Genomic DNA, 72,089 nt, shown 5'->3' with positions numbered 1-72,089 from the left:
ATTCCTTTAATATATATAATTTCTATTTGAAAAATAAAGAAATTTTATTGTCTTCCTCCCTCAAACCCTGATGATTTTCTGACTTTCTAACTTTCTAACATCTGATTTTCTAACTTTCTCCACCACTGTTTAATTGTCACTTTTAGAAATACAATTTTCTATATAAATGGTTTATATAGCTAACAACTTAGATGCTCAGTTCCTGAACTGTTTAGCTTCAACAATCCTTTACTGGACCCCCAGCTCAGTCACCCACCCATGTGGTCATATCTTAGACATTGCCCTTATAATCACTGCACATCTGGTGAAATCTCCATTTTAAATAACTTCTTATCGGCTTCTATTTTTTCACCTTTTTAAATTTAGTTTTCCAATTCCAACAATTCTCTGGCACCAATGAGATCATTATCCTGTGAAGTTGTTTTTAAGTATTACCTCATTTATGCCCTTCTTTCTCATTTAAAAAGAATACACTTTTATGGTCCAGAACTAGAACCACCTTCCTGTAAATGCCTTTAATTCTTTTGTTTCCCTTTGCTCTACCTGGCAAAGCCTCAGCCTTAGATAAGACCAACATTTTTTTTATTCATGACAGTATTTGATTAGATTAATATTATTGGAGAATATCACTTACCCATGCTGATTTGACTACTTTCATACTCATGAACAAATTACCTAAATGGACACTTCATATCAGCAGAGTTGGGGCTTACTGTAACATTCCTGGTACTTCAATTTCTCAAACTCTAGCATACTTCATGCCTTTCTAGAAATTTCTAAAACACATCTGTTCCCACTATGCTCAGTTGAAATCTCTCCAAGTATATGTCATGTTCTTTCCATCAATTCCACCAGCCCATCCACATCTGAATCCACATATTCTGACTTTTTATTACAGGGGAAGAAGTCTCTCAGTTCCTTTGATAAAGTCATCCACTTAATAGCTGCTTATCCCCTTCCCAGAATATTACTCTTACAGTCAATTACTTTTTCTATTGAATCATTAATTTCTAATTATATATTAGGATCATTTCTATCAGCAAACAGTACATGCTTAATATCATTAGTCTTTATAACTATTAGAAGAAATTCTTCTTTTACCCAGGTCCTTCTCAAGGTCTACACCATTTTTGTCTACCTCCTACCAAAAACAAACAAACAAACAAACAAAAAAAACACCCTATATTGGGGAAGTGTCTTTCATCACAGCCTCCATTTACGCACTTGCAATGTTGTCAAAAAAATAACCGTAATGGCAATTTCTCTCCAAAACATCACAGAACTGTCCTTATCAAAGAAGATATTACTTTCCAAATCTAATAATCAATTATATGTTCTTTTTTCCTTGTTGTTTATCAGCTTTTTTTGAAAGTCTTACTTTTTTTATTTCCCCAATTCATTATTTTTTTCTTTTCTACTGTACAGCATGCTGACCCAGTTACACATACATGTATACATTCTTTTTTCTCACCTTATCATGCTCCATCATAAGTGACTAGACATAGTTCCAGTGCTACAGAGCAGGATCTCACTGCTAATCCATTCCAAATGCAAGAATCTGCATCTATTAACCCCAAGCTCCCAATCCACCACACTCCCTCCCCCTTCCCCTTAGCAACCACAAGTCTATTCTCCAAGTTCATGATTAACTTTTCTGTGGAAAGGTTCATTTTAATAACCTCTCAACTCTGAGTGATCACTTCTATATTGTGGAAGTATTCTTTTATAGGTTTCTGATACACCAAACTTACCTACTTTCTTCCTAGGAGTGGCAATTTCCCAGTTTCCTTTGCTACCTCTTCTCCTAGACCTTGAAATATTGGACACAACTCGCAGCTCAGAGCTCTCTCTATAGTCCTCTTCTCTCTTCTACATTTCCTTACTGGGCAATTTTATCCAGTCTCATGCCTTCAACATCATGTACATTTTGTTATGACATTCCTATCTTAAGATCTTTCTCTAAGCTTCAGTAATAATGTATCCAGCTACCTTTGAAATATCTTCATTTCAATAGATATCACAAAATTATCATGGCCAAAATGGAGTTATTAATTCCCCTCCTCCCCCACAAAAAAAAAACAAAGTCAACATGCCCTATACTTCTGCAGAAACTTCCACATATAAATTCATGGAAAATGACTCCACCAACTTTCATGTCCATCCTTGATTGTTCTTTTTTCTTTACACATTACAGCTGGGCTATCGGTGTGTCTAAACAGCTCTGCCTACCATATGTTCCAAATATGACGACCTACCCTTGTGTTGGAGCTACTGTGAACCCTCCCCCTTCCAGTCTCCATTGTCAGTGACCTATGCTGTCTTTAATGGATTGACGCAAAAGTTCAGATGAAATAACTCAGTCAACTATGAGTAATGAACTGCTTATTCTAACTGTGAGTTGAGAAGGACAAGAGATCACAAAATTGCTAAAATTTTAGAGATGCTTAGGTGACTCTATGGTCTATTCAAAAATCACTCCACTGTAAGATGTAGTAACTCACATTGTCTTCTCTCTGGAAAACAGCACATGCCACTCCATCACTGAAGTCATCAACTTCCACAGGTCAAACTGACTTGTAACCATTTGGCTTAGTAATACCCTATGCCCACATCAGATCTGAAAGATGAGGGCTTCAGATTTGGTGATCTTAAAATATCTTTTCAGTTCCAATTTCATGAGATTCAGAATCAGTCAACAGGGACCATAATTCTTTATTCATGCATTCATTTCCCTGGCTCAGGGAAGATTTTCCCACAGGAATGTGAAACTTACCAGCTATGAGGGGTATCACCCATCTATCTGAGGCACTTTCAAGTTAGATCTTAGCTCCATAGTTTCAGGAGATGTGCTGTCATTTCCTTTTTGCCTGAGAACCCAGTTGGAAGTTTCCTGAGATACAGAATTTACTGAAAAGCCTTTGCAGAGCACCTTTCACCTCCTGGTTCTTCAGGCTGTAGATGAGTGGGTTTAGCATGGGGGTAACTACTGTGTAAAAGATGGCAACCTGGCAATCCTGGTCCAGGTCATAGCTGGAGGAGGGTCGGAGGTACATGCGGATCACAGAGCCATACAGGAGCAGCACAACCAGGATGTGGGAGCTGCAAGTGGACAGGGCTTTGCGCAGGACAGCAACTGAGTGCATGTGGGCTATGGCAACGCCTATGCGGGTGTAGGAACCTAAAATAAAGAAGAAGGGGCTGACCACCACAGCTACACCCTCTGTAAATATTAGCATTTCACTGACCACTGGGCGGGTGCAGGAGAGCTTCAGCAAGGGTGTGATGTCACAGAAGAAATGGGTGAGCTGGTTGCCACAGAAAGTTAGGCGGGTGACCAGGACACTGTAGAGGAAGCTGTTGAGGCTGACGACCACCCATGAGGTCAGTGTTATTCGAAGACAGAGGCGATGGCTGATGATGGCTGAGTATCTTAAGGGGTCACAGATAGCAACATAGCGGTCATAGGCCATTGCGGCCAACAAGTGGCCTTCCATGCTGCCCACAGCCATAAAAAAGAAGAGCTGGATCATGCAGCAGTTAAAGGAGATGGTTCTATTCCCAGACAGCATGTGTGCCAGCATCTGGGGAACAGTGATGGATGTCAGAAATATGTCAATAAAAGAAAGGTGGCTGAGTAGGAAATACATGGGGGTCTGAAGCTTTGGGTCTGAGACGGCAACGATTAATAACAGGGCGTTGCCCATAACTGCCACCAAGTACATGATAAGGACAATTCCAAAAATGACTGGTTGCATCTCTGGCCAGCTGGACAGGCCCAATAAGACAAATTCAGTTACTTCTGTCCTATTTCTAGTGGTCATGAGACTCGATCCACATCACCTGCAAAGAGCAAGCGTGAGGAAAAAATAATGCTGAAGTTTTCTCTGGGGTACTTTCAGGAAACATCTTTTCTTGCATGAATGTCCTCAGTTTTACAAAATGTTTTTTTTCCTTTCATTTCCTTCCCTTTCCATTATTCATCGACTTTACCCACCTACTCTTCAGTATATTCCAGGGTCATTTCTTGACCACTTAAAAATCTCTCAATTTGGCTGATACTAATGATAATAGGAGAAATCACACATGGTCCTAGCTTTTATGAAATGCACTGTATAACAAGGAAGACAGCACAAAACACACAGTTCCTTTGGTGCTTTTGAGAGTTACAGAGCATACTAAATATCATGCACTAGATCCTCACGACAGTCCCAATGGTAGAAACTACTTTCAGCCTCACACTGCAGATAAGAAAGCTAAAGCAAAGGGATTACTCTAGTGAAGGTCTTCTAGGGTCTGAGCAACAGACTCAACCCTGGACGTAACCCTGTATAGTTTTACTGGACTTAAGCACCACACATCACTAGTTGTCAGAGCTGGAAAGAGAAGGGGAAGATGTCAAGACTCCAGCCAGAAGTCTGAGTCTCTATACACCTCTGATGAGGGACTGAAGTGAACACCTGGTCCCAGATTTGTGTGTCCAGAAACTCAGTTCTGTTCTTCTGGTAGGGGAGCTCTTGTTCCATTAAGTCAACTGAACTTACTTGGGATGAGGGTAGCAGTGATTCATATAATCACTGACTTTATTAATGATTCATTTTCAAGGAATAATACAATCTGCCAGTGGGTGAGAGTCTCAGGTCTTTTCTGCTCAGGTTTTCCCTATCAGCAGAGTTATGGCACACCAAAGAAGTGAATTTTTGAGATTGCGTTACAGATAAGGATCTGTTTCTTTATGAAGGTGAGAAAAGTAATTTTAAAATAGTAGAGTGTAAGAGAACATACAATAAAAAGTAGAGGTCTCTTACTCTAAGATAATACACCTCCATATTTAGTTTTACCACTTGTGGTGGTTTTTATTACCTCTATGTCTCTAAATACTATCTACTTGCTTATACATCTATGTATCAGTTTAAGAATATCTTTCAGGTTTCCATTTCCAAAGATGAAGTTTTATCTCTTCTTCCTTTCCCCTTTTTCAATGATGATTTTAGCTGTTCGATTAGTTGCTTTCCTGCTTATAAAAGTTATGCCTCAATTTATATCCTATCCACTTCAGACTCCACTTATCTTCTTCACCCCTACACCCTCCCAACAACTGAAAAGCTGCATCTTGATTTGTGTTTTGTCGAGACTGAAAACATACAAATTATGAGTAGTAGCCATAGTTAAGACTTCTAAGTAAATGCTGAAACTCAGTAAACATTTATTCAAGAGTAACTCTGTATTTTTCACTGAAGAGTAAAATAATGTGCCAGGATTACACTTACCCTTTTTTATTTTTTTTATTTATTTTAGGGCCATACTTGCAGCATTTGGAAGTTCCCAGGCCAGGGGTCGAATGTGAGCTCCAGCTGCCAGCCTACACCACAGCAATGTGTGATCCAAGCCGTATCTGTGACCTACGCATCAGTTTATGGAAATACCATATCATTAACCCACTGAGTGAGGCAAGGGATTGAACCCACAGGCTCATGGATACTAGCTGGGTTCTTAATCCTCTGAGCCACAATGAGAACTCCCTACATTTACTCTTTTATGAGTCCAATGTTCCACCCCTCTAAAAGAGAATATTCCTAACATTCAGATAAAGAATCAAAATTATTTTAAGAACATCTCTCTATCTGTGTGTGTGTGTGTGTGTGTGTGTGTGTGTGTGTGTGCTTTCTTTACTCTAAAGATCATCTATTAAGCAGGAGCTTAAAAGAGAAAGAAAACTTATGTTTTCCAGTGTTTGTTTGTTCTTTCATCTTTATTTCTTCATGTAGCTTTCTCCATGCCAGTGGGTATAGCTCAAATGATATGCTCTTGTGATCCTATCCTTCTTTCAAGGAAGTGGCCACACACACGCATCTGAATAGATGTATAGATGAAAGTGAAAGAGAAGAAGAAATGGGAAAAAAGATTGAATAAGTCCCGTCATGGGGAAAAGGTGAGAGAAAATGATCTTCAAGAAGGAAAAAAAAAGTCAAAGACAATAGATTTACCCATTATGAGGATAAGACTATAATATTGTGAGTCCATTTTCTTTTAAGCAAAGCAAAACAGTATGTTAAAGCCAGTTAAACACAAAAACAGTACTAAGCAGTGGTAGTGTTCTTGTTGGATGACTTCTTCAGTACTCATCTCTGTATCTTTGTTATTTTCTGATATCCTAATATAATTATAATCAGAATATGAGCTCTGTGGATCCTGTTCAGATGACTTTGAGGGGTCAGGATGCTGGTGCAGGAGAAGACAGGGAGGGGGGTTGTTCCTTTAGGAGAAATATGAATATACACATATATATAGACTTGTGCACCTCAGATCAGTAAACTATACTGAAATTAGGAAGAAAAAAACAAAAGAGAGAATTCCTGGGAATGATACAGAAAACCATCTCTGGTTTCCCAGTTCCCACCTGGTACATCAGGGACATGCAGCGTCATGATGAAGGTAGAGCGCTAGGATGCCAAGCACAAATTGTACTTATTCTTGTCTTTCCTTTCTGATGAAAGCACCAAGCAACATATGAGTCCTCAGTGTTTTATCCATAGTTAAATGTCAGGAATATGTTCTATATAATGTCTCTTTGATCTACATCATATTTCTACCCTGATCCCTTCTGTGGATGAATCACAAAGGTTGAATCAGAGATGTATAAATCTGAACCTATGCTCTGTCTCAAGACTACATCTTCAAAACTCTCACAAAATAAATTAGGTCCTCTGTCACACATTTCTTGCACCTGGCACTGTGCCCTTTCTCTCTATACCTCTCTGATTGCATGACTATATTCTCCAACTAAGCCTTCAGATTTTCACTCAAAAACATATTGTTCTGTGTCATAACTTACAATTCCTCCATCCCATTGCTTTCCTTGACTAATACTTGTACCTCATTCTATTCTATAGTATTTTGTGTACCAATGTCACACTGTTTTCTGCAAAAGGAAGACAGTTCCTTGTTTTATATTCCCTTTCTATTTACTATTAGGATACAATGTAAATTTAATCTCACCTTTTCTCTGGATCTAACATCACACACTCAATTCAGAAAATCTGGGTAGAGCTGTGTTCCCTCTTCTCCACATTTGCACAAAATAAAGTGTTCCATTTTTATAATTTTCCATAGAAGCTTTTCTATAGAGCAGCTCGTCCCAATGAGGCTGGCTCACTTATGTGTACTCCCTCTGGGACTCTACCAACTCCTGGAGGCTCCAATTTTGTTCATGTAAAACATTAATTAGAATGGGCTGAACCCTTATACCTTCAAGGACCAACTGGGGTTGTAACACAGGTGCCTGCTCCTCCCCTATCTTTATATCTAAATGTTACTGAGGCAAAAACCATAAAGTCTCTGAAAACAATTGTGTCTGTAGAGAAGTTCTATCCTTTGGGGGACACCGTTGCTTCACATAATGTCAACAGTTAGGCAAAAGATAACCTTAAGGGCAACTCAATTTCCATTTCATCATTTCAGGAAGCCATCTTTCCTAATCTATCCTTTCTATAATTGTTGAGTGTTTGCTATTAATCCAAACATCTTAATTTAGCTGAGTTCATTGAAAGGCATGAGGTTTTATGTTATAGCCATGGGACAACTCTGATGGCCACTATGTTTCCATTCTGCTCACCAGTGACTTCCTCATTTCCTGCCCTCAAGCAGTTGCATCCTTTGCTGGATTTCATCTACCTGTTTTGCTTCTCTGTTTTAGAACAGTCACATTCAGAATATTTGATTTAAACATGACAGCAGAATATAGAGCACCAAACCAAAAACACTGAGATTGTTTGAAAATTGGAGAGATTCTTCCGAATGCAGACTCTTGTGACCAAGAACAAGTAGGGGTTGGTCTGGGTAATTTAAAATTCCAAAAAGATCTTCTATACTGGCTCAGTGGCTTTTATCACTGGCTCTCTGTTCTTGTTGTTGATGCATAGTCCTTCATATTTTTTTTACAGTTCCTATAATATTGATTCTGATGGCATTTGCCAATTATTTTGGTGTTTCAAGGGAAGAACTACCCCTGGAGTTTCCTCTTCCTTGTTTTTCCCCAAATGGCTCTGTTGGCATTTGGAATCTCCCAGTCTATACTGCTGTCCCTCATTGGAAAATGACCCACCCCCTTCTGAGTTATGTAATTTCATTCAAGTCTTCACAAATTGACCTACAGATTCAGTGCAATCTCTCTCAAAATCCCAGTGAACTATTTTGCATAAAAGGAAAAAAGCAAACCTCATATTCATATGAAATTGTATGGAACTATGAGTACTCAAAACAATCTTGAAAAAACTCAAAGTTGGTTTGAACAAAGTTGAAGGACTAATCTGTCCCTATGTCAAAACTTATTACAAAACTACAGCAATAAAAAGAATATGGTAGTTGCAAAAGGAAAGGCATATAAAACTATGAACTGTAATTAAAACCCAATAATAAACCCATTTATATTTGTCAATCAATTTTTGACAAGGCAATGAAGAACAGTGGGGAAAAGATAATCTCTTCAAAAAATAAGGTGTTGGAGAAATTGGATAGACCCAAATAGAAAAATAAAATTGAAACTCTATCTTACACCAGACACGAAAATTAGCTCAAAATGGATTAAAGACTTAAACATAAGACCTGACGCCATAAAACTCCTAAAAGAAAACAGGACGGAAATTCCTTCATATTAATCTGGGCTATGATTTTCTGGATATGACGACAAAAGCAAAAATCAAGTGAGACTACATCAAACTATAAAGCCTCTGCAAAGCAAAGAAACAGTGGAATGGCAACCTACAGAATGGGAGAAAATATTTGCAAACTGTGTATCTGAAAGGGGTTAATATCCAAAATATATAAAGAACTGACACAATTCAGTAATAAGAAGAACCAAAACATCTGATTGAAAAATGAGCAGATCTGAGTAGACACAAGAATCTAAAAGCAAATGGGTGTGTGTACATGTATAATTGAATCAATTTGTTGTATAGCAGAAATTATCACAACATTGTAAATCAACTATATTTCAATAAAACTTTAAAAAATGAAACAAAAAAGAAGATATCCAAATGGCTAAGAATGTGCTCAACATCAATACTCATCAGGAAATGCAAATCTGAACTGCAATAAAGGAGTGCGTTTGTGCCTTGGTGGGCTAAGGATCTGGAATTGTTACTGACATGGCTCTTGTTACAGCTGTGGTGTGGGTTCAGTCCCTGGCCTGGGATTGTCCACACACTGTGGGTGTGGCCAAAAAAATGGCAATGAAAGGAGCTCTGCACACATTAGAATCTATCATCAAAAAGACAAGTGTTGGCAAAGATGTGAAGAAAAGGGAGCACTTGGACACTGATGGTGGAAACATAATTTGGCACTACAGAAGATAGTATGGAGGTTCTTAAAAAAAACTAAAAATATAACCCACATATTATCCAGCAATTCCATTTCTGGGTATATATCCAAAGGAAATGAAAACAGGATATCTGCAAAAAAGATATCTGCACTCCCATGTTTCTCACAGCATTTTCACAATAGCCAAGATTTGGAGACAACCTAAGTGTCCGTCAATGGATGAATGGATAGAGACAATGTGGTACATACCTACAATGGAATATTATTAGATCATGAAAAAGAAAGAAATCCTGCCCATTTGTGACAACATGGATGGACCTCCAGGGCATTAAGCTAAATGAGATAAGTCAGACAAAGTCAATACTGTATCATCTCACTTACATCGGGAATCTAAAGAAAACGAACTTACAAAAACAGAGAATAGAATGGTGGTTGCAAGGAACTAGGGAGTGGGGGAGGTGGGGAGATATTGTTTAAGGGTACAAACCTATGATTCAATGTCTTGGAGATAATGCACAGCACAGTGATTATAGACAACAGCACTATTATAAACTTCAAAGTTTATAAGAGACTAGGTCTTAATTGTTACCATCACAAAAGAGAAATGATAATTATATGACTGTGATAGAGGATAACGCTATGCTGGTAATCACATTGCAATATACAAATGTATCAAGTCAACACATTGAATTTATGCAATGTTACATGTCCATTATATGTTGATTAAAATGTTTTAATTGACATTGTAAATCTCTCAAGAGCTAACAAAATAGAGCCCAATGTCTAGTTTCCAAAAAACTAAGTATAGCAATTTTTTTCCCTCTACTATTGAAATAGTTCACTGCTCCCTGCTTTATGCAGCAAACTATTTAGCTTGCATTTATTCCATATATTTTACTCAAGAAATGTAAGTTAAAATGAGCATATGTAAAATAGAATTCACAAGCATCAGAATTAAGATGCTCACACTATGAGGCATGGAAACTGGGGCTCGCATGTGGAATAGCAAAATCACGGCCCCAATTTCACACTCACTTCTGGGCATATATTTGCTCACTTAAAAAAAAAGGTAGCAAGTTGCCATCTCTATTTACCTCAACTTTACCTCAACTCTCACTTCCACTAACTCTCTGATATACACCAATATGCTTCCCACAGGCAGGAACACCAAGTTCAAGGTGACTGCAATTAACTTCAGTCTCTGCTTTAGTTCAGAATTTCACAATATTTCTTCAAAACATTGTAATTAAATAACCCAGGATTATTATCTACTTTGATAAGTCAAGATAAATGGCCTGAGGGAAGGTTCCAGAGGCACATTGATGAGGAAACCCTGGCCTGAATGTGTAAAGGTCACCACTGTCAGAGTACCATATCAATAAGCTGAATCTGGAGTTCCGTAAATTGTCCAGCAAAATCATCCCATGCAAATACAAAACTAGACATGCTCCTGTCTGTCCATCTCTTTCCTCACTTAACCAATATGGCATGAGGCAGGCTAATCAGGAGTCCACCCTCCCTCCCTTAAGCAGCCTTTGGAGTGCACACTTGGTGTCCTTGCTGTGGAGGCTGTACACAAAAGGGTTGGCCAGAGGTGTGATGGCAGTGTACATCATGGCAGCCACCGTATCCTGATCCTGGGAGTTCTGGGAAGGAGGCTGGAAGTAGACCCAGATGATGGTGCCATATAGAAAGCCAACCATGGTGAGGTGGGACCCACAGGTGGAGACCCCACAGAGGTGACTAGCCACTGAAGGCAAACATAGGATGGTGGCCCCAGGGCAGAGGTAGGAGAGTACAACGAAAAAAAATTCCTATACTCACTGTCTTTAACTTCTCATCTTCTACTCACAGTTCATCCCACAGTGGTTCTCAGGATTTCTTCCATCTGAACCTGTAATGAAAAATATATTCCATTTAATACATGATATAGACAGAAATGTTTCCTTATAGGTACTTAGGTGTTGCAGTGAAATTGCTTCAGGTTGTAATGAAATAACTTTTTTTAATTTTTTATTTGATTCAGTTGGTTAACAGCATCATCAGACACCTGATTGCCCAAATCAAAAACTGGGGGAATCTCCCCTTCACTTCCCATGTTCAATCACTCCTTGACTTGTTTTCCTTTGCTCTCAGACCTCTAACACTATTTAAATTTCAGCATCTCTGGCCAGTTCTACTTTCATAGTCTAATTACTAGTTTCTTTACTTATCCCACCTGGTAGATCTTTTACACATATATGTCAGAGTAAAATTTCCAAATTCCTTCAGAATAAAATCCAAATAGGTGGAACTGGCTTGAAAGCAATTTTCATTGTCAGTACTTTAAAGTTTTTATTTGGTTTTCTGAGCATGCTAAGCTCTCATATTCCTGTAGAACTTCTCATGCTATTTTTTAACTTTACCTTCCTGAAACAGGAGGCATAAATAACACGCTCTCACTCAACATGGAAAGAAATTTGGAAAAATACAATAATCATCCTTTTAAGTTCAAAATGAGCTTTCAAGAATGTTAGAGAAATACAAGGGTTGATAATCAAGGAGTGATAAGAAAAACTAACATCTAAACCATCTGTGATGGTGGTGGTGGTAACAGGTAAGTGGGAGGGGACATGGAATCAGTCTTCAGAGTCCAGAGGCTTAAGTGTTACCCCCCATATGGGATAGGACTTGTGTGTAGACCTGCGTGAGACAAGAGGTAGACACCACCGCATAAATTCAGAACAGTCAAAAGGCTAAACTTTCGGTGAGTGGGCAAACACAAATATGAAAATACATGTAGATATAAATACAGGTATAGAGGAGTTCCTGCTGTGGCACAATGTTGGCGGCTACCCAGATGCAGGTTCAATCCCAGCCCAGCATGGTTAAAGGGTCCAGTGTTACCATAGCTATGGTGTAGGTTACCACTGCAGCTCAGATATGATTCCTAGAATGGGAACTCCATATGTCATGGGACAGTCAAAAAAGAAAGAAAAAAATATATATGGATAGATAGATAGACATAGAGAGAGGCAGACTGACAGACAGAGGCATATAGGCAGATAGACAGATATAGATACAGATATACATATCTAAATAGAGATTATATAGATACAGATATCTATATAGATATACCCTTCACTATAGGAAACCCAAAGTATCTCTCAACCTTTGCTACATGTAGGTAGAAATATCTACCTGTGGAATTATCTTCCATGGGACTGCATATGTCTGTACAGAACATGGAATAGATAAATCTGATGTACACAATACAAATACTCCTAAAACATACAAATTGATAGACTAACATAAAAACCATTCTCAGACTGGTAAAAGTTTGAGGGTATCTTGTAGAAGCAAACACAAAATTTCTTCTCAAAGACTTGCAGATGCCACTCTGTACAGGACACCCACAAATAAAAACCAACAAAAAATAGGAGCTCAACATAACAAAATATACACAAAAAATGGTGAAAATCAGTAATCAGGATTTCCCATTGTGGCTCAGCAGTTAACTAACCCAACTACCATCCATAAGGACACAGGTTTGATCCCTGGCCCCACTCAGTGGGTTGGGATCTGGCATTGCCGTGAACTGTGGTGTAGGTCGCAGACTTATGTGAACATTCTCCATCACCTCTCCCTGTCATTCCTTGCCTGAGGTAGTCAACCTCCTGAATCTCAGGTTAATCGTTCTCTTTGTTTTAATATCTTTATTTTTGATATGTATTTACTATAGGTATTCCAAGAAGAATACAGTCAAGTCTGACATAATCTGAAAAATATAAAAGTGTAACAAACTAATGTATGTTGACCTGATTTTATGCCTCAATATTATATTACTTAGATTCGCTGATACTATTGGCTAGAGATTTTGGTCATTTATATTTTGTTACTATATAATAGTCTTCATGTGAATATACCACAATGTACTTATCCAGTCTCTGTGATGTACATTTTGTTGTTTACTTATTTCTGCTACACAGTACAGATCCAAACTGGGCTCCAGTTGCTAACTCTTTTATATGAGTGTCTTGACTGGTCTGATATGTTTTAATTTATTTACTTATTTATTTGTCTTTTTAGGGCCACACCCTCAGCATATGGAGGTTCCCAGGCTAGGGGTCGAACCCAAGCTGTAACCACTGGCCTTACCACAGCCACAGCAATGCAAGATCTGAGCTGCATCTGAAACCTACACCATGACTCATAGCAACGCCTATTCTTAACCCATTGAGAGAGGCCAGGGATAGAACCTGTGTCCTCATGGATACTAGTCATATTTGTTTCTGCTGAGCCACAAGGGGGACTCCCTGATATGTTTTTAAACACTTTCTGAATCTCAGATTCCTCCACCATAAAATGGACATAAAACTTTTTCAAAGTTGTTAGAAGAATACAATAAAATGCTTATTAGTGTTTAAAAATTATAAATAATATCTTATGCTCTATCAACTATTTGCTACATTTATTATATTTACGATAATTATAGTTTACTTATAATTTATTCAAACTTTTGCCTCCAAGGTTATCAATGAATAGTCCTCACCCCATACAATGATGTGTGACAATGTCAATAGTAGTAGTAATAGAGTAAAAGGTAGCATTTCTAGAGCCCTTGCTGTGTGCCAAACACAACACAAACACTCTACATGTGTATTTTTTTAAATCTGTATTGTATAAGGTAGATACTATTTTTTCTCATCTTACAGATGAAGAAACTGAAGCACAGAGAAATTAATCAACTTGCTTTAAATTAGCACAGGTAGTCAGAGGCAAAACTGGAATTGGAACAGAGAATTTGTATCTTGAAGACAACTTCTTTCAATTCTTCTTAACTTTCTCTCTCTACTGATAGTATTATTAACCACTATCCCCCACATTCCTGGCATGTTTTTTGTTCAATCTCCATCATATTGTAAAATTATGAATTTCATCTTCCATCTCTCGGTTGTTAGCTCTTTTATATTTATATTTTTTATCCTCTTCTCCCAAGACCTTCACCATGAAGGGGCCTCAAGAGTAAACCTGAAGAATGTATCTAATCCTAGAATCCCATTGACCAGCTTAATACTGAGTCCTCATAAATGCACATCTTGGAGTTCCCATCGTGGCTCAGCAGCAATGAGCCCAACTAGTATCCAAGACGATGTTTGTTCGATTCCTGGTCTTGTTCAGTGGGTTGAGGATCTGGCACTGCCATGAGCTGTGGTGTCAGTCATAGACACAGCTAAGATCCCATGTTGCTGTAGCTGTGGTGCAGCCCTGCAGCTAGAGCTCTGATTCGACCCCCAGCCTGAGAGCATCCATATGCCACAGGTGTAGCCCTAAAAAGACAAGAAATAAACGAAATAAAATAAAAAATAAATGCACACCTCCCCACCTAGCTGACCTCAATTCCCCAGCAAAGGGATGAAAGATCCATGCTATCATTCTGGTAAGAAAAAAAAAAAAACTACATAATGAAGCAAAGTATATAGGGATGGTTAATAATACAGATGAAGATCTCAAAGAGAATAATAGAGACAGAAAAGAAAAAGAGACAGAAGGACCATCAAAAGCCATAAAAAGAAAAGCACAGAAGGGGTGGAGTATGAAGAAGACAAAATGTGGATCTAATTATTACAAATCATTCACATTGGGGATTTTTAATAATATCTAAATGCAATTGGAAAGACTTTTTCTCACAAAGATCTGTGCATCTGGAAATACCTGAGAGCAGGGTGAACAAAAGGGATGTGATTTTTTAAAAATTAAATCTTAAATACCTTAATTTGCCTCTTGTTCTCAGGAAATAATTTTTGGATAGACTGAGGGCTGAAGGTAATCACATGATCCTGAAAATGATTCATTTTTCATCCATTTGTTGATTAAATTATCCATTCTACAAATACTGATTTCTTGCTTGTGATGGGACATTAAAAGACAAACCACACAATGAGGAAACCACAGTATGGAAAGAAAGAAAAATCAGCTTTGGATGAAAAGCACTGTGATAAGTAATATGATGAACACAAGCAAAGGGGCTTGTGGAAATTATTTGGAGCAGGTCCCAACAGTCTTAGGTGAGGTGGGAGACAGGCTGAGGTCATGAAGAGATTCCTAAGAAATAGCAAGATCAAATAAGTGTGTACCCATTAAAAACTATCCTAGTTGACACCAAAACTGCCCTCCATTTTACTCAGAGGACAGACAGCTGGCATTCTGAACGAGTTATATGAGTGTGATATAACTGTGTGTGTGTGTGTGTCTATGTATGCGTGTGTATACTGATTATAATCTTCATGTATATGATGAAAATTGAGAAAATTATTAAAAACCAGAATTTACTGTCAAACAGGGAGTTTCTTCTAAACTCCCATCCCTCACATTCTGTTTCTTTTTTTAATTTTTAAATAAAATATAGTTGATTTACAATTTTATACCACTTTATGCCATACAATGAAATTCTTTATTTCTAAAAATATTCATGTAGTTTCCATGAAGAGATGACCGAATGGAACAATGTGAGGCATGACACAGAAATTAAGACACAATGGAGAAAAGAATAAATGGGAAGAGAAAACAAAGAATGCAAAGTAGTGGGAAAGAGAGAGACTGGAAATGAAGGATGGAAAGAGAGTCTTATAGTGAATGGATGAATGGAGAAACAATAAAGAAATAGGGGAAGAACTTTAGAAATGAGAAGAGAAAAAAGCATACTTGAGGATGGGAAATTTTTAATGATTGGGGTTGAATCAATGAACAGAAATAAGGATTTGGAGGAGACAGGCATGCGGATGATAACTAAGAGAAAGGTGGAAATGTGGAAGGAGCAGAAGGAGAGCAGAATGGAGAAGGGGGTCATATACTGGTTCAAATGAAAGAGAAAGGTAGGCAGATGTGGGAAATGGGGCATCAGAGTGGGAACAGAAAGGTAGGCTAGTGGAAGAGACTATCAGGGTGAGGAGAGAGGGGGCATGGCTGTGCAGACAAAAAGGAAAACCAGAATGAGAGATCTATTATCGATAGAGGTAAGAATTGGTCAAGGAGAAGCAGGAGGTAGAATCAGGGTGGTTTCCCAACCCCCACCCTCATTTGGCAAGAAAGGACATCTCTGACTCTGGACTTTGTGGCTCCAGCCTTCTGTCAGTCTGCAGGAATCTGGCTATGGTGGAGCATGATAATGTGAGAAAAAAGAATGTATACATGTATGGGTAACTGGGTCACCATGCAGTACAGTGGAAAAAATAATGTATTGGGGAAATTAAAAAAATAAAAATAAAATAAATAAACCTGTGGCAGTTCCACTCCCCAGAACAGGTGTACACCTCCCCACTCCTTCATGTGGGTTGTGTATCCTGACTGTCCCCAAAGAAAACAGTATGAAGCTGCGATGGGGGTAACTACAGTGGAGAAGCCTCACAAGCAATACCTCATTCCGGAGATCAAGGTCAACTTCAATAGTCATAAATCATGTTGACCACATCACAAGAATATCACAAGGTTGAAGTCAAGGTGTGGACCAGGCTGCCTTCCCTTCTGGAACCTTTGAAGAAAACTATCCTTTTAAACTCATTCAGATTTTTGGTGAAATTCAGTTCCTTGCAGTTGCAAAATAGGGGCCCCATCCCCCTGCCAGCCTCCAGGACTCCTGGAGGGAAGTCACAATCTTTGCCATGTGGTTCCCTTTATCTCCAAGTCCTCAGGGGCTCCTAGACTCCCTTTCATGCTTCAAATCTTTGACTTCTATGTCTCTGACCTCCTACTGAGATCTAAAGGAATCTCCTGTGATTACGTCCAGCTCATTCAGATAATCTTTCTTAAAGTCACCTGAGCCATATAACATAACCTCATCATAGGAGTAAAATCTATCAGATTCACAGTCCCAGAAAATATGCAAGGCATATAGACCATGAGGCAGGGCTCCTGAAAAGTCACTTTAGAATTCTTCCTACTGTACTTCTGTTCACCTGTCACCTTTCCTGTAGACAAATACAAAAGCTCAGGGGTTCTCCCACTCACCAGAACAGACATGAGATCATGGTAGCTACATCTTTTTATGTTAGAAAGATCACCATCAGTGCCTCTAAGACACAGTACAACCATCCTGCTAAGGTTGACTGCTGCAGAAAGATAATGAAGTACTCTTCAGATAGTAAGAGATAATAGATAAAATGCTGTTAATGATGACATCAGGACACTGCCTAGCACATATAAAGGTCCCAATAAATGGTAATCGTTATTGCTGTTACTGCTGTGATTAATCAGATCCCATTAGCTCTCTAGTTACTCCTTCCATGCTGATCTAGAAGAAGTCAAAATACTAAACTTTTCAAGTGAACAGCACAACTTTAAAGAGTTGTGAAATGACATTCAAATAATTTTGGTACTTTAGGATTCCTTATTGGTAATTTGAGTTCAGTATGATATTTGATCTTCCTAAGTTATTAAACACAGCTTGATACTACTAACACCATTTTTGTCTACTTCTTTAAATAGCCATTCAGGATATAAGTATTATTAAACAAAAATATAGAAACATTAAAAGTATAACAAGATATAAGGCTACTTCTTTCTCGATTATACCTAATAAGGCCAATTTCATTTCAATAAAACAATATATCACATTAACTTAACGTTGTCCATTTGAATTTTAGTGAGTGTTGTAGTTTTATTTACATTTAAATTGTAAATTTTGGTTGGTTTTTTCAATTTAATTTTGCCTTAGATCATTGCTCTAGGAGGACTTTCTGGCTAATGTGTATGGGTTGGTAAGAATAAAAGAACACATCCACCCACGTCAGTGCTCAGGCAACTGCTGTGTAAAAATAGGAAGTGAGCTCCTGCTTGTGTGCTGGATACAGTGACACATTAAAACTACAGGTTCACTCCAGCATCATTCACAATAGCCAACAAACAACCTGAGTGTTGACAAATTAATGGACAAAGAAAATGTGGTGTATATATATCCAATGAAATATGATTCCAGCCATGAAAAAGAAGGAAATCTTGCCATTTACAACAGCATGGATATACCTTGAGGACATTATGCTAAGTGAAATATGTCAGCCAGGAGTTCCCATCATGGCTCAGCGAAAACAAATCTGACTAACATCCATGAGGATACAGGTTCTATCCCTGGCCATGTTCAGTGGGTGAAGGATCTGGGGTGGCTGTAAGCTGTGGTGTAGGTCACAGACATGGCTTGGATCTGGTGTTGCTGTAGCTGTGATGCAGGCTGGCAGCTACAGCTCCAATTCAACCCCTAGCCTGGGAACCTCCATATGCTGTGGGTGAAACCCTAAAAAGAAAAGAAAAGAAAAGAAAAGAAAAGAAAAGAAAAGAAAAGAAAGAAAAAGGCAGACATCAAAAGACAAGTACTGTGTGATATCACTTGTATGTGGAATCTAAAAAAATCCAACTCAAAGAATCAGAGAGTAGATTGGTGGTTACCAGTAGGGGTGGCAGTGAGAGAAATGGGAAGATGTTGATTGAAGAGTACAAGCTTCCAGTTATAAGATGAATTAGTTCTGGAGTTCTAATGTACAGCCTAGTGTGTGAACAGAATTTATATCTTCTTGAGGTACTGACCTTTTTATCAATCTATAATGTCCTTCTTTATCTCATGTTACAATTTTTTTACTAGGTCTATTTTTCTGATAATTAGCATAGCCACCTCATCTTTCTTTAAGTTACTCTTTTCAATGAATATCTTTTTCCAATCTTTCACTTTCATTTGTGGCTCTGAATCTGAGTCACTTGTAGACAGGTTATGGTCAGATCATGGTTGTTTGTTTTCAAAAACCCATTCCGCCAACCTCTGCCTTTTAATTGAACATCTTAATTCATTTACATTTAAAGTAATTGTAGCTAAAGAAAGACTTAACTTCTACCATTTTATTACTCGTTTTCTATGTCTTTCATATTTTTTGGTTTCTCAATTCCCCATTACTTCCTTCTTTTGTGTCTAATTGATTTTTCTCATACACTCTTTTCATTCTCCTCTCATTTATTTATGTGTGTATATATATATATACTATTTATATATATTAGCAATAGATAGATAGAGTTTTACTGATAAAATATCTGCACCATGGGCAATATAGCACATAGTGTCTGAAATAAAGCCTGGATTTGATTCAGGGCAACAAAGAGCTTTCAACTTAATCTGGCAAGAAAGAAATAATGCAAAGTTTCATCTCTCTAAGTCATTTGAAAGCTGTTCTTTAACTAAAAATGTTTAATTTTGTCAAAGCAAAAGAGAGAGGCTTTTTAGCACAGTGATTCAACAATGTGGTTTGGCTTCAAACAGTCCTTGGTTCAAGCTTTATTTTGCTAGTTACCTTAGTTTTTGAAGTCACATAAAAGGGAGACAATAAGGACATATGTTATGAGTCTGTTGTGTGTTTCATGTGAGAAAGGCTTACAAATTACTGAGTACATAAATATTAGTTGCCTTCAAATGAAAGATCATATAACAATGAACATGATTTGTGTTTAGTAGAAATTCATATATAAAACTAAAACAGCCAGGACAGATATTTCATTCTAATCAGGTCATCGAGGAATGCTTCCTGTGGGATGCTGCATTTTAGCCTGGAGAAGCAGGTGAATGGAGAAATAGAAGGACATGAGGTGGTTGAACTGTAAGATGTGATCAGAAATCTTGGGAATTCCCATCATGGTGCAGCAGAAATGAATCTGATTAGGAACCATGAGGTTGAGGGTTCCATCTCTGGCCTCTTTCATTGGGTTAAGATCTGGCATTGCTGTGACCTGTGTTGTAGGTCACAGATCCAGCTTGCATCCAGCATTGCTGTGGCTGTGGTGTAGGCCAGCTGCTATAGCTCTGATTAGACCCCTAGCCTGGGAACCTTCATATGCCATGGGTTCCATTCTAAAATGACAAAAGATGAAAAAAAATTCACTAAGTGACAGGCAATGAGCAATGTGTATGTGGAAGCAATATCAGGACCCTGATGTGTGGGTTCTGTTTGCTTTCATCTATTAAAGAGTGAAACATCTGAAGCTGGTGTCTTTCCCCAGGGGTGGTAGCAGGGAATGGTAAACAAATATCTGAGCAGTAGACTTGGGTTTGGCTAATAAAGGAAGGGTGAACTATGTTAGGTTCCAAGGTTATGACCCTTCCTTTTGTGCAGGGAGCTGAGAAGATGCAGGGACTCAGAAAAAAGGACCTTGCCTGATGGCAGAAAAACCTGAAGGCAGGTTCCTAACCAAGAAAGGGAGCTCACCTGAATGGTACAAGCCAAAGGTGGGCTTCTGGTCAGGATAAAAAGCCACCTGCATGGAACAAGCCAAGGGCAGGCCTCAGGTTACACAGCTGTCACTTTGATGTTGATGGGGAAGAATTGGGGCTTTCCTGGGAAAACAATTTCCATGTTTGAGCTGGAGAACATGGATTGTTTCCCTGGTGACCTAGTCTTTCCTGTTGTTTTGTTAGTCAGTTTTCCTCAGTCTTTCCTGATTATTTACTTATTATTCCTATTTTCCATTCTTATTTTCCTGTGGTTATTTGTGATTTAACAAAGTTACAACAATAATATAATAAGAATTTCATCCTGAAGGACTTTCCCCTGTTTTAATCCAACTTAGTTAAAACATAGTGTTTATCTATTAACTAGTTATATAGTAAATTTAGAGTTAGGATCTTAACGAGGTTCATAAAAGTTAGACATATATTATCCAAAAAACCTAGCTGTGAATTTTGTCTGTGATTTTAAAAGCTTTAAAGTGATAGCTAGTTTAATTAAGTTGGTGTATATTTTCTTACACTGTCTCCCTGCCATAATGCTTTGAAGATAAGCATCAGTCTACAAACAAGGTTTGTGAATGCCAAATTCTTGTGTCTATGGCCTCTTCAAAGTACTCACTAAGTTTAGTTAAGGTAGAGATCTTAAACCATGATGTACAGCTGCTACACCATGTAATAGTTAACCAATGTACTTTTAACACTGGGATGTAATCTGTAGTGAAAAACTGTCTGTATAATCAACCACTGTTGCCAATAAAGTTTGAGCAGTGCAGCGCCCCGAAAGAAGGGACAAAGAGGCTGTCTCCGTAATTGTACATTCACCGACACTGCACCCCTCTCCTATCGGGAAAAAGTGTACACTCCATGGCCACCAGAGCTGGCCTCGGGCAACACTTTTGTTAGAGGATAGAGGCATAAGGTCACAGCTACTAAACTAGAATTTGTATCTGAACTTGGGGCAATGGGGCAGAAGGTACCTAACATGTTGCAGGAGGGGGGATCTCTGGGAGTTGCTGTCCTTTGGAGAAATGGAGAGATTCAGGGGAGGCCAAGTGAAATCATTATAGGTTCAAAGGGGAAATTGGACCCAGATGTCCCTGCCTTGTACTCCAGCCTCAGGACTACATGAAACATCTCCCAGGTAAGTCCTCACAGGGGTTTGAAGAGCCAGGTCTGGAACATTATTGTCCCTCTTGGACACCTATGTCAGATGAGGCAGAAGTTGCACTACACCCAGAAGTTTGAAAAAAGGGATGTGGGGCCACCTGGAAAGGAGAAGACTTGTAATTCCTCTGAATCTGTGGAGAAAGTCCTGCACGTAGATAATAGGTGCTTGTGTGCATACTCTCCCCTTCACCTGACACTAGGGACTTAGTGACACAGTAGTATAGGATGGTCCCATGAGGAAAGCAGGATCTGCGAGTATCTACACCCGGCAGAGGACCACAAAAATCCAAGGAAGGGGCATCAGTTTTGAGAAGCACTAGGAGATTGTCTGCAGTTAATCAGGTGCCTTTGCTCTATGCTGTCTCTTGGCTCAATTTTGTCTTCTTTTTTGACTAATCATCTCTTGGAGCATAAAGAAGGGAAGAGTGGAATAAATACATGAAGCAGGACATCCCTGTTCTTCCCAGGTAAGAAATCAGCTTTGAGAATGAATGCCTGATGAGAAGGTGTTAATCTCTGATATCAGAGAATTGGTCATCACTGGAGGCTAAATAAGAGAGCTAACTTATGTTCATGCCAAAGGTGAAGGTTTTCAATCTCTACTCCAAAGGTGAATCTTCCTTTACCTTTTGCTTTTGAGTCACCCTCCGCTGACCTCAGGATTTGTATTATCAGGTGATGAATAGGGAGAATTGGGAGAGAATTTTCTCACCCAAGTTCACTTCCTCTTTCTCAGATTCTGGGCCAGAGAGCAGATCCGAGCCACAGTTGTGACCTATGCCACAGCATCAGCAGCACTGGATCTTAATCCACTGTACCAGGTCAGGGATCAAACCTTCATCCCAGTGCTCCAGAGAGGCCTGCTGATCCTGTTTTGACACAGTGGGAATGCCTACATGCAATTCGATACTCTTTAAATGGCTTTCTTTCTTCCTTCATAAATGATTTGGAAAGAAGCATCTTGATTTTAAAAGATGATTACTCATCAACCATAAGTTAGATAACTTATCTCATGATTATATAGATGTGGGTTAGTCACTGATAATCCTTAATCAGAAGGAGACCTGAACCTGCTTCGCAGACTGCTTCTGTGGTTCCTGTGATCATCAGCCATGGAGCAGGAAAGAGAAAAAGGAAATCAAACTCTCAACCCCCTTATCCCTCTTTCTTCCTCTCTCCCTTTCTCTCTGCCTCTCTCCCTTTCTCACCAACACTGCCCTGTATCTGTTTTCTATACATCATTATCTCAAAGATTTTAATAGAACAAATGAAAGTGCACAATTGGCTCTGATTTTTTCCATGTTCAAGAGGAAAAATATTGCAGTAGAAACTCTATTAATACCTATTCAGTGTAAGGACAAGATGGAAAAAATCCATGTCCTTCATAATGTAAGAACCATCAACTGACAGTATTGTTTATCTGTAGGTACATACACGTCCATGGGGATGTCCAATGTAATAAGACTCTCTGAATTCATCCTCTTGGGACTCTCCTTTCACCCAGAGGACCAGAAACCACTCTTTGTCCTCTTTCTTATCATGTACCTGGTCACCTTGATGGGAAATCTCCTCATCTTCTTGGCTATCCACTTTGATCCTCAACTCCAAAATCCCATGTATTTTTTCCTAAGCATCTTGTCCTTTGCTGATATTTGCTACACAATGGTCACAGTCCCCAAGATGTCAATGAACTTCATATCAGAGACAAAGACCATTTTCTACACTGAATGTCTGGCACAGCTATCTCTGGCAGCTATGACCATTGACTGCTACTGTAGCCATTTGTAACCCTTTCCACTATGTCACTGTTATGAACCACAGACGCTGTGTGCTGCTACTGGCTGCCCTCACAGCTTTCTCCTACCTTCACTCCCTCCTGCATGTCCTCCTGGTCAGTCGGCTCACCTTCTGTGCATCAAATGTTATCCATCACTTCTTCTGTGATGTGAACCCCGTTCTGAAGCTGGCCTGCTCTTCTACATCTGTCAAAAGAGTTGTTGCCATGACAGAAGGGCTGGCCTCTGTGATGGCCCCGTTTGGCTGCATTGTCATCTCTTACCTGAGAATCCTCATAGCCATCCTCAGAATCCCCTCAGCTGCTGGAAAACGCAAAGCCTTCCCCACCTGCAGCTCCCATCTCACTGTGGTGACTCTGTTTTATGGGAGTATTAGTTATGTCTATTTCCAGCCATTGTCCAGCTACTCTGTCAAGGACCGAATGGCAACAGTCATCTACACTGTGCTGACATCAATGCTTGAACCCATTTATCTAATAACTTTGCATGGTATGTAATCTATAAAAATATCAACTCACTAGGTTGTACACCTAAAACTAATATAATGCAACTATACCTCAATAAAATGAGAGCAGCAGTCAGATGAATTATGTTGTACTATGTTGTGAAAAACAGCAGTTTGCATGATTTTCTGTTCTGGTATTTTTATTTTAGTAGATAGAAATATCTAATTAAACAAATTAATCTTTCATGGTATTTTAGGCAAGGACTTAATGGAGGTACTTGAAGTTTTAAATGATAGAATAGGAATCTTTAAATCACTTTGATTTTGCCTCAGTCAGCCCTAACCTAGGGTAGGGCAGAGTGTGGGTAAGGATTTATTACTCAGTTTTATTCCTTTATTACATGTGTAGCATGTAAGTTTTAACTTTAAAGACATTTCTCAACAATTGATAATAACTTCTTGCATTTCTGCAGTGAGAAAACTTGTGCCTTCCTCTGGGATGAATGAAGAAGGATGAATAAAGATGGATTACGATGGCTGCTATGGATGTGGGTGCAAGAAGCATCAGTACATATAACAAGTGAATTTTCAGTCACCATAGGCCTCAAAACCTGGGCAAGCAAAATTGTAACTTTGTTTCTGTACCTTCATTTCAATATTTACTTTAATTATTATTTTAGCTTTTTAGGGCCACTCCTGAAGTATATGGAAGTTCCCAGACTAGGGGTCAAATTGGGGCTGCAGCTGCTGACCTACACCACACAGCAACTCAGGATCTAAACCATATCTGCAATTTACACCACATATGGCAATGCTGGATCCCTGACCCACTGAGTGAGGCCAGGGATGGAACCCACATCCTCATGGATACTAGTCAGATTTGTTTCCACTCTGCCTCAACAGGAACCCCTAATTATTTTTTTGGTAACTGTAACTCAATTCTGCCTTTTTAAACCCAATAAAACAATTTCTCAGTGGATTTTGATTTGTAATTTAGCCCCATTCATTCATTTCCCACTTCTCATGGCTATCATTGCTCCTTCCAAGTTCTGTTTCTAAATGCTCAGGGATTATGCACCTTTCTCCACGCATATCCAAAGAGAAAGCAGTTATTTTATCAGACTGGTCTATCTTTTGGTCCCACACAAGAATCTGACATCTGACCTTGTTCTATTCATTTGTCACCATACATGACAGCTAGGGCTTGATTTTGAGAATGGAGGCTGGTTCTCATTACTCTTTACAGTTCACAGTGATGATCCAATGGAGATGCCATTCATTCTTAACCACCATGCCGTGGGTTTTGCCATGTCACATTGATGTTCATCTCTCTACTCCCTACCAACTTGGCTTTGGTTCTCTCATTCATTCTCTAATTTGAATGAGCCACTCTAGACACTTGGTATGGCCATCATCAAAAGTCTACAAATAATAAATGCTGCAGAAAGTGTGGAGAAAAAGGAACCCTGCTGTACTGTTGATGGGAATGTAAAGCAGTGCAACCACTATGGAGGACAGTATGGAGGTTCCTCAAAAAACTGAATATAGAAATATCATATAGCACTGGGAACTATATCTAGTTACTTGTGGATGTAGCATGATGGAGGATAATGTAAGAAAAAGACTGTACACATGTATGTGTGACTGGGTCACTTTGCCTTGCAGTAGAAAATTGACAGAACACTGTAAATCAACTATAATGGAAAAAATAAAAGCCATTAAAAAACAGAACTACCATATGACCCAACAATCCCACTCCTGGGCACATATCCAGAAAAAAAACAAAAAACAAAAATTCTATTTGAAGAGATAGTCATCCCAATGTTCACTGCAGTATTATTTACAAGAGCCAAGACATGGAAGCAGTGCAAATGGCCATCAAAATAGGAGTAGATAAGGAACATGTGGTACATATCTAGAATGGAATACTACTCAGCATAAAAAAGAATGAAATAATGCCATTGGCAGCAACATGGATGGACCTAGAGATTATCATACTGAGTGAATTAAGTCTGAAAAGAAGACAAATATCATATGATATCATTTATGTGTGGAATCCAATAAAACATAACACAAAATAACTTATTTAAAAAACAGAAGCTGAAGAGTTCTCATTGAGGCTCAGTGGAAACAAATCTGACTAATATCCATGAGGATGCAAGTATGATCCCCGGCCCCTTTCAGTGGGTTAAGGATCTGGCACTGCGGTGGGCTGTGGTATAGGTCACAGACATGGCTCGGATCTGACATAGCTGTGGCTGTGGTCTAGGCGGGCAGCTACAGCTCTGATTTGACCCCTAGCCTGGAAACCTCCATATGCCACTGGTGCGTCCCTAAACAAACAAACAAACAAACAAACAAAAACTCAGAGATTTGAAAACCAATCTTAAGGTTACCATAAGTGAAACCACTGGGAGGAGGGAAGAACTGGGAGAGAGGAAGTAACATATACAGACTATTACATAAACTAGATGATTAACCAGAACCTTCTGCATAGCACACAACAGTCTAATCAATAGTTTGTGATCACCTATACAGAAAGAAATAATGGATATATGTATTGTTATGACTGATTCACTTTGCTGCACAACAGAAGCTAATACAACATTGTAAGTCAACTATAATCAAGTAATTAAAAAAAAGAGAAAACCTTTGGATTACCTCAAGGAAAGTACTGAGGACAACATCCAGTACTCTGGATACAAATAAACACTATCATTTTCTTTTATTCTTTTTCCTTTGGCTTTTTTAGGGGCACACCCACAGCATATGAAAGTTCCCAGGCTAAGGGTCCAATTGGAGCTATAGTTGCCAGCCTATACCACAGCCACAGCAAAGCCAGATCCCAGCCACTTCTGTGACCTATACCACTGCTCACAGCAAGCTGGATCCTTAACCCACTGAGTGAGGCCAGCGATTGAACCTGTGTCTTCATGAGTGATAGTCAGATTCATTTCTTCTGAGCCATGATGGGAACTCCTTTTTTTTAAATTTTTAGAATGAATTTTGTCCCCTTCAAAATTCATAAATTGAAATCCTAATCCCTAGCATCTCAGAATGTGCCTCATTTGCAGAGAAGTTCTTTAAAGAGGTAATTAAGGTAAAATGATGTCATTAGGGTGGGCTCAAATACTATATGACTGGTGCCTTTATAAAAGGGAAAGATTAGGACCCAGACACACACCAAGAGAATACCAAGTAAAACACAGGGAGAAGATGGCAAGCCAAACAGGGAGGCCTCAAAAAAAACCAAACCTGTCAACATGTTGGTTTCAGAATTTTAGCATCCAGAGTTGGGAGAAAATAAATTTTGGTGGCTTAAGCCACTCAGTCTGTGGTACTATGTTACAGCAGCCCCAGCAAACTAAGACGAATTTTTTTTTGGTCTTTTTAGGGCCTCAGCCAAGGCATATGGAAATTCAGCCTAGGGGTCAAATCAGAGCTGCAGCTGCCAGCCTGCGCACCGCAGGCACAGCAACCTCAGATCCAAAACATGTCAGTGACCTACACCACAGCTCATGGCAACACTGGATCCTTTACCCACTGAGCAGGGCCAAGGATCAAACACAGTCCTCATGGATACTAGTCAGTTTTGCCACCACTGAGCTACCATGGAAACTCCCAAGACAACATTTTTGATAATTTTGCTGGTGATAACTGAAAAGTAAATGGTACTTAAGGTCTCAACTTTTTAATCCACAACAAAGGCTTCCCACATGTCTTCCAAGCTGGCTAGAAAATTAGTTTTTTAAACATGAACATCTCTGATTTCTGGATTATCCAGGAGAATATAACTGGGAAATTTCCATAACCTCTAGCTTGTCTGAGAATAAGACCTAGAACTCAACTAGCAAGAGATTGGGGTGCAAAAGTCAACATGAAAACAAAATGACAAGGGAACCCTGATTTAAACTGAAGCCTTAAGGACATAAAGAATTACTATAACCTAAAGACATCTGGCAATGTCCCTGCCATAATCCCCATAAATTATGTGGGAAATATGAGAGAGCCTTCTTCTGGTCAAGCTTGAACTTTGCCATTTTTCCTTGGGCAGCCTTTTCCTTAGAAACCTGAATGGGATGTAATTTTTCCTGAGTTCTTTGGCCAAAATGCCCTCTCTTAATTTCCATCATCTGGTGAGCTAGAATATACTTTTTTAATCATTTATTTGTATATAAATTTAAAGATGCTAGCTGATGTACATGCCGTAGATTATCACGGTCAAGGGAAGGGAACTAGTACAAATCAACCACCTCCAGTTCTGACTGATGGGATTTAATGAACTCCTTTCAGAGTTGAGGAAACCACTCTTTCTCTTCTGGCCACAGGCACTTTAGGGTCAGCTGACTCTGGTGCAGCCATAGCAAAGTCCAAGAACCACATCACAAATAATCAATCTCGAAAGTGGTACAGAAACAAAATCAAGAAACCCCAATCACAATGATATGAATCCCTTAAGGGGGTGGACCCCAAGTTCCTTAGGAACGTGCACTGTGCCAAGAAGCACAATGAGAAGGGCCTAAAGAAGATGCAGGACAACAATGGCCAAGGCCATGAGTGCATGTGCTGAAACTATACATGCTATTATAAAACCCAAGGAGGTCAAGTCCAACATCCCATAGGGTGGCAGCCACAAGCTCAGTCGACTTGCCTACATTGCTCACCCCAAGCTTGGGAAATGTGCTCATGCCCTCATGGCCCAGGGTCTCAGGCTCTTCCAGCAAAAGTCCCAGGCCAAGGCTCAGACCAAGGCCAAGGCTGCAGCTGGAGGTCCAGCTGCAGGTTCAGCTCTGGCTCTGGCTCCAGCTCCCAAATGTGCCCAATCCTCAATAAAGTTTCCACATTAGAGGCATTTATCTGCCAGTGTGAGGACAGAAGCATTTGTGTGATCCCTGGGCTGCTGTCTATATGGGGCTGTTGTCCTCCTGTGCTATTTGTACAAATAAACCTGTGGCAGGAAAAATAAAAAAAAAACAAAGATGAGGAAACTGAAGTTAAAAGATGTGAAGTGACTTGTCCAAACTCATAAGCAGGTAAGTAGTAAGCAGGACTCAAACTCAGAGTTGATCAATGTGAAGTCCCAATTGCAAAGCAAAACACTTTGGGGAGAAGTGGGCACTGTCTGAGGCCACACCTTAACCCTCATGAGGCTATCACTAAGGACAACCACGACCTTCCCCAGAGCCTTTCTTTGGCTTCCATTATGGAAGAGTTCTCAACCAGATGAGCCAACGTTGTGATCAGATCAACACTTTGGCCCTCAAGAAACAGCATGCTTTTCTGACTAGACAGTGGGATGGGGGTGCCTGGGTGGTCTGTTTCTCTGACCAAGGTCTGTGTTGGGATCAGTTGTGACCCATGGTTACACTGAGACTGACTTGTGCTAAGAGAGTCCAGGCTTGATTCCCAATCAACCATGCGCAAAGAGGAGCCAAATTTTACCTCTGGACTCTATTTGATTAGGCTGTAAGGAGGGGCCCTGAGTGGTTAATTAGCATCAAAGGAAAGGAGCCTGGAGGTTCACCTGCAAGATCTCCCTTGAGCTTTGTTAAAAAGCAAAGATGGGACCTCATCTCTCTGAGGGAGCTTCTGCAGCGACAGTGGCTCAGAAACTTTCCTGACACATCATTATGAGTGAGATGTCCTGGTTTTCCTCCTGTGCTCTCTCAAGGGGCCACATTCTGATTTAATTCTAGAAAGATGAAAGAGGATACCATAACTCTGAGGATTTTCCTCCTCTCATCTGAGACCAATCCTCAAGGGCAGAACTGAAGGAAGCTACTAAATAACATTTTAGAGGGAGAGGCTTTTTAAAATTATTTTTATTGTTTCCATTATAGCTGGTTTACAGTGTTCTGTCAATTTTCTACTGTACACCAAAATGACCCCGTCACACATACACATATACATTCTTTTTCTCACATTATCCTCCATCATGCTCCATCATAAGTGACTAGATACACTTCCCAGTACTATACAGCAGGAACTCATTGTTTATCCATTCCAAAGGCAATACTTTGCATCTCTTACTCCCTGACTCCCAGTCCATCCTACTCGAGGGAGGGGATATTTAAATCAGTTCTACCCAGGGCCCTTTTCCCTTGTTATTCCCTGGATAACATTATCCTTGATGCATACAATTCAGTTCCCATATTCCTTTAGGTCTCTTAATGAACAACCTTTGTGATAGTGTCTACTTTATCTAAAGCAACAGTTCTAGGCATCTTCTGTGCATTTAGCATCACCTGGGGAGTTTTAAAACAATCTTGAAGCCCAGAACTACATCCCACACCAACTAAATCAGAGTCTCTGAAATGCCACCCTGGTATCTGTAATGTTAAGGCTCGAAGGATATTCCAATTGCCAGCCAAGTTTAAGAACCACTGACCTCTTTAGAGGACCCCAGTTGTCTTTAAATTTGTTAGAGCCAATATGGTGATTCTAGGGTTCAGCAAATTAATATACCTCTATCCTAGGTATGTTTTCATATATCATAAGAGGTTTTTTTTAAAGTTTTTAATGTGTCATTGTTTGATGCTGTGGAATTCCCTTGTGGCTCAGCAGGTTAAGGATCTGCACAGGTTTGATCCTGGCCTGGAAATGTCCACATGTTGCAGGTGTGACCAAGGAGAGAAAAAAAAATTGATTCCGAGGGACAACATAAAGAAGGCACTCTATTAAAAATATTTTATTTCTATGTTTCTGATCTTTCATTCTATTTTCCAATTTTTATTTCCTAAGGACACTGATAACACATGAATACAGTCAAATTCTAAGATTCAAACTGAAAGTCCCTTCTGACTCCCACCCACAAACCTCTCACATGTAGAAATATATTTTCACGTCAGCACATTTAAAGACTCCTAGCATTGAAATCACACTGCATAAATATATTATCTTGCAACATGAATTTTCATCTAACAAGATGTCTTGGGGATGAATCAGTTCCAGGTCACTACTATATACAATCTACGCTATTATTTTTAACTGTTGCATAGTATTTTGTTTGTTTTAGGTCCCCATCCATGGCATATGGAAGTTCCCAGGGTAGGAGTCAAATCAGAGATGTAGCTGTCTGTCTATACCACAGCTACAGCAACATGGGATCTGAGCTGCATTTGTGACCTACACTACAGCTCATGGCAAGGCCAAATCCTCAACCCACTGAGCATGGCCAGAGATCGAACCCACGTCCTCATGGACACTAGTCGGTTTTGATATCTCTGAGCCAAAACAGCAACTGCCTCTACAGTATTTTAATACCATTTTATAATATGAAGCTACTACAATTTAGTTAACCATTTCTCTATTCTTGGACATTAGAGAGATTCTATTTTTTCTTGTCTCTATTATAATTAATATTTCTATGAACATCTCTGCGTATATATTGTTCAAATGTACCTTATGCCTTCTATATATAAAAGGGTTCATATAAAACTGCAGGGGGTGGGAAGTTTTATATGGAATATTTGATAAATATCACTGTACTTGCCACAACTGGAATGTTTATCATTTTCTTATTGAGTTATTAGGACTCTTTGTATTGTGCAGATACTATATGCATTACATTGAATGGATATATTATATAGATAAATATTTTCTCCAAGTCTTTTAATTCTCTTTTAACTATATCATGGAATCATTTACCACATGTTTTCAATTTTAGGTGGTCTGATCTATCAGTCTTTTCCTTTAGAGTTTCAGAGTTTATATTTTGTTGTGGAAGGGTTGATCCATCCCAAAATTATAAAAAATATTCTATATTATCCTGCTACAATTTTATATATTTTTGCCTTAGCTCTTCAAATTCATCTGGAATTTATTTTTTATATGTGGCATGCAGTAGAGATCTAAAAATATTTTCTTCCAACTGAATGTCACCCCACAATTTTCTTTTCCACCAGATGCTAAAAGGCTAAATCAGAGTTCCCATTGTGGCTCACAGGATTAAGAACCCAACTAGTATCTATGAGCATGCCAGTTCCAACCCTGGCCTCGATCAGTGGATTAAGAATCTGGCATTTCCACAAGCTGTGGCATAGGTCACAGACACAACTCACATCTGGTGTTGCTGCGGCTGTGACATAGGCCAGCAGCTGCAGCTTATATTCAACCCCTGGCCTGGGAACTTACATATGCCTTGGGTGCAGCCCTAAAAACGAAGCAACAAACAAAACAAAACAAAAAAGGCTAAATGGAAAAAAAAGGCTAAATTTCTTTTTATGTAGGTTTTCTTCTGGATTCCAGTCCCATTCAAGTTAACAGATAATTACTGATTGCCCTACTAGGTGTTACATGGGATTTTCAGCACTGGAGATACACATATTAACAGGACACAGTCACTGCCCTCAAAAGGCCTCACAGCCTGGTGGGAAGTCTCCATCCACCAGGTGGGACAGAGACAACTACAACACAATGTGATATCAAGGGAGCAAACTGTTGTAGGAGGCTAGAGACAATATTTGCTTAGTTTATCTAAAATGTTCAGAAAAACATTACAAAAGATATGGTATCTAAACTAAACCTTAAAAATAAAGCAGAAGTTTTTGAAACAGAAAGGAGCAAGTTTGAGAAGTACATTCCACTTGGAATGTATCCTTTTGAGCTGTCCATGGGATAGTCTAGAGGAGTACAGATGGATGTGCCTGCCTAGAGCTCAGGAAACATCTCCTATTCCAGTACCTACAGTGCCTGTCACCATAGGAGCACGCATGGTTCTTAAGATGCATCACAGCCCCATCAACAGAGCTCAGTAGGATGGAGAAGGGAATGGAAACCAGCAAGAAGACGGATACTGAGGACATGGGGACATGTACACCATCATCATCATATCACTATCATTTGTTGAGGGATAACTATATGCCAGGCAAGACTCCCTGGGATATGTGGTAGGTCCTTATTAGTTATCTACTTTACATTTAGTAGTATGTACCTGTTAATCCCATCCTCCCAATTTATCTCTCCCTCTGCCATGGTTTCCCCTTTGGTAACCCTTAAGTCTGATCTCAAAAAGGATTGTTAGCCCAAATCTACAAAGAATACTTAATACCCAAGAATAAGAAAGCAAACAACCCAATTTTTAAAATGGCAAAAGACATGAAGAGACACTTCCCCAAAGAAGATATAATATGGCAAATAAACATACAAAAAAGATGCTCAACATCATATGCTATTAGGAAGATGCAAATGAAAACCACAAGGAGATACCACTACACACCCATTAGAATGGCCAAAATTAAGAACTGACAACACCAAGAGCTGATGAAGACACAGAGCGGCAGGGAAATTTCATCCTTGGCTGGTGGGAATGCAAAAAGCTACAGCCATTTGGAAGACAGTTTGGTGGTTTCGTAGTTTCTTATAAAACTAAACACACTCTTATCCAGCAATTGTATCCCTTGATATTTACTCAAAGGAGTTGAAATCTCATGTTCACATGAAATATACATGGATGTTTATAGCAGCGTTATTCATAATATCCAAAAGCAAGATGTCCTTCAGCAGATGAATGTATAAATAAACTGTGGGACATCCAGACAGTGGAGTATGATTCAGCTACAAAAGGAAATGGGCTATCAAGTCACAAAGAGAGAGGGAGAATTTTAAGTGCCTATCACTAACTAAAAAAGTCCAATCCAAAAATACTGTACGATATATGATTTCAAAAAAATGACATTCTAGAAAAGGAAAACTATGCAGACAGTAAAAATGATGAGTGGTTGCCAGGGTTTGGAGGAAGGGGTGAACAGGCAGAGCACAGAGATTTTTTACAGCAGTAAAACAATCTGTATGAAACTCTTCTCTGTGATTACATATGATTATGCATTTACCAAATCCACAGAATGAACAACCTCAGAAAGAACCCTAATATCAACTGAGGACTATGGGCAAAGATACACCAAGGTAAGCTCATCCACTGTAACAAATGTACCACTTTGATGCAGGATGTTAACAACAGGGGAGACTGTGTGTGTATGAGGACAGGAGGGATATGAGAAACTTTGTTCTTTATGATCAGCTTTACTGTGAACCTAAATTGCTCTAAAAGAAACGTTGAGTTAAAGAAGAAAAAGAAGAAAAAATTAAAAAATCAACCCAAAAGTTGTCTTAAAATACAGATAAGGACAGTGTGGGTTAGTGAAGCTAAATAACTTGCCCATGTAGTCATGGTGAAACTGGGATTCAAAAGTAAGAAGTCTGGCTTAAGAAAATGAAACAGCAAAATATTTAAGAAAGGTAAACAGCAACAAAAAATGAGGCTCAGAAGAGTAGTCACTGCAAAAGATCACACGGCATGTAAGAGGCAGAGCCAGCATATGAATCTATGTGTCTGGCTCCAGAGATTGTACTTTAATCCTTTGCCCATAATTTGACACCTGTACCTAGATATCATCATCCACGCAGACACAGATGCTCAGAGAGGTCAGAGGTCATCACCTCTCCATCCTGTCTACACACTGACACCCACAGGAGCACAAGCATGTCCAAACAGCACATACAGTCCACCAGCACACACACGTGCATAGTGCACATCCACCTGCATGAACACCCCTCCACCCCTGTGGCTTCATGGCTCTGCTGACCTTCCCAGGTGCAGAGTCTACACCCCTGGAGCCCAGGCTCCCAGGCTCCTGGACACAGAGCTCCTTGAGGGCATCAGGAAGGCTCTCCCTCTTGGAAAGGCTGCAAGGATCCTTCCCCAGGGCTCTGGCTGGTTGGGGGCTGGGGAGAAAACACCCTCCAGTGCTCCCGGCTGTCAGCAACTCCCACTGTGTGCAGAGAGGAGAACCAGCAGGGTCCTTAAGTTAGAGCAGCACATCAAGCTGCCTCCTGCCTTGGAGATTCAGAGCCTGATCACAACCTGTCAGCAGGACCCCAGGCCTGGTCAGGACCCAGAATCTCCTCTGTCAAGCCCACAGGGAGGCAGGCTGAGGGGTCTTTGGCAACAGAGTCTAGGGGATAACATCTTTCCGTGATCTTTTCCTAACCCTATCAGTCCTCCTTCATCTCAAAAGCCAGGAAATATTGACCCTACTCTAGTTTTTCCCTCTCTCCTTTGAACCAGAGATCACACACTTTTGGAGAAACTACTCTGGGTGAAGCACTGGCTCCTGCCTTAAAGAGAACCACCCATATCCTACAACCCAGAGCCACACAGTTATTCAGCCAGGAGATGAGTCAGCAAGGGAACAGGTGAACAAAAAATTTAGGATCAGGAAGGGGCTAAGAGCACACATTCTGAAGCCACAGGACTACACCCCACCTAGTTGTGTGGCCTCAGAAGTCACTTCAATCATTTTCCCCCATGTTCATTATCTGTAAAGTGGGGTCTGTAAAGACTAAATGAGTCAGTGTATGTGAAGTTCCTAGAGCAGCATCTGGCACATGTAAACACTTTGTGATTCTTAGCTAGGACATGACTGGGATTGAGAATACACGTGGGAAGGGGCTGCAATGAAGTAGGGGTCTCAATGGAGATACCTGAGTGAGGCATGGCCAGCTCAACAGTGGACACAAGAGACTGGCTTTCCACTAAAATTCTAGTTTAAGCCCCTCTAGGGGATCAGATGGATACCAAAGTATATTAAGACAGAGAGAATACAATTATTCACAAAAAGGATTCCAGTGGGTATATTGTGAAATTCCACTTGCTTGACATCTACAATAACAGGGGCTAGGTAAAGCTTTAATGGGAAAAGGAGTGAAACCTCAGCAGAAAGGAGAGAGTTCAGAAAGGGGAGGAGGGAAAGGCCATCCTGAAAAGGGCCCTGCAGACCCCAGAGCAGGACATCCCTGTTCAGCAGGCTGTACACCTGTTTCTTACTGCTGGCAGTGGAAGAGAGGAGACAAGGAGAATCTGGGTTTCAAAAAACCTGGGTTCAATTTTTTAGCTTCCACATGGAAGTGATATTCTATGATACTTATCTTGGGCTTACTTCACTTAGCATGATGGTCTCTAGGTCCATCCATGTTGCTGCAAATGATACAACTGAACTTATTTACAAAACAAAAATAGACTCACAGACTTTGAAAACAAACTCCTGGTTGCCAAGTAGGAAAGGGAGGGAAGGATTGAGGGCTTGGGTTTGGCATGTGCAAGCTGATGTATATGGAATGGGTGGTGAAAGGGACCTGCTGTTCAGCAAAGGGAACTCTACTCAATATTCTGTGATACCCAGCATGGGAAAAGAATCTGAAACAGAGTGGCTATGTGAATATGTATAAATGAATCACTTTGCTGTGCAGCAGAAATTAACACCACCTTGTAAACCAACTATACTTCAATAAAATTCTTTAAAATATAAAAAAATAAGAAACACTTTAAAAAAATGAGAAGTACCAATTATGACTCATCAGGTGAAGTACCCAGCACAGTGTCTGTAAAGATACAGGTTCAACCCCTGGACTTGCTTGGTGGGTTTAGGAGCCAGTGTTATGGCAAGCTGCAGCATAGATCACAGATGTGGCTGGGATCCAGTGTTGCTGTGGCTGTGGTGTAGGTTGCAGCTGTAGCTAAGATTTTACTTCTAGCCCAGGAACATTCACATGCTCCAGATTGGCTGTAAAAAGAAAACATAAAAAGGAGCTCAGGAAAGACTCTAAGGTCAGATACTGATGATGGGAAAGCAGAGAGCATTTGTTTGCTCAGAATCTGCCAGAGCTGAGGTCCACAGATTTCACAACTGTTCTGATCTTAAGGCAAGGAAGAGAGCAGAGCCTCTGGCTTACTGAGATGAGAGGAGCAAAGGATGGAGGAGGAGGATCAGGTCAGCAAGGAGGCTTCAGTCTGTTGGTAGGCAGAGGACTTCTGCCAGCAAAAGACATGCCAGTTTAGTTCTCTACACAAATGATGGTCTGGGAGAGGTGTTTGATCAAGTCATTTGAAACACACAGTCTGAAATCAGGCATTCCTAGATTTGCGTTTCAGATACACTGACTGTGTGACCCTACGAACTTCAGTCTCTTTATCTACAAAAAAAGATAGTAATGCTACTAACATCACAAGTGCTGAGCACAGAATCTCTCCAGTGTGTGTCCACTACATTTTCTTTCACTGTGGTCATTTTCAACTGCCCTTGCTCATTCATGGGAGCAGGCACGTGAATGATGGTAATTTTGCACCAGTGTTTTACCCACTAAAAAGTTTCTTTCCCATTTAGATAGTGCACTCTGTGCTCCAAGTTTCCGTTCCTTGGTTTCAAGCGGACTGGTGGTGAAGTGAAGGACCTTGCATAAGTGGTTAGGAATCAAGGGAGGGAAAATCAATCTGAAATGGTAAATGTCCACAGAATAGAAAATTCCAGAGGAGAAGGTAGAGAAGTACACAAACAGTCTATTTCCTATCTATTAAAAAAGGGAATAAATACATTTTAAGGAGGGATAGTATGATTAAAAGAGTTGGAGAGGTACCGGTCCCTCTTAGTCCTTCCCAGCCACTGACAGATGACAAGCGCCATCATCTAAATGTCATTTCTACAGCTTATTGTATAAGCAACAATAGTACAGAGCATTATGGAAAGCATTACCAAATTCTCACTCAATGTTTTTTTTTTATTTTGCCAGTAACACAAAATGTTTTATTACTAACCATAATCATATTCCTTTACAAAGTCCTATACCATGTTAAAATATGTTAGCATGTATTATCTTATTTAAATAACAGGAGGATGGTGAATGAATGTATAGAAATAATAATAAATTTAAGTAGTCATATAATCCAATCAAGCCATTATAATTGTGCTTAAAAAGAAATTAAAAGTGCTTCCTTTTGTACGCTTAAATTGGCTGTGCACCAAAATCCCATGTTTCTTCTCAATCGTCATCAAGTCTTAATAAAGCAGCATCCTACCTCTACCTAATACAGGTCATTCAAAACCAAATGCATGGGAAGGAGAGGCTAAATATTTAGGAAGGGGAACAGGCAGTTCATTTCTGAGTTCCAGCACTCTCATTCATGGACCCTGCATGTTCACACCAAAATAAGTAACATCTGTCATGATCTGGCATCAGATAACATGAGTTTAGCTCCTTGAACTATGCTTTGGGGGCAAGAAACAGGTATTCCAGGTAAGTGGAAACTGACTTTTAGGCATGAAACTGCTCAACCAACTTCAGTCAAAAATCACTGAATTCTTTCCAGGTCTACCTCTGAAAAGTTTTCAGAGACAGTCAATACAGCAGGGTACTCATTATCTATGAGTATTAAGTCTGCAAACCTTCCAGGCTCTGCAATGCGTCTTTTTTTTTGACAGTTTTTGTTAGTGTTTGTTTTGCTTTTTTTGGTAGGGCTTCACCTGTGGCATATGGAATTTCCCAGGCTATGGGTCAAATTGAAACTGCAGCTGCTGGCCTAAGCCACAGCCACAACAAATTCAGGATCCAGGCCACATTGGCAACCTACACCACAATTCACAGCAATGTGGGATCCTTAACCCACTAAGAGAGGCCAGGGATCGAACCCACACTCTCATGAATAAGAGTCAGTTTCATTACCTGCTGAGCCACAACAGCAAATCCTTTTTTTACAGGTTTATTGAAGTATGATTGATTTACAAGTCATATTAATAAAACACTTCCATTTTATTCATGGTACATTGAGGGGAATAGACCTGCCGAAGGCATGAGGAAATATACAATGTAATCACTTTCAGCTAAATGGAAAGGAGGGTACCTACTGTTTGAGAAATGTCACATATATCTGAAGAATTCCAAGTTCAGGACCAAGGAAGTCATATAGCCCTTCACCACCAGGGAAAACAAAGTCCCAGAACTGAGGTTAAAAGACAAGGAAAGACATGGGGAAAGAGTCCAGAGTCAAATCAATACATTTCCCAGGAATGAGATAAAAGATAATTGCCTCAGATTGGGGGTACCTACTGAAATTGTCTATGTTCGGGGAGCTCCCATTGTAGCTCAGCAGAAATGAAACCAACTAGTGTCCATGAGGATGCAGGTTTGATCCCTGTCGTCACTCTGTGGGTCAGGGATCCAGCATTCCCATGAGCTGTGGTGTAGGACGCAGACGTGGCTTGGATCTGGCATTTCTGTGAGCTGTGGCATAGGCCAGTGGCTGTAGCTCCCATTCGACCCCTAGCCTGGAAACTTCCATAGGCCCTGGATGCAGCCCAAAAAGTGCAAAAAAAAAGAAAAATTCTAGGTTCTTAACTCCACCTCAGCTGTCCATCTCCCAAAATGTACTCTATGCTGCCATAGAAACCTCTCTTTGATGCAAAATATTTATGCACAAAAATATCCATTTCAACACTGTCTTTGATGGGAGGAAAAAGTGTTATGGATAAATGACCCCATTTCTGTATATATGTGTATAAGTCCAGACAGAGAAAATAACTTTAAAATATGCCCATGTCTCTAGTTCTCTGGGAAGTGGAATTTCAGGGAACTTTCACCTTTTCATTATAAAATTAATGAAAGATACATGTGCCCCTTATTTTTTAAAAGTTAAATATGGAAGGAACTCCCTACTCTGTCCCTTCATTCTCGCTTCAGGAGGCAATGACACCACAGAAACACACACACAACAACAAACACAGCAGAGAAAGGGGACATCTTTCCGGACAAAAATGAGATTATTCTATATCCATTGTTCTGCAATTTGTTTTTCTCACTTAAATTATCACAGACAGCAGTGTAATGGTGATGAAATAGCTCAGCAATGAATAGCTCCTGTTCTGCCATCAGACGATCTGAATTCAAGTCCCAGCTCTACTACTTACTAAGTTGGTTAACTTTATTAAACTCATCTTTTTTAATCTGTAAAATAGAGATAAAACGGTGCCTATCTCTTAGGATTTGGAGACAAGAAAATGATGAAAGACGTGTAGAGACTTAGTTAAGTCTGTCGCATATATTGAGGGCTAATAGGTGTTTACTAGCATTACTCATTTAAATCCGTTAGACTGTGTGATATGAAGTAATACAAATTCACTATAAATTATTTTAATAATTCAACTATTTGTGGATATTTAGGTTGTGTTATCTGTGGGTTGTTTTGTTCATTTGTTTGCATTGTTTTATGAGGTATTATAAGGAGTGCTACAATAAAAATCTGTGTATATAATTTTGTGCTACACATACATGACTATTTTTAAAAGACAGACCAACAACCCAAGGGAAAAATGGGCAAAAGGACTAAACAGACATTTCTACAAGGAAGATAAACAAATGGCCAACACGTACATGAAACAGTGCTCAACATCCCTGATTATTAGAGAAATTCAAATCAAAACTACCATAAGATACCACCTCACAACAGTCAGAATGGCCATCATTAATACATCCACAAAGAACAAATGCTGGAAGGGGTGTGGAGAAACGGGAATCTTCCAGCGCTGTTGGTGGGAATGGCAGCTGATATAACCACTATGGAGAACAATATGGAGGTACCTTACAAAACTATACATAGCAACCTCACGTTACCCAGCAACCTCACTCTTGGGTATATATCCGGACAAAACTTCCCTTGAAAAAGACACATGCACCCGCATGTTCATTGCAGCACACTTCACAATAGACAAGACATGGAAACAACCCAAATGTCCATTGATAGATGATTGGATTAAGAAGAAGTGGTATATATATACAATGGAATACTACTCAGCCATAAAAAATGAATTGATGCCATTTGCAGCAACACGGATGGAACTAGAGACTCTCATACTGAGTGAAGTAAGTCAGAAAGAGAAAGACAAATACCACTTGATATCACTTGTAGCTGGAATCTAATATACAGCACAAATGAGACTTTCCATAGAAAAGAAAATCATGGACTTGTAGAAAAGACTTATGGTTGCCTGGGGAGGGGGAAGAGAAGGATGGATTGGGAGCTTGGGGTTAATAGATGCAAAATCTTGCTTTTGAAATGGATTAGCAATGAGATCTTGCTGTGTAGCCCTGAAAGCTATGTCTAGTTTCTTATGATGGAGCATGATAATGGGGGAAAAATAATGTATACATATATGTGTAACTGGGTCACCATGCTGTACAACAGAAAGAAAATTGTATTGGTGAAATAACAGTAAAAAAAATTAAAAATAAGAAATGAAATTCTGCTGTCTAGCACCAGGAACTATATCTAGTCACTTATGATAGAGCATGATGGAGGATAATGTGAGAAAAATGATGTATATATGTATGTGTGACTGGGTCACTTTGCTATACAGTAGAAAATCAACACAACACTTAAACCAGCTATAATGAAAAAAAAATCATTTAAAAATTTTAAAAAATGGAGTTCCATCGTGGCTCAGTGGTTAACGAATCTGACTAGGAAACATGAGGTTGCAGGTTTGGTCCATTACCTTGAGCAGTGGGTTAAGGATCTGGGGTTGCTGTGAACTGTGGTGTAAGTCATAGACTCAGCTTGGATCTGGCATTGCTGTGGCTGTGGTGTAGGCAGGTGGCCATGGCTTCAAATGGAACCCTAACCTGGGAACCTCCATATTCCTTGGGTGCACCCTTAAAAAGACACATACAAAAAAAGAAAAAATAAACTCAGTACCATAGTCTATTCCTGGTAGGACAGTTAACCCTTAAAGAAACATGGGGGTAAGAAACACTAAATCCTCCTGCAGGCAAAATTCCCATTTAACTTCATTGTCAGCACTCCATATCCACAAGTTCTGCATTTATGGATTCAACCAACCCAGAGATGAAGTAGTACTATACTCTGTATTTATTGCAAAAATCTACACGTCAGTGGATCTGCATGGTATAACTGTATTGTTCAGTGGTCAATTCTGTTCCTATTTTGAGTGGCATCCCTCGACCAAAAACTTAGGCTTCAAGTGTCAAGATCACTATTAGCCAAATAGAAATGCTAATAAATATTAAGGAGATTTTGCTCTTAAGTGATAAAAAAGTCTCAAATGAACTCTCTGGGAGCAAAGAGAATTGATTAAATCTAATATGTACCTTTGTCCCATCCCCTTGACCACATGAACCATCACCTCTGGATGTATGAGTAGGAGAAGTTCATGGTGAGAGGACCTCATCCATGGAGACCCACTGTATAAAAGCATCCTGATTCAAGGCGTGACTCAGCAGCCCCTTCCCCTAAGACAAGAAGGGAGCAAAAGGAATTGGGGGGTGGTCTAGGGTATCGAGCAGCAACCTCAAAAGAATCTTTAGAAAGAGTATCGAGAAGAACTCAGAAAAATAAGGCAACCTAGAAGTTCCTAACAACGTCTGAGAAAAATTTAGTTTCTCATGTAGGGAGTACCTTGGAAGTATTTAAATTTCCCCTTGATGGATTTTACCCCTGTACTTTCTTGAAGTAAATATCCTAACAAAGAGCAGCAGGCTTTTTTTTTTTTATAGGCTGGAAGGTAGAGAACACTCCATCTTGGTCAAATTTCCCTTCACATCTCTCCCAGGGCTCCTCCAAACTCTGTACAGGAGGTCAAGGACATGGAAATGGAGACAAAGAACTACAGCAGCAGCAGCATGCCAGACTTTATCCTTCTGGGGTTCTTTTCCAACCCTCGGCTCCAAAAACCCCTCTTTGCTGTCTTCCTCATCATGTACCTGGTCACCCTGGTGGTCAATGTACTCATCATCCTGGCCATCCACTCTGATGCACGGCTCCACACCCCTATGTATTTTTCATCAGCAACCTGTTCTTCTAGGACATCTGCTTCACCACAGTCATTGTGCCCAAGATGCTGGTGACCTTACTCTCGGAGACAAAGTCCATCTCCTATGTGGGCTGCCTGGTCCAGATGTACTTCTTCATGGCCTTTGGGAACACTGACAGCTACCTGCTGGCCTCTATGGCTATAGACAGGCTGGTGGCCATCTGCAACCCCCTCCATTATGACATGGCTATGAGCCCAAGGCACTGCCTCCTCCTGCTGCTGGGTTCTTGCACCATCTCTCACCTGCACTCCATGCTGCGTGTGCTACTCATGTCCCGCCTGTCCTTCTGTGCCTCCCATGTCATCAAGCACTTCTTTTGTGATACCCAGCCTGTGCTGAAGCTGTCCTGCTCTGACACCTCCTCCAGCCAGATGGTGGTCATGACTGAGACCCTGGCTGTCATTGCAACCCCTTTCCTCTGCACCCTCTTCTCCTACATGCCAATCATTGTCATGGTGCTAGGAGTTCCCTCTGTAGGCGGGAAGTGGATGGTCTTCTATACCTGTGACTCCCACCTCACTATGGTGGTTCTGTTCTATGGAAGTATCATCTATGTCTATTTTAGACCTCTATCCATGTACTCAATGGTGAAGGACCGGGTGGCCACAGTTAGGTACACGACAGTGACACCCATGTTAAACCCATTCATCTACAGCCTTAGGAACAAAGATATGAAGGGGGGTTTGAGGAAACTAAGGGACAGAATTCACTCATTGAATGAACATGATAGAATGTCACAATTGGGAGGTGACCTAAGAGGTGATCAGGTTATCCTTCCTTCCTACCGATTTTCACATGGAACCCAAAGAGGTAATAAGAGGTGGTGTTGAACCCCAGTGAGAGCACTGACCTCAAAGCAGGATCATGTGGTCTCTACAGTGACCTTGACTGGATATATGATCAGTCCCAGGCTAATCACTGCTCAGAATTCAGATTTCAGGAGAAAAGTTTCTGCTGCCCAAATAGTGGGGAAAAAAGTATCTCCAAATAATTCTTCCATACATTTACTCAAGGAACTAGAAAATCCTATTAATTCTTATAAGACATTACATGGGCTCCACAGAGTATAGGGAAAGACTTCATGAATAGTCCTTAAGGATGAATTGAATTTGGACAGATGAAAGTTAAAAGGACAAGGAACTAGAGTGTTTCAAATATGGAAACTATCCAATCAAGTAAAAGCAATAAACACTGGAATGTGTGTGAGAGACATTGAAAAGCCCTGTGGGGCTTCATCAATTTGAGATCAGGGAAAATAGGATGGGCTGGGGGAGGCAGAAGAATCTACAAAACAGATTTATTTCCCCCAACACCAAAGTGTCATCACAGTGTGAATTCACAGGACTCAACACCTTTTCCCTTCCTTCTTAATTCTTTCTCCATGTGGCCAGAGTCCTTACTGAAATGACCACTGTGTCCTGGATAAGCAACTTGTCACAATCAAGAAAAGCACACAGAAAATGAAGTTGAATACAAATCTTTTGGGCTTAAAGATAAAACAAGAGAGAAGTTCCCATTGGAGTGCAGGGGAAATAAATCTGACTAGTACCCATGAGGATGAGAATTTGATCCCTGGCCTCACTCAGTGGGTTAAAGGATCTGGCATTGCCATGAGCTGTGGTATAGTCCAGCAGCTGTAGCTCCAATTTGATCCCTAGCCTGGTAAATTCCATATGCCATGGGTTCAGCCCTAAAAAGCAAAAAAAAGAAAAAAAAAGATTTAACAAGAGGTATACAACAACCTAATGGAACACAGGGACGCCTGGGACCCAACAGCAAAGTCCTTGCCATTGCTGTCACTCCCTCTGCTATTAGAACCAGACTCCTTTTTCTCAGAAGCCATCACCATCCAGGAAACACACTCCTTTGGCAAAAGCATTTTTATTTGCACAGGCACCCCTGGATTTCACCACTATCGCCCATCAATCACTCAGTTTTGGGGAGACTGGCCTGGAAGATCTCTACCCATTCCACTTCCTTCATTTATGTGCTAGTGCATTCATGCTCAGCCACATACATAAATCACTTTAGAATATGAACAATACATATATTAAATAAATAAATTCATTAATGATAGCTTCCATAATTTATAAAGTTCATTAAGTCTTTTGGTCCCAGGAAACCTAATGGTTCTTTGGTTCAAACCTCCCTCTGCTATTAGAACCAGACTCCTTTTTCTCAGGAACACATACTTGTTAAGAAATTGAGATCTTTTACTTAAACTCATAGATATTCTGAAAAGCTCAAATAATGAGAAATACATAATTATTGACCATTCAATAACACATTTGAGGGAAAAATTAGCCCTAAACTTCTCAGTCAGAATGAGACTGTCGTCTTTTTCAGAATATGAAGCAATGCCCTTAAGACGTCCTGTTCAGGGGAAGGTAGTGTTTGGAGACTTTCATAAAAGGTTTGCTATCCAAACAAGAAAGCCGAGAAATTGACCTTGGATGTTGCTAATAAGCACTGGTAAGAATAAGTCCTTTCTGAAAGTAGATATAATCAGAAGAAAGATCCTAGCAGACTTTCTGAACACCTTGCCAGGTTAGGCAAATTGCTTCTGTATGGCCCTTGGGAGACCATGAAACTTCTTCACAGTCCTCCTTCTACCATATAGACACCTGGGAGGCTGGCTGACCCCAAAAGTGGAATAATATTGTTGTAATCACATCCTTGGATGAGAATGTTGTGGCGGGAAATGGACTGGGGTTCTTTTGCTGTAGGCTCACATATATGTAAATGTTGACAATTTTTCATAATGTTGAACTAAGAAAAATTGAGTTCTTTGAAACTATTTTGCCTGTTGATCAGAGTGAATGACATAAAGAAGAAGGCTTGTATAAAATCTGAGGCGGGCCTAAGGAGGTGGGCTGAGTATTTCTGACATTGAAGAGGCTGATAGAGGAGGTAGTATCCAGAGGACTGAAAAGAAGTAGACATATAAGCCTAGAATAGAAGAAGTTTAAAGAGGCAATGGCTATTAATCCTCATAAAAATACGGTAAAAGTTTAAGCAAAATAAGACTAGAAGATTGTCCATCAGCTTTAATGACAAGGAGAACACTGGTAATGAGGTTTTAGGTAATGAAACTTTAATGACAAGGTGACATTGGCAATGAGGTTTCAATGGAGGAATGTAAAACGAACAAGATTGTAGTGGGTTAAGGAAGCACTTGTGATTCTGTACATTAAAAATGAACAATCTGAAAAGTAAATTTAAAAACACAATCCCATCAGTAGCATCAAAATTACTTAGGAATAAACTTAACCAAGGAGGTAAAAGACTTATCCATTGTAAAACAAAAATATTGGATAAAAGAAATTAAGTAAGACCCAAATACATGGGACGACTTCATGAATAGGAAGATCATGCATTATTAAAATGTCCATAATGTACAAAGTGGTCCACAGATTCAATGTAATTTCTATAAAAGCCTTAAAGCCCGACTGTCTTTTTAAAAGAAATAGATAATTCCTAAAATTCATATAGAATTATAAAGGACCCAAAGTGTCAAAAACAATCTTAAGAATAAAAACCAAAGCTGGAGGTGTCATACCCCATGTTTTACAAATATACTACAAAGCCACAGTAATCAAAATAGTATGGTATTGGCATAAAGACAAATAGAGCAAAACAGAGAACTCAGATATAAAACCAAATACATACCATCAAATAATTTTCTTTCTTTTTTTCATCTTTTAGGGCCACACCTGTGGCATATTTCCCCGGATAGGGGTCAAATCAGAGCTATAGCTGTCAGCCTACACCACAGCCATAGCAAGGCCAGATCATTAACCCACTGAGCAAGGCCAGGGATTGAACTCATACCCCCATGGATACTAGTTGGGTTTGTTAGCACTGAGCTATGATGGAAACTCTCTCAACAACTAATTTTCAAAGGCATCAAGAAATATAATCAAGCATTCCCTGGTGGTGCAGCCAGTTAAGGATCCAGCATTGTCACTGATGTGGCTCATATTACTCCTATGGTGCAGGTTTGATACCTGGCCCATGAACATTTATAGCCATGGTCAAAATAAATAAATAAATAAATAAATAAAAAGAAAAAAGAATATGCAATGAAGATAGTGGAGTCTCATCAATAAATGGTGTTGAGAAAAATGGATATCCATGTGCAAAGGAATTAATTTGGACCTTTATTTTAAATGATTTACAAAAATCATTTTAAAATTGATAAAGATTTACATATTTGACCTAAAATATAAATCTTGGAATAAAAGTTCTTTGACATTAGCCCTTGATATGACACCAAAAGCACAGACAGCAAAACCAAAAACAGACAAGTGGGAACACCTCAAACTAAAAAATTTCTACAAAGAAAATGAAACAACAACATGAATAAGGCTTTAGGGGATAGGAGAAACTATTTACGAGAAAAAAATACATGATATGATGTTAATCTGCAAAAGATATAAGGAACTCCTACAACTCCATAGCAAAAAAGTGCCCAAGTAATCTGAATTTATAAATGGGCAAAGGACTTGAACAGACATTTCTCTGAAGAAGACATACAAATGGCCAATGAGTATGTGAAAGGACACTCAAAGTAGGTAATCAATAAGGGAAATGCAAATCAAAATAAAAATGAGATAACACTTCACAACTGTTAGAATGATCATTATCAATAAACAAAGCAAAACAAAACAAATAACAAGCATTGATGAGGATGTGGAGAAATTGGAACCCTTTTACAGTATTGATAGGATTGCAAAATGATACAGCCCCTATGGAAAACAGGATGGAGTTTCCTCAAAGTATTAAAAACAGAACTACCACATTATCCAACAATCCAACTCCTGGGTATTAGTCCAAAAAGAACTGAAATCAGAATCTCAAGGATATATTTGTAAACCCATGTTGATGCAGCATTTTTCACAATGTCCACCATAGGCAGACAACCTAATTATCCATTAATGAATGGGTAAAGTCAATATGGTGTATATCTACAAAGAAATACTACTCAGCCATTAAAAAACAAGGAAATTCTGTAATATATGACCCCATGATAAATATCAAAGATGTCATCCTAAGTGAAATAAGCCAGTGGAAGAAGGACAAATATTGTATGACTTCATTAATGTGAAGTAGATGAAACAGGCACATTCATAGAAACAGAAAGTAGAATGTTCGTCCCTGGGAGCTGGGAGGAGGGGCAATGAGGTATTGCTGTTCAGTTGGTAAAGGGTTTGTCATATAACATGAAAAAAGTTCTAGACACTTGCTGTACAATGATTGTGCTTATCATTAATACGGTACCCTGCAATTGAATATTTGTAAGAAGAGAGATCTTATGTTACATGTTTTCTAACCACAATTTTTTAAAATTTTATTGGAATGTAGTTGCCTTACAAAGTTGTATTAAGTTCAGGCATAGAGCAGGGTAAATCAATTATACATATATCCATTCCTTTTCAGATTCTCTTCCCATATAGGTTATTCTTTTCCCATAGAGTAACTTTCCCTGTGCTATACAGTAGGCCCTTGTTCCCCATCTATTTATATATAGTAGTATGTGTATATCAATACCCACTGCCTTTAACCCCCCATCACATTTCCCCTTTGGTAAACATAAGTTTTAACCGCAATTTTTAAAAAATAATAATACAAGAGGGAAAAAGAGAAGGTCTAAATAAAAGTAGAAAAGAGGAAAAGAACCAGATAGCTCAGAAAGTAAAAGACCCTATCTTTGAAAATCTTATGAAACAAGAGCTAATTACACAAACACAAATTGAGATAAGAAAGAATATATGAGCTAAGGTTTCATATCCTATCAAAATTACTTTCAGTATGAAAACCTCTTTCACTATTCAATTTCTCCTGAGGAACCTAATACAGCACAAGTTTCAAAAATCAAGATGACTCAACAGACAGCAACTTAAGAGCAGGTGACAAATAGCAAGCACATATTTACCTGTGGAAATAATAGTAAATGGAGTGACGTCACCAAGATTGTGGAGCAGCAGATCGCAACATCTACCCCTCACCCACAAAGATCAGCAACTAGACAGCTCTCCACCAACAAAAACAGCTCTTAGAGAGCTCCCGAGTCTACTTAAGAGACTTCAGGAGTTCTCCTGCAGCTCAGCGGGTTAAGGATCTGGCATTGACACTGAAGCTGCTGTGGCATGGGTTTGATCCCTGAACTGGGAACTTTCATGTGCCATGGGTACAGCCAAAAAGAGAGAGAGAGAGAGAGAGAGAGAGAGAGAGAGGAGAGAGAGAGAGAGAGAGAGAGAGAGAGAGAGAGAGAGGGAGGGAGGGAGGGAGAGAGAGACTTCAACAACACAACGACAAAAAAAAACAAACAAAAACCTTGAGAATAAAAGCACCAAAAGGGAAGGACAAACAGCTTCATTTTGCCTGCATAAGCCCATACAATAGTCTGGCACTGCTTGGTGCCAAGGGGAACAAACCAGCGGGAAAGCATTCCCCTCTCAGGAAAAGGAAGAGTTGTAAGTGAGTAACTAGCTTCCCTAGCCTTTGGGGACACAAGCTGAGGATCCAGCTTCATCCAACCTATAGATCTTCAAAGCTGAGACATATAGAGATTTCTAGGAAGAAGGAAGAAAAATCGAGGCTTGCAGAACAGCCATACAGTAAGAGAGACCACAGTTCCCAAGGACCTGCTCTGCCAGTGACCCCAGCAGCTCTCTCTGCTGAAGAAATCCATGGCTGGCACAGCCATCAAGACCCCCTGCATGGAGTTCCCGTCGTGGCGCAGTGGTTAACGAATCCCACTAGGAACCATGAGGTTGCGGCTTCGGTCCCTGCCCTTGCTCAGTGGGTTAACGATCCGGCGTTGCCGTGAGCTGTGGTGTAGGTTGCAGACACGGCTCGGATCCCGCGTTGCTGTGGCTCTGGCGTAGGCCGGTGGCTACAGCTCCGATTCAACCCCTAGCCTGGGAACCTTCATATGCCGAGGGAGCGGCCCAAGAAATAGCAACAACAACAACAAAAAAAAAAAACAAAAAACAAAAAAAAGACAAAAAAAAAGACCCCCTGCAAATTTCACTAAATTTTGCCCCACATGTATTTGCACTTCCTGATGCCAGCCACTTGAGTCCCTCTCTGCTGCCCCCATCATCTCCACCATATACAATGGAATATTGCAGTACTGTTCTCCAAGCCGAGATATGGAAAACTTAAGTGTCCATCCATGTACTTAAGGCCACTGAACTATACATTTGAAAATGGTTAAAATGGTAAAATTTGTGTCAGGGGTAGTTTTTTTAAAGTAGTTTTCTTTTAATGGATGAATTGATAGGTGTGGCTATATGAGCACCAACTAATCAACAAATAACTTTTTTTAAGTTTCACCAAAGAACTTTTATGTGAAGACCTGGACTCTTCTCTTGACCCTCTACATTCTCCCCCACGACTTGGGAGAAGCCCCAGGCTCTGTGTATGCATTTGCCTCTGTCTCCTTAGAAATCACTAAACTAAAAAGGATTAATTATCTGGGATATTAAGAAAACCAATGCTATGGTAGCCTGGGTTTCCTTGGTCTCTACTGAGAGGTCCCAGTTCCCAGATTAGGGATTGGACCTGGGCCACAGTGGTGAAAGTGCTGAATCCTAACCTCTACACCACCAGGGAACTGCCTCTGTGGAGAGGTCTCTACTTCTCTCCAAGCGAGGTGTTTAATGGGTTCCCTGGGGTTTGTGCCTGGGGAGGCTTCCTGTCTGCTTGGAGTGAAGTCACATGCAGGACAATCAGGTACTTCCAAGCCCCCACCCAATCCATCAACACCTGATGGAGCCTGAAGGTGGCAGGTGGTGGATAGTTGGGGATGAATGGACGGATCATGATTCCAATGCCAGGGGCTATGTGAGGGGTCACCTCTCAGGAAGGAGAAGAAAAGTGGCCACTTCAGGAATTGATAACCTTATTTCTAGGCTGAGGCAACAATCACAGGCACTCAATATTGCAGGTATTCACACCTACCTCTGGAATCGGGCTTTTTCCTTTCCTTGGCCTGCTCTGAACATTCCCTCTACACCCCAAGCCCTCCAATCCTCCTCTAGACACCAGGACAATAAGGCTGAGAAGGTGACCCTGGCAGCCACCAACACTTACCTGAGTAAGTAGCTGGTACCCTCAACTCTAGAGTATTTCTAACCTGGAGTGTTAGAAAGTTTCAAACCTTCTGATCTGATACATTCATTCTTACTGAGAAGGAAAACTAGGGGTCCAATTACATGCAGCATGTAAATGCCATGGTTGGACTACAAAAGGGGTTATATCATCCTTCCCGCTCTGCCTCCTGTATTTATCTGAGGGCTTCAAGCTCCTCCACACACCTTCTTTCCCTTCTCCATTCACAAAAGTGAGGGAGCATTGGCTCTGAGTGGGTGAAGCTCCAAAGGGACTGACCCTTTCATAGGAAGAGTGTTGCTTGAGGATGCTGAGGGGTAAAAGCCCAGCTTCTGTCATCCCAGAATGTCCCCCAAAACCTCCTCCTTGAGGCCTCAACTCTCCCTCAGGAAACACATCATTTAGGTCAGAATTTAGGTTTGGAAATTTTCTTTAGCACTGAAAGGTTGTCTTAAAAATTATCCTTTAAAACAAAATCTGTAAGACACATGAAAGCAGAATTTTTCTGGATAAAAAGGAAGAATTCTGGGACTCCTAAGGCTTACTATTCACACTCTGTCTCACTGGTGACATGTCCATCACACAGGAGTGTCAACCATGGGTTAAAGGAAGAATGGGACAAGAGATGTGGGAATATTTGAAGCTCTGTCCTGGGGGCCCGGGGGCAGGGGGACAGGTGTCAGTGAACACAGGAGACAGATGACACGGAAAAGTGGAGGCTCAGGAATATGTAATCATCATCCTTAAACATCTGTAGAATGACTTGGTGTCTCCTCACCTCTGTGTCCCCAGGACCTCTAGTGACTGCTGGCACTCAGGAAGTGCTTGCTGAATCTTTAACAAATAAATAATTCCATAGGAAGGAGAAAAGCAAAATTGTGGTCATTTGTTATACCTGAAGAGAACTATATCTCATCTCTTGGGAGAGACCATGATGGAAGGTAATAGAATAAAAAGAATGTATGTGTGTACATATATATATATATATATATATATATATATATGACTAGGTCACTTTGCTGCACAGCAGAAATTGGCACAGTGTTGTAAATCAACAATAATTTTTTAAATATTGAAAAACAAAAAAAGAAGGCTATTAGAAGTCTGAGGTTTAGAGTTCTTGACTGATGGCTTTAACACCAAAAATACAGATGTATCTCCTTGTGATTCCATGAAGTTAGAAGGCAGTGAGTTCTCTGTCTCTAGATGTATTCAAGCCAGATGACCACTGTCAAGGCTACTCTAGGGTTCCTGCACTGGGTGATGGTTTGGGAAAGATGATTTCTGAGTTTTCCTCTGGCTCTGAGATTATTCAGGTCTATACACATTTCTTCAGGCACTTATTGAATACCTATTATGTGCCAGTTTCCTGAGGTTTATATACACAAACCTATTAATTAATGTTGTTAAAGAGAAGAAATAATTAAAGTTGACATTTATCAGAAGCTCATTCTGTGCCACCTAAATTACTGATTTGCGTGCATATTATGATGACCCTAACTGCTTTTTTTTTTTATGGCTGCACTCCCAGCATATGGAAGTTCCTGGGCCAGAGACTGAATCCAAGCCACAGCAGTGACCTACTCGGCAGTACTGGATCCCTTCTCAGCAATGACAAGAGGAAACCAGACTCACATCACTGAATTCCTCCTTCTGGGACTGACCAGTGACCCCCGAAAGCAGGTGTGGCTCTTTGCCAGCTTCCTGGCCATGTACCTAGTCAACATGGCTGGCAACTCGGTCATCATTGCAGCCATCCAGGGGGATGCTCGCCTCCACACCCCCATGTACTTCTTCCTCTCCAACCTTTCTTTCGTGGACATCTGCTTTACAAACGTCATTGTGCCAAGGATGCTTGCAAACATACTGAGCAAGGGCAAGACCATCCCCTTTGCCCAGTGCCTTGCTCAGATGTATTTCTTTGTGACCTGTGCGATCACTGACAGCTTCCTCCTGGCTGCCATGGCCATTGACCGCTATGTGGCCATCTGCAACCCACTGCATTACACCACAACCATGAACTCCAGGCGCTGTCTCCTGCTTGTGAGCACATCCTGGCTGGTGTCCCACCTCCACTCGCTCACCCACACCATCCTCATGGCCCGCCTCTCCTTCTGTGGGCCCAACATCATCCACCACTTCTTCTGTGATGTCCAGCCACTGCTGATGCTCTCCTGCTCTGACACCTCTGTCAATGAGCTCTTGGCCTTCACAGAGGGCTCCTTTGTGATCATGAGCCCCTTCCTCCTCATCATTGTCTCTTATGTGTGTATCACCTGTGCTGTTCTGCGGGTCCCTTCTGGGAGAGGCAGGTTCAAGGTCTTCTCCACCTGTGGATCCCACCTCACAGTTGTGACACTGTACTATGGGACAGCCATCTCAGTGTACATCCGCCCCTCATCCACCTACTCAGTGACAAAGGACCGTGTGGTCACTGTCATTTATACTGTGGTAATCCCCATGCTGAACCCTTTTATCTATAGCCTTAGGAACAAGGACATGAAACAAGCCTTAAGGAAGCTGGCCGGGAGAAAAGAATAAGCAATAAAGACTTTATGGGGAAGTAGTCTGAAATTACATGAGTATCTCATCCTTCATCAAATGTCTTCCCATCCATTCATTTACCTATCTTGGTATCAAATTATATTTTCTTACTTTAGTCAGTGAGTTATAAGTTAGTATGCCTGTGTCCTTTCAATATGTTCTTACCATTCTTTGAGCACTTTCTTATCTCCTATCCCATCAAGATGTTCCAGCAGTTCCTGCCATAGCTCAGTGGTTAGTGAACCCAATTAGCATCCATTAGGATGTGGGTTTGATCCCTGGCCTCAATCTGTGGGTTAGGGATCTGGCATTGCTGAGAGCACAGGTGTAGGTCACAGACACAGCTCAGATCCACCATGGCTGTGGGTGTGCCATAGCCCGGCAGCTACAGCTCAAATTCGCCCTGCCTAGCCAGGGAACCTCTCTATGCCGTGGGTGCCACCCTAAAAAGACAAAAAAATTGTTCCAGACTTGTACTTTCTCTGCTCCAGTCCTAGAGTCAGCCATTTTTTTTAAATCTGGCTTCCCCACGTGGATGCCAGCTTCAGTCTACCAGACACTGATAGTACGTGCCAATTTACTCCTTGCCCATTTGGAGATCTGACTCCCCTCTCTAGGACCAACTTCACACAGATGTCCTTCTCACCTAATGTGGTGTTCCCCTCAGGTATGGGCAACCTTCTTACCATATTTAACCTCTGATTCCCCATCCTGTCTCTACCTGAACTCCTCCCACTGGCCTCCCTGCTCCGGGGAAGACCTCTTGCTCACTTTACATGGAATCCAACATCTCACGGCAGGTTGTCCTCATCTTGGAAACCCTCCAGCTTTGTTCAGGCTCTATCATCTTATACCTGGCTGTCCTGTGCATAGATGCTATCTGAACTCTGCCTGAACTCTGTATTAGTCTAGGTTCTGTGGAGAAACAAAACCGCAAGAATACAGACACCTAGATATGAAATAAGGAACTGACTTATACGATTATGGAAGATGATCAGTCCCAAGATCTGCCACTGGCAAGTCAGAGAGACAATGGTAGAGTTCAAGTTTGAGTCTGAGTCCAAAGACAGGAGAAGACCAGTGTCCCAGCTTGAAGACAGGCCAAGAGGGCCCTCTTTCTGACTGTCTCCCTTCTCCCTTACTAAGCCTTTTTGGCGTTTCCAGGCCATAAGTGAAAACTCATGAGATACCTGTTTTGCCATTAGACTAAGACACTTGGTCTACCTCCTGTGGTGGAAAGCTGACTTCTGTCCAGACTCGCCTATCCATATTTAGCAGCACTGGGACTTTTTCATGTGTCTGGAATTGTCCTAATCTTGTTCTCTTGTTCTGACTCAGAAGAATGACTTTGGGTAGGTTTCAGCTTCATATTGGATTCAATCACTAAAACGTCCATATACCATGAATGTGGCAAAAAAAAGGTGGGGGGAGGTTGGGACAAGAAGAGACAGTAACACATGACTTATGTTTACATCTTCTCATTGCCTGAGACTAAGGCAAATGGCCTCCTCCAGCTGAAAGAGTAGCTTAAAGTCTGATTATAATTTGCATAGCCTGTATTCATTCTAAAGGCCAACAGGGATAATGGTGACTGGATTGAGTCTTGGGTGCCCCAATCTGCAGTGTCTGCTTCATCCCACTCTGATGGACCCTTCCCCCACCCCAAGCTGGTGATCTCTCAGGGGAGATGAGGCAGCGGCATAGGTAACAGCATACCTTGTGGGGAGGGAATCTCCATATGACTGTGGAGAGAAGCCATAACTACATGAATCCAAGGAGGTACCAAATGAATCAAATCTAAAGGTGAGCAAATTGGTAAGCAAATATGGTAAGACTTCATGTGAGAGGAAGAACAGACTCAGCAAGTAAAGAGAGAGAGGCTCTGTAGATAAGTGATGAATGGCACATCAAAATTCACATGGCAGTCAGATGTTACAGACAGCAAGAACACAAGGATGTCTCTAGCCTCAGGAAGTCCTCATAGATGTTTAAATACAGGAATAGGGCCAGTCCACACAAACCTATGAATGGCAAGCTGAGAAGTTGGAATCATTTTCAATAAATGTAGCAAGGCTAATATTCCAGTCTTTCTCTGGTCACTCCAATATATTCACTCTCAGCTTGAATCATATTTGTCTATTTATAAATCCCCTGATAGACCTATTGACAGACCGAAGAGGCCTAACCACAAGACTGTCCTTCTGCCTTAATGTTCTCCCCCTTGACTCACAGGCCATCTTTTACTTATGATTTCAATAATCAGCTCGAGTCATTTCTACTTGAAATGGTTTTCTCAATCCACTCATAACCTCCTAGTCTCACACAAGCATCAATCTAATGCTTGCTATTCTGTACAATCAAGACTCCTTACACATTTTTTTTTCCCTGTACAGCTTCTCGTTTTATTGGGATGGACTCAGTGTTTTTGTTTTTTTTTTTCTTTTTTTTCTACTGTACATCATGGTGACCCAGTTACACATACCTGTATACATTCATTTTTCTCATACTATCATGTTCCCTCATAAGTGACTAGACATAGTTCCCAGTGCTACATAGCAGGAAGATGGACCACTCCCTAGTGTAACTACATGGTTACATATCTCTCCCCCACTAGACTGTAAGAATAGGGACTCACTCTTATTGGTTTCTGATGTATAGCATCTAACACAGTATTGAGTGAGTCAATGAATTAAAGATTTTAATCAAAGAAGCAACATGATTAGAGGCAAAAATCTCTCTCAGGTTCGTTTCTGACTTCCTCATTCTAAGAAGCTGATTGATACAGTGGCTGACATATCAGTGATGGTAGGAATGTCTTTTAAGTCTTTGCTATTTCTGGGCATTAAGACATTCCTTTATTTTGAGTCTTAAAACACTTGGAAATACCATGTTAGTAGCATAGCAACAAGAACTAATCCAGCTTAGAATTACTTTTTAAAATCTTCACAAACATTTTCAAGAAAAAATATTGTGTATGTTGTTTATTTATTTAACAAATGGTTTTGAATGTTCACTGTGAGCCAGACTCTGCATTACACATTGGGCCAGGCGGGGGTGGGGGTGCATCCATGGACTAAAAATAAGATACGGCCCTATCTCATTGAGCTCTGTGAACAAGAGAGAGCCAGTGTGATCAGCACTACAAGAATGGGGGGCAGTGACTAAATTTATAGATGTAAAAGTTGGGCTAGCACCTTGGAGGAGAGGATTGGATGGAGCCATCCAAGACATTCCTAGGTGAAGTTTATGCATAACAGAGCAGACAAAGTGTGGACTTCAGGAGCAGGACAACCATGAATTTGAGCTTATCTGCAGTACTTCCTCACTATGTGACTTTGGGCAAGTTATTTACTGAACCTCATTTGCCTCATCTGTAAAGATCAGGACACTTCACTTGAAGAGCTGTATATAAAATGCCATGTAACTGTTCAAAAATTGTTATTATTATTAAATGAACATATTCTCTTTCTTGAGCTTAATTTATCTTCTAGGCAACCCACTCTGATACACAAGTACTAAAAAACCCATGTTATAAATGACAATCCTAAAATACAAATGGGCTAAGAGTTTGACCCACATCACAACTAATCAGCTAAACAGAACCCAGGAATATTCATTCTTAGGACATTTTCCATGGTACCTCATCCCCCAAGAGACCAGAGATGGCTGCAGGTCTAGGGCTTCTCTAATTACCTATAACAACCTCTTTCAAAATCACAATAAGCCACTAATTATCAGATTCAAAGAAACTTGTCACCATGGAACCTTGAGTTTCAACTGCCTTTACTCTTCTCCCAAGTTTCCTTCTTAATGAGCCCCCTGGAGATGGTAGATGAAAAGACAGTGTCTCCTTGGGGAGAGGTTACGGGAAGGGTAACCATCTCCTTCTAGATCCCTACTCTTCCTTATCATTCAGGTAAATCTGCAGAGGCCAGTGATGGTATCTGCGGATGAGAGACAGACTTGGGTTCCAGATGCCCAGGGCTATTCTGAAAGATTTCTTCTCTAAAGGGCAAGAGAGCAACCTCTGAGATGACAATCACATGCACAGATCTCAGGGGGTAGTGAGTCCTGTCAGCTCCCATACCAAGCCCGGAACCTTTCTTCCTTCACTCAACATGAGAGCTATACCTACATCCCCAGCCCCACGTTCCTCCCCTCATCACCAAGGCCAATGAAGCTATGGAGGAGATGCTTGGACATTCTTATGGCCACCCCAGGGGTCACCAGCCCTTTTCTGAGTAAGTAGCCATCATCTCCCACCCCATCACTATGCCCAAGTCCTACGAATTCTGGAGTATTAGAAACTGAGAAAGCATTTTGCATAACATCTGCTTTTTATAAGTGTGAATCATAAGGCTCAGCATAGCAGAGACTACAAACTTCCAATGCCCTCTCCACACTTCTGTTTCCCCCTCCCCATTTAAATAACACAGGAAGAATTTGTCCCTGGAGAGTAAGACCCCTAGGAAGGAGGCTCCGCTCTGGGGATGAGAAGAATGTAACTGCCCCAACACTGTCAGATGGGACCCAGCTTCTGTTGCCCCAGCCTCACCCCTGGTCATCCCCAAAGCCAGGCCTACTGTGGAAGGCTCCAGATGCTCCAGCCTCACACCAACCTCTGAATATCTTCCAAACAACATGCCCTGAGCTGACATATGGACATGATATGGGGAGATTGTTGTATTGGGTAAATCACTCTTTGCTGAGCTTCAAGATATGCTGTTTTCAACTATATCTTCATAATATTTCTTCAAGTAATGTAATATGTAAAACACTAGATAGCAGAATTGCTCTGATTAACAAGAAAAGGATCTAGAGTCCCACCCATTGAGTATTCCCTTCAGGATCCCAACCTTTCCTGGGGTGGTCTCTGAGTCCCCCCAAAGAAGCATGCTGTGGAAATCTATGACATGGATAAATGCTTAAGATCACTTCCATCTCCAACAACCTTTGAGTTTACAAATGTCCCCCAATAATTTACAAGATAAAAGGAAATACATGACCATCACACAGGGAGCTTGAGCCATGCCAGCCAGTAGCTTAAAAAGGAGATCACAGCTCAGGTGGGATGATTTAATTCCAAGTCCTTTTAGGTAAGACCTGGAAGAAATGGGAAATTTCACTGAGAGGATAAGCCTGGGCACATGTCCCTGTTTTCAAACATCAGAATGGTTTTCCTATTTCTTCTGAGCCCCTTGGTTGTCACTCAGTGAAAATGTCTTGAGTGAATTGTAAATCATTAAATTAAGTCATCAAAGAAAAGCATAGCCAACATAACTGTAGAGAATAAAGGCAGCTAACAGAAGATACTGATACTGCCAGGCTTAGAATCCTTGGCTCTTGCATTTCATTCTGAGATATAGACAAAATCCAATTTTTATTACAAAGAACCAAGGGACCCATTTAGGTGACCATGCACTCTCTTACTAGCAATATTTCAGTAAATTTCAATGGCATAGCATCTGTATTTCCTGATGGCTTCATGCTGTGAGAACTAGAAGGAGAGAAATCCCCTGAGTTGTTTAAGCCTTGAAGTTCTTTCTCTTATTCACAGAGTTCAGAGGCAAAGGATTGAATTAACCACACACCTCACTTCATAACATATTGCCAACACTAGGGCCCTTTTTTATTTTGTTTGTTGGCTTCCTCACTCGTGTATTTTTATACCCCCCCCTCCGCACTCCTGTTGCCTTCCTCCATTCTAATATGCTTAATGTTTTACTTTGTGTATGGACATCCTTGTTGATTTGTTGCATTTCTAAATATTTTAAGTTGTACAATGTGATGTTTTGATATGTGTACACACCATGATGATCACCACTTTGTTGCGTTTTTAATTTGTATACATCATCTTGTGTTACAGAACTTACTGCTTTTCTTTCCTTTGCATTAAGATCATGGTATTAAAATCTAACAATGTTGCCATCAATCCTTCTAGTCAGGGAGCTCCCATTGTGGCTTGGTGGGTTATGGATACAACACCATCTCTGTAAGAATGCTGGTTCAATCCCTGGCATTGCTCCATGGGTTAAGGGTCTAGAGTTACCACAAGCTGCAGTGTAAGTCACAGATTTGGCTAAGATCCAGTGTTGTTGTGGTTGTGGCATAGGTCACAGGCAGCTGAAGCTCCTATTCAACCCCTTCCCTGGGAACTTCCATATGCCCCAGGTGTGGCCATAAAAACAAAAAAAAAATACTTTATCATTTGCTTCTAAACAGCTGAATGGTACCCTTGGTGAGCTTCTGTCCATTTACCATCCCAGTGATGGATACTTAGATGGCCACAAATTCCCCATGACTGCAAATGAGTATGACAAAACACCATCATGCCCAAGCCTTTATTAACCTGGATGGACATTTCTCTGGGACATCCATCTAGGAACAGGGTTGATGGGTCATGAAATACTCTTCAATGTTTTATAGAATTCACCTTAAATCAGAGTTCCTGTCATGGCACAGTGGAAACAAATCTGACTAGGAATTATGAGGTTGCAGGTTCGTTCCCTGGCCTCACTCACTGAGTTAAGGATTGGCATTGTCGTGAACTGTGGTATGGGTGGCAGACATGGCTCGATCTGGCATTGTTGTGGATGTGGTTGTGGTGTAGACCCGTAGCTGTAGCTCCAATTAGACCCCTAGCCAGGGAACCTCCATATGCTGCAGGTGTAGCCCTAAAAAGCAAAATAAATAAATAAATAAATAAGAATTCACTTTAAATATATTTGGGTCTAAGGTTTTTCAAGAGGAAATTGGTTTTGGCTATCATTTCTACTTTTTGCAACTAACTAATTAATTTTACTTATATATTTATTGTTTTTTAGGGCCACACCAATGGCATATGGAAGTTCCCAGGCTAGGGTTCAAATTGGAGCTGTAGTGTCCAGCCTATGCCACAGCCACAGCAACACCAGATCTGAGTCTCATCTTCAACCTATAACATATGTCATGCCAACACTGGATCCTTAATTCAATGAGCGAGGCCAGGGATCAAATCCAAGTTCTCATAGATACTAGTTGAGTTCACTACTGCTGAGCCACGATGGGAACTCCTAATGAATTAACACTTTGTTTCCCAAGAAAGACCAGTTTTGTCCTAGGTGTGCACCCTGTTGGTCTTTTGTCACCTGCAGCTTAGCACTCACACTCCTTCCAGTGACCACTTAAGCATCCACCCCTAAACACACTAGACCCCTTACCCTCTTCTGGCTTCCTCTAGATTGCACCTACTATTTTTAAGCTCTCCTCAATTGGGTACAGAAGACAAAAAAGAACAATTAATAGTGGTCTAAGCAACATTTGCATAGCACATGGTAGATCTCAAATACTTTGCAAATATGTGATCTTCTTGCAACTTAACAATAAACTTCTAGATATGACATTTTATTTTCCCCATTTTTCAGGTGAGAAAAAAAAAGGAAATATAGAAATATTCCAAGGGGAGGGTGTTCCCATCGTGGCTCAGTGGAAATGTGACTAGCATCCATGATGACACAGATTTGATCCCTGGCCTCTCTCACTGAGTTGAGGATCTGGCATTTCCATGAGCTGTGGAGTAGGTTGCAGACATAGCTCAGATCTTGCGTTGCTGTGGTGGTGGCATAGGATAGGGCTATAGCTCAGATTTGACCCCTAGCCTGTGAACCTCCATATGCTATGGATGCAGACCTGAAAAGAAAAAAAAAGAAATATTCCAAAGGGAAACAACTCATAAGTTTATGAACCAGAACTAATTGCCAAACCATGAATTTCTCCCATCAAACCAGGAACCTCTCTCCCAACTCCTGATCCATGGAGACTAGTTTCCAACTACTAGTTTAGTTTCTAGTATTAAACCCACAATCTTTCAAGGCGTGATCGGGGTGATGTATCAGGTTCAATCATTCAGCTGGTATTTGTTACATAGCTACTATGAACCAGGCACTATGTAACTCACTGGAAAACAATGGGGAGGAAAGCAGATGTGAACCCTGCCTTGGGAGTGCTCTCATCATAAACCTCTCCAGATATTGTCCATGACTGAGAGGTCCCCTTCCAATTTGGACCAAGCACCAAATACCCCAAAGTGAAAGGAAATGCTTCAAGAAAGTATGCTGCTCTAGGTACATACATGTGAAAGTGTTAAATTCAAAATCTGAGTTGAGTTCTCCTTGGCAGGAACTTGAGCTTCATTCAAGATCACTAAGCATCAAAAATATATCATTTATACTTAGGTTTGCTTCTAACTCTTCAAAAGGACCAGAAATATTTTGAGGACATGGAAGTACAGGATATGGACTTGCTCTAATACAAAATCTGCATTGCTAACTCTACCCTCCCTTATCTGGGATAGTTGGATCACTACTTGTGGGCTTTCTTTTCTGTCTTCTCTGAAGCCAATCCTGTCCCTAGGCAGGTGGGCAGAAGGAGCACCAGTTCTGTTAACTCAGTGGTCCCACTATAAGCCCTAGATGGCAAGTGGCTGGTTCTAACTCTATGCCCCAATAGTTCTGGTCTTATTTTAATTGAGCTTTGATTTGGCAGATAGATGAGCAGTTCCTGCCAGACTGGAGCCTTGGCTTGTTCTCCTCTGTTTTTGCCTTTTAGGGACATAAAAAGACATATTCTTGAACCTCAGCATCTTCCTATTAATATGCCTCTGATTTTTCTGAATGCTTCATCTTTTAACATTTCCTTTGCTCACACTACCACACCTTGGCACTTCTCTTGCCTCTTATTTCCTCTATTTCTTCCTTGATGCCACCCACGTGCCCAAACCACCAAATTCAATGTTGGGTAAATAGGCTTCCCTTGCCAGAAACATTTCTTCAGTGCTCCACTCACCCTAGACAGTTCCCCAGCTTGATGGACATGTCAACTTTCCTAGTGCCAGCCATGCCTAGTCAGAACTTCCTGCTCAAAACTAAACTCCTAAATGTATTCCAAACTACTTTCTTTTCCAAGAAAAGTCAGATTCAGGAATACTATCTCTACTGTGCTTGTGTGATTTCTGTAGGGAGAATTAGGATATTTTTTCCTGACATAGTGGAGTCAGAAAGAGACAAATCTTGGCCAGAATCATCTAAAGGGTAGCAGGCTGATTACTAACAGAGGCCAGATAGAGAAAAAGGACGTAACAGAATATGTTCCTGGATCAGAAAACAAGTTTTTATAATTCTCTTATTGTTTATTCATGTAATTTGACTACTGGGAAGTTTTATGACTAGTATGGGTCTTTTTATATTAAAGACATTATAGCTTTGACTTCTTTACCTTGGTAATGTTCCTAGTTAATTCTTTACTTCTTAACTTTCTGATTTTTTTTAACAAAAGGAAGTTCTTACTTCATTATCAAATCAAGACTTCTTCTTTGTAACCCTTCTGCTAGAGCTATAATTAAAAATCTCCCCCTTTGCAGAATTCGTACAGATACTCAATTTTGTTCATTTTCTTATAGAATATAGTATTTTAATATAATCAAATGTTATTTTGGAAGGAAATTATATCATTAAAGTGGTTCTCTCTAACACAGAATGGCATTACCTCTGATATTAAAATAAAGTGGATATCATGAATAATGTTATACAAGTAAATTTTAAATTTAGATTAAAAAATACATAACCCATCAAAAAATTTAGTAAGAAATACAAAACCTAAATAGATCTACAACCCTTGAGGAAACTGAATCAACCAAAACCCTTTCTTCAGAGAAAATGTCAGGTCCTCATGGCTGCAATAGCGCATTTTATAAACATTCAAGAAAGAATTTCTAGATTGCAAAACTCTTTCAGAGACTAGAAATTAAAGGACCACATACCAATTCCCATTTGGAGATTAGCACAACCTTGATACCTAAAACTAACAAGAACATTGCAAAGTAGAATAGGAATAGTCTGATCTCATTCATGAATTAAATGCATTGATTCAAAGTAAAATATTAGTAAGACTACTATAAAAATGAGAGATAATATAGTTATTGTTACCAAGGTGAGTTTTCCCAGGAATGCAAAATTGATTTAACATTAAAAAATCAAATTAAGTCAATATAACAACAAAGGACAGAAATTTTATGATGCCAGAATAACAGCTCAACAAAAGCAAGAAATAATTTATATAATTCAACACATGCTAGTTAAAAAGTTCTGTTAGTGGTCCACTTTAAAAAAAAAGCACAAACTGAAATTTAAGAGTTAAGTTTTATTTGGGGCAAAATAAGGACCTAATCTCACTAATCTCAACAGGCAGCTTCTCAAGTAACCCTGGGAAAACAGCTCCTGGGAGGTGGAGGTGGGGTCATGGTTAGGATATAGAATTTTAGCAACAAAGGGCAGGTAGTAAGAATAAAAGATTACAGAGGACCAGATATCTCCAATTAAGGAATTTAGCATTTTTCTATGGGAAGATGCAAAGCTCTGGGCTCACTGAAATCATTTCTGTGATATGCACCTCAGCTATCTGGGGCCAGTATCCTGTGTTTTCGCTTCCTCAGTGCTCCATGTTAGGAATGGCTGCAGTCTGATGGCTGCTAGATGGAAGGCATTCTTTGTTTCTTTCCTGAGTTCCCTCAGGGCTTACCAGCTCACCCTTGGGGGTGGCTGCACTTACTGATTACTGTTACATCCTTTGTTTTTTTGTGTTTTTTTTGTTTTTTTTTAATAGCCTGGGCTGCAGCATTTAAGAAAGCTCTGAAATTCTGCTCCAAAGAGGCAGGGGGAAATTACATCAGGATGTGTGTGATAAAGGGGAAGGGGAAGGTTCATGAAACCAGGCACACCAGGTCACAAAAGTTTGCCACTGGTCTTGTGAAGGTTACTACTAGTCATGAGGAACAGATATCACCATGAAGGATTTCAGTTCTTTTATAGTTAGGAAGAGATGCAAAAATTGGGTTCAATGAATTTTTCCTAAAAATATCTAATTATATGAAGAGCTCTTTATCCAGTTTTCCCAGAGCACAGAGTGCCTCACTCCTCATCTCCACCCTGAGCTCCCTTGGGGGTGGGGGTTGAGGGTCAGCAGCCACAGTGACTCATGATTTAACCTATGTTGATGCAGATGCCAAGTGCCAAATTCCAGTTCACATAGCAAATGGACATAGAAGAAAATTCCCTTTGCCTGTAAAAAGTAGTTCTTTTTTCAGACATACAGAATAGATAATATGTAATGGTTATACATTTAATTCCTTTCCCTTCCATGAGGAACAAAACAAAACACCAGCTCTTACCACAACTATCCCGCATTGCACTTAAGGTCACATCCAATGCAATAGGATAGGAAAAAAATGAATAGAAGATATAAATTCTATAAGAAAAGAAACAATACTGCATTTTATTCACAGCTGACAGTTCCACATTATGGCAATTCAAAGGACATTGTTAATGTGAACTGGAGTTTTCAGCACTTGCCATCTGTCTCTAGGTGGGTTAAAACATGAGCCACTGCAACTGCTGACCCTCAATATCCCCTGAGGGGAACTCAGGGTGGAGATGAGGAGTGAGGCACTCTGTGCTCTGGGCAAACCTGGAAAAACAGATCTTCAGATACTTAGATATTTTTAGGTGAAGATTTTATGGGCCCAATTCTTGCATCTTCTCCTACCTAGAAAATCAATAATTGGTAATACCTGCTCCTTGTGACTAGTACTAACCTTCATGAGACTGGCAACAAACCTGTGTAAAATGTGGGCAATAGATGCATGCACCTCCCCCTTCACCTTTATCACATGTACCCTGATATTTCCCCCTCCTCTTAGGGGTGGTATTGCAGTGCTCTCAGAAATGCTGCCTCCTGGAATGTACTTAATTTGACAAAACAAAAGATGTCACAGTCATCTGCAAGTACTAAAGGGTGAGCTGGTGAGCCCTGAGGAACAAAGAATACCTGCCATCTAGCAGCCATCAGACTTCAGTCACCCCTAACAGCGAGCACTAAGAAAACTCAGGCTGTGAAAACACAGGATACTGGCCTCAGATAGCTGAGGTGCATATCAGGGGAATGATTTCAGTGAGCCCAGACCTTTGCATCTTTCCATAGAAAAGTGTAAATTCCTTAACTTCAGGTATCTGGTTTTCTGTAATCTGTCGCTCCTACTACCTACTCTTTGTTGCAAAAACCTCCCATGTATCCTGATTTCTCCCTTGTCTCCAGGGAGCAATTTCTCAGGGTTACTTGAGAAACTGCCTCCCAGGCTAAAGTCCTAATTTTACCCCCAAATAAAACTTGACTCTCCACTTTCAGGTTGTACATTTTTTAAGTAGACAGTTTTAGGGTTCATGGAAAAAGAGACCCAAAGCAGACTTCTCTCCTTTGCCTGAACTCTACAAGGAATTAGAGCCTTGGTACCAGCAGAGGCCCCTTCTGCCTGTCCAACTCCTTGAGGAGTCTAGATGAATTGGCATTAGTCTCTCCTGGGTCTCAGATCTCCCATATTAGTCGATGATCCTGAGTTTTATTTGGTGGTGTGTAATAGGTACCTGCCCATAAGTTGAAAGAGACTGGGGTGGGGGGCTGTTTGACAGATACCAGGGGAAATATCCCCTCATTGAAGAATACTGAGGGGAGGGGATATCTCAGCAGAGACACTGGGAGGAAGTTGGTTGAAAGACACCAGGGTATACCTTCTCAGAGGAGACACTGGGGGGAAGCTAGTTGAAAAACACTGGGGAATACCTTCTCAGAGGAAGCACTGGGGGAAGCTCAGATGAAAGATACTGGGGACTATACCCTACTAGTGAAGACACTGGGGGAAGCTCAGATGAAAGATACTGGGGACTATACCCTACTAGTGAAGACACTGGGGGGTTCAGTTGACCCCCTCATGGCAACACTGGGGGGTTCTGTTAAAAGATACTGGGGACTATGCCTCATCAATAGAGACACTAGGGGTCTCAGTTGGCCTCCTCATGGAGATGCTGAGGGGTGGCTTGGTTAAAAAATACACATTAACAAGGGAAGGCCTTAGTCAGGCCAAAGCCAGAAAAAGCAAGATGACTGGCCAGAGGAAGCCCAGAAGGCCTGCCCCCATACGAGTGATTACAATGTCTCCAAAGCATGTGTCACTCTCTTCCTATATTGCTCTTTCTCTGTCTCTCCCTCCCTCTTTCTTTCTCTTTCTCCCTACCCCCACCAGCCTTCTTGTCCTTTTTCCACACCTATCTTCTCTCTCTTCTCCTTAATAAATACTTATTTGCCTCATGACCCTCAGCCTCTTTGCAGAATTCTTTCTCCAAAGGTACAAGTTCTAGGGACCTACCTCAAGTGGTTAGGGTTCAGTGTTCTCACCCCACAGCCACCTGAGAACAGAGTTATCACACAATGAAATCTTTGCCAGACTTGGATAAACATTCCTAACACTACAGGACAAAATGGTCATAAAAGGCCTCCCAAATCTATGGTTGAATTCATGACCATGGAGCAGCACTGTGAACTGGAGTTTGGCACCTGCCATTTGTCTCTACATGGGTTAAATCATGAGCCCCTGTAGCTGCTGACCCTCAACGTCCTCTGAGGGGAACTTAGGGTGGAGATCAGGAGTGAGGCACTCTGTGCTCTGGGCAAAATGGTAAAACAGATGTTCAGATACTTACATATTTTTAGGAGAAGATTTTCTAGGCCAAATTCTTGCATCTTCTCCTACCTAGAAAAGCACCAGTTGGTGAAGTCTGCTCCTCATGACTACTAGTAACCTTCATGAAACCAGCAACAAACTTCTGTAAAATGTAGGCATAGATACATGCATCTCCCCCTTCTCCTTTATCACACACATCCTGATATTTCCCCTCTCCTCTTTGGGGTGGTACTGCAGAGCTGCCTGAAATGCTGCCCCCTTGGCTGTAGCTAACTCGACAAAACAAAAGATGTCACAGTCATCTGTGAGTAGAGGCACCTCCAAGGGAGAGCTGGTGAGCCCTAAAGGAACTCAGGAAAGAAACAAAGAATACCTGCCATCTAGCAGCTACCAGACCGCAGCCACTCCTAACAGCAAACTCTGGGGAAACTGAGGCTGTCAAAATACTGGATGCTGGCCCCAGATAGCTGAGGATCATGTCAAAGGAATAATTTCTGTGAGCCCAGATCTTTGCATCGTCCCATTCCATAATTTGAGATATCTGTTTTCCTGTAATCTTTTGTTCCTACTACCTGTCCTTTGTTGCTAACTCCTCTATATCCTAACTCTCCCTTGCCTTCTGGGAGCAGTTTTATCAGGGTTACTTAAGATACTGCTTCCTGGGCTTAAGTCCTAATTTTGCCCCAAATAAAACTTAACTCTCAACTGTTAGGTTGTACATTTCTTTAGGTCAACATTAAAGGTCTCAATGCAAACAAAAACAGGTTTAAAAACACACTCCCACCATCAAGTCACAACATACACAAAAATCAATTCCAGATATATTAAGTCACTAATTTTGAAAAGCAAAATTACAAAGTTTTTAGAAGAAAGTGCTAAAAAATCCCTTCCTGAACTCAGGGAAGAATGGACTTCATAAGCCAGACACAAGTAAAGCATTAAGAAAAAAGAAGGTATTGATGACATTAATAAGTTAATATTTTCAGTATTAGCTAAAAAGACTGTAACAAGAACGAAAAAAAAAAAAAAACCACAGAGAGAAAATATCTGTAAACATACAATTCACAAAGGACTGCTATCTAGAATATTTAAATAGTTCCCTCAATAAATTAGAATATAGTAGACAACTAAATAGAAAAATGGACATTTAGATGAGCAGTTTCAAAATTAGGAAATAAAAATGCTAATAAGGGATTTCCTGTTGTGGCTCAGTGTTGAACAAACCCAACAAGTATCTATGAGGACATGGGCTCAATCCCTGGCCTTGCTCAGTGATTTAAGGATGTGTAGGTCACATATGTGGTTTGCATCTTGTATCGCTTTGGCTGTGGCATAGACTAACAGCCACAGGTCTGATTCGACCCCTACCCTGGGAACCTCCATAAGCCAAGGGTGTGGCCCTAGAAAGACCAAAAAAAATGCTAAGTGTTTAAAAGATACTCAATATCATTTTTAATCAATGAAACACAATATCAAACCACCAGGAGATTACCCTCAATATACACACAGCAAATGAGTAAAATGAAAAAGGGTAACACCACCAAGTGTCGTAAGAATGAGCTACAACCACATCTTCACACATTACCGGAAGAAATGCAACTTGGTACAATCTCTTTGGAAGTCAATTTCATATTATGAACTAAAGCTGAAGATGCAAGCATTCTACAACCAAGAAATTCCACTCCTAGTTATATAGAAAATATAATGAAATGCACATGTGCAGCCAAGAAACATATGCAGAAATGATTGTCACAGCGTTATTCCTAATAATCAAAAAAACCCTTATTTTACAAAGAATAGGTTGCAGGCAACATTGATTCATGATAAAAATTCTTACCAACAAAGGTATAGAGGGTTAATATATCTTAACATAAGAAAAGCCATTTATGACAAACCCACAGCCAATATAATACTCAACAGAGAAAAGCTGAAATATTTCCCAGTAAAATAAAATGAACAAGGAGTTCCCATCATGGCACAGCAGAAATGAATCTGACTAGTAACCATGAGGTTGCAAGTTCCAACCCTGTCATTGCTCAGTGGGCTAATGACCCAGTAATGCCATGAGCTGTGGTGTAGTTTGCAGACATGGCTCGGATCTGGTGTCGCTGTGGCTGTGGTGTAGGCTGGCAGCTGTAGCTCCAAATAGACCCCTTCCCTGGGAACCTCCATATTCTGCGGGTACAGCCCTAAAAAGCCAAAAATATGTATAAAATTTAAAAATAAAATAAAATAATATCTGCAACAAAACAAGGATGCCCACTCTCACCACTTTTACTCAACATAGTATTCGAAGTCCAAGCCACAGCAATCAGACAAATGAAAGAAATAACATGTATCCAAAATAGAAGAGAAGAGGTAACATTGTCACCCTATGCAGATGACAGAATGCTCTAAGTAGAAAACTCTAAGGACTCCACACAAAAACTGCTCAAACTCACCAATGAATTCAGCAAAGTAGCAGCATAGATGATTAACATTCAGATATCTGTTGCATTTCTGTATACTAACAATGAAATATTAGGAAAGGACTATGCAAATACAATACCTTTAAAATCATGCCCCCCAAAATTAAATACCTAGGAATAAAACTGACCAAGGAGAACTATAAAACAGTAATCAAATAAATCAAAAAACTACTCAAAGAAATGGAAAGATAGTGTATGCTCCTGGATTGGAAGAATTAATCCTGTTAAAATGGCCATACTATCCAAAGCAATCTACACAGTCAAGGCAATCCTTATCAAATTACTCAGGACATTTTTCACAGAACTATAACAAACAATCCAAACATTTATATGGAACCACGAAATACCAAGAATTGACAAAGCAATCCTGAGGAACAAAAACCAAGCAGGAGGTATAACTCTCCCAGACTTCACGCAATCTTACAGAGCCACGGTCATCAAGACAGTGTGGTACTGGTTACCAAACCAGACATATAGACCAATGGGACAGAATAGCAAACCCAGAAAAAAAACCCGGACACCTACAGTCAATTAATCTTTGACAAAGGAGGCAAGAACATAAAATGGGAAAAAGACAGTCTCTTCAGCAAATGGTGCTGGCAAAACTGGACAGCTGCATGTAAATCAATGAAACTGGAAGACACTCTCACACCATGCAGAAAAATAAACTCTAAATGGTTTAAAGACTTAAACATATGTCAAGAACCATAAAATTCCTAGAATAAAACACAGGCAAAACATTATTTGACATTTACTGTACAAAAGATTTACTAAGTCAGTCTTCCAAAGCAATAGAAATAAAAATGAAAATAAACCAATGGCACCTAATCAAACTTACAAGCTTTTGCACACCAAATTAAACAGCAAACAAAGCAAAACAAAACAAAACAAACAACCAAAAACAAAAAGATAACCTACGGAAAGGGAGAAAATATTTTCTAAGGATGTAATTGACAGGGGATTAATCTCCAAAATATACAAACAACTCATAGGACTCAATGGCACAAAAGAAAAAAGAAAAAATAATTGAAAAATGGGCAGAAGGCCTGAATAGAGATTTCTCCAAAAAAGACATGCAGGTGGCCAACAGGCACATGAAAAAATGCTCAACATCACTAATTATTAGAGAAAGGCAAATCAAAACCTCTAAGAATTATACCAATTCACACTCAGAGTGGTCAAATTCACACTCAGAGTGGCCATCCTTAGTAAGTCTACAAATAAGAAATCCTGGAGAGAGTGTGGAGAAAAGGGAACTTTCATACACAGTTGGTGGGAATGTAAATTCATACAACCACTATGAAAGCAGTATGAAGGTACCTTGGAAAACTGATTATAGAATTACTGTATGACCAAGAAAACACATTCATGGGCATATATCCAGACTAAACTTTACTTGGAAAAAATACTGCACTCCTATGTTCATTGTAGCACTATTCACAATAGCCAAGACATGGAAACAACCCAAATGTCCATCGACAGATGAATTGATTAAGATGTGGTACATATACACAATGGAATACTATTAAGTCATAAAAAGAACTAAAAGCCATTTTCAACAACATGGATGGAACTAGAAATTCTTAGACTTAATGAAGTAAGTCAGAATGAGAAAGACAAATACCATATGATATCACCTATATCTGGAATCTAGCATATGGCACAAATGAACCTACCTCTAGAAAAGAAAGAAACTCAGAGACATGGATAAAAAACTTGCAATTGCCAAGGGGGAGGGTAGGGAGTAGGATGGGCTGGGAGTTTGGGTTGAGTAGATGCAAACTATGGCATTTGGAGTGGATATGCAATGAGATCCTGCTGTACAGCACAGGGAACTATATCTGATCACTTTTGTTGGAACATGATGGAGGATAAAGTGAGAAAAAAGAACATATATATATAGGAGTTCCCATCATGGCTCAGCAGAAATGAATCTGAATAGGAACCATGAGGTTGTGGGTTCAATCCCTGGTCTCGCTCAGTGTGTCAAGGATCTGCCTTGCCCTGAGCTGTGGTGTAGGTCACAGATGAGGCTCAGATCTGGCATTGCTGTGTCTCTGGTGTATGTCAGTGGCAAGAGCTCCAATTAGACCCCTAGCCTGGGAACCTCCCCATGCCATGGTGGCCCTAAAAGAACAACAAAAAGAGGTCGTGTATGACTGGGTAACTTTGCTGTACAGTAGCATTTGACAAAACATTGTAAATCAACTATAACAAATTTTTTTAAAGAGCAGGTTGCATGAGTATTGTGTGAGAGAGAAGGGCAACACTCAGCAATGGAAATGAACAAATTACAGCTCCATATGGCTATCTGGATGATCTCACAAAAGTAAGCTTGAACAAAATAGCCTGAAAAAAGAATGTATATTGTTTGAGGGCATGAATATAATGCTCAAAGGCAGGCAAAACTAACTAAAATGTTATCAAGATGGTACGGATTATTTTACTTTGAGAAGAGAAAGGGAATGACTAACAGAATACAAAAAAGGAGATTCACTCTGCTGGTAATAATTCTCTCCTAAATTGGGGAACTGATACATACGTGATTGGTTTCTAAGAAATTCTTGGGCATTATGCTTAGCGAAATAAGACAGAAGAAAGACAAATATTGTGGGATACCACTTATATGTGAAACCTAAAAAATACAGCAAACTAGTGAATAAAACAAAACAGAAACAGACTCACAGATAGAGAGAACAAACTAATGGATACCAATGGGGGAGGGGACATTATTGGGGTGGAGGAATGGGAGACACAAACTATTGGATATAAGAGAGATTCTAGCATATATTGTAAACAT

The 72,089-nt window shown here is 40.2% G+C and overlaps 2 protein-coding genes and 3 pseudogenes across 2 annotated transcripts; 4 read left to right on the top strand and 1 right to left on the bottom strand.

The window, feature by feature from the left end:
* Nucleotides 1–2,852: 2,852 nt before the first annotated feature.
* On the bottom strand, nucleotides 2,853–3,821 carry LOC125120876 (olfactory receptor 1361-like). The gene has a single exon (XM_047769265.1). It carries the CDS (start codon nucleotides 3,819–3,821, stop codon nucleotides 2,853–2,855), a length of 969 nt encoding a protein of 322 aa, XP_047625221.1.
* A 19,319-nt stretch (nucleotides 3,822–23,140) lies between these two features.
* LOC125120875 (olfactory receptor 1L3-like) lies at nucleotides 23,141–24,011 on the top strand (annotated as a pseudogene).
* Nucleotides 24,012–24,492: 481 nt separating this feature from the next.
* Nucleotides 24,493–28,806, top strand: LOC125120874 (60S ribosomal protein L29-like; annotated as a pseudogene).
* A 13,478-nt stretch (nucleotides 28,807–42,284) lies between these two features.
* Nucleotides 42,285–43,443, top strand: LOC125120873 (olfactory receptor 1L4-like; annotated as a pseudogene).
* Nucleotides 43,444–52,342: 8,899 nt separating this feature from the next.
* Nucleotides 52,343–53,272, top strand: LOC125121361 (olfactory receptor 1L6-like). The gene has a single exon (XM_047769595.1). It carries the CDS (start codon nucleotides 52,343–52,345, stop codon nucleotides 53,270–53,272), a length of 930 nt encoding a protein of 309 aa, XP_047625551.1.
* Nucleotides 53,273–72,089: the final 18,817 nt, after the last annotated feature.

This window comes from Phacochoerus africanus, chromosome 2 (genome assembly GCF_016906955.1).
Source record: "Phacochoerus africanus isolate WHEZ1 chromosome 2, ROS_Pafr_v1, whole genome shotgun sequence".
Taxonomy (NCBI): Eukaryota; Metazoa; Chordata; class Mammalia; order Artiodactyla; family Suidae; genus Phacochoerus; species Phacochoerus africanus.
This window is presented reverse-complemented; position numbering and strand designations above follow the sequence as displayed.

Excerpts from the sequence above, each read along its gene's own strand:
- LOC125121361 (XM_047769595.1), top strand. The coding sequence starts at position 52,343 with ATGACAAGAGGAAACCAGACTCACATCACTGAATTCCTCCTTCTGGGA.
- LOC125120876 (XM_047769265.1), bottom strand. The coding sequence starts at position 3,821 with ATGACCACTAGAAATAGGACAGAAGTAACTGAATTTGTCTTATTGGGC.